Source organism: Blennius ocellaris (genome assembly GCF_963422515.1).
Source record: "Blennius ocellaris genome assembly, chromosome: 9".
Taxonomy (NCBI): Eukaryota; Metazoa; Chordata; class Actinopteri; order Blenniiformes; family Blenniidae; genus Blennius; species Blennius ocellaris.
In genome coordinates, this window is record NC_137658.1 from 21887367 (window position 1) to 21959455 (window position 72089).

Consider the following 72089-nt stretch of genomic DNA (forward strand, 5'->3'; position numbering starts at 1 on the left):
GGATAGGCAAATATTTTAGATTTAATTCAGATTTTCTTTGTTGAGCTTTATTTTTTGTATTTAATGTTAACTTGTAGCTCAAATGGCTGATCATTTACCTCACATTAATGTATGCTTCTACGTCTCTTTACTTTTTTTTAATCAAATGCTGAGACATTTTAAGTTTCTTAGTATGTACAGCAACCCCTACATCGAGGGAAAGTGGAAAAATGTAAGAAGTAAAATACATTTTTTGGAGTTGATATTTTTAACACTGTTATATCAGAGGTCATTTGAATTGGAAGGGGGTGCAGCTCAGGTTCAGTTGGTGAAGTGGATCATTTTTTTTAATCCTTGAGCAAGACTGAAGCCCGAACTGCTCCCAACGGATGGACACCTTCACTGGTGTGTGTGAGTAGGTGAATGTGACTAATATATAAAGTGCAAAAGCAGGTGAAAGTGTAATACCTGTGAAATTAATTTACCATTTCTAATTTAATTTTGTCAAGAGAGACAATTGATTCCAAAAACAATGTCCCATATTCTCCAACAACTAAAACTTCAACAACGGCCCTTATGATATGAGAGTATGAGATTTATTTTATTTTTTTTAGTAAATAATAGCTGCAAGCAGTCTTGAACGGGTCCTCACTACTTACAGGTGGCACCATGGGTGATATGGGTTGTCATCATCATGTGGCATTGATCAGACCCTGTCCGTCATGCAAAGTGTAAAGTTTGAGGCAGATCTGACCATGCTCAGGTTATTTACACTGCAGTGCGTGTTTCCAACAGGTGGCGCTAAGACTGATGGTGGTCATCATTATACGGTTGTTATTTTGTTTTTTTTTATATATATGGTTGTGACAAGATCTTGACATGTATACATTATATAAAGGTTAGGGCCAAATGGATCATGTTCAATCTTTTTGCACTACACTTCCTGTTTCACAACGAAGCATGAAATGCGCCTCTTGCTTCCAGCAGGTGGCGCTATGGCAGATGGTCATTGTGGTCATATGGCTGTGATCATACTTTGGGCCAATCCCAATTCTATTTTTACCCCTACGCCTACCCCTTAGCCCTCCGCCTCCAAAACGAGGGCAAAGGCAGTTTCAGCCCTTAGATTTGGGACACCCCTCTGCTCACTCCCGCCCCTCACGCTCCATCTCACAATTTTGACGTCATAATGCGGCGCCGTTATATCAGCAGAGCTGAACCACGGATGTTTGTTGATTTTCCAGCAGGAGCATCGTCATGCAGTCCCATATTCAACGTGTTGCAGTAGCTTGGCTGCTTTGTTTCGTTTTCCGCCGTCCCACATCAAGGTGAAGAAATAGACAGAGACATGGATTACTTCAGTTTTTGCGCTGTATTTGGACTTCAGAAATATTTCCTCATTCACCATGCGAAAGCGGATGAGCTTCTTTGTTTGCTCGGGGGTCCCTGTTTTCAAAACACCCATATTAGAAGACTTTGGAACTATACAGTGTAATAATAAAATGTTATAAACACGGTCTCTATGAAACAAATACACATGGAAGCTACATCCGGCAGACGGCAGCGCTACTGCCGTTCTTACTAGTAATAAAACACAACAGGTTTATATAACTTTAGAAGCGTATATATGTGAAATGCGAGTCCTTCGGCGCCATGTCCTCATACCCCTCTATTTAAAGTGTGCATCTGTAAATGCTTCGTTTCGAGGGGTGAATAGCCCTTCCCCTCACCCCTCCACCTCTGCGCAATAGTGAAATGGGACACCCCTCAGACTCTCGTGAATGCGCATTTCAAAGGGGTAGGGGTAAGATGAAGGGCTAAGGGGTAGAATTGGGACGCAGCCTTAGACTCTGATGCAATGTGTATAGTTTTGAGAGCAAACTCATACCCTCGGATGAGTTCGCTCTCGAACATTCATAATTATGGGCCAAAATTAGCCAAATTCCATCATAATTTTTCACAACAGCTGACTTTCTGTTGGGTTTTCTGTTTTCTGTTGGGTGTACTCAAATCTGCAGCTTGAGGCAAAATAAGACGTGGGGGCTTACTCCTAAACTTTGTAGGTGGCACCATTTAGCCAGTTTGCCAGTCACATGTATTACTCCCCTAAATATAAAATAGTTTGCCAAGTCTGATGTGTTTGGAAGGTTTTGTTACTTTTCGTGTACCTTTAGGCTCTTGAAAACATGTTTGTCTGTGTTGAAGTAACTTCACATTCCTCTGGGTAATTTCAATAACGTCCTATGCATCCTTGGTGTTCGGACCTTAATTAAAAATGAAAAAGCTGTGTGTTTTGTGTCCAGTTTATAAATTACAGGGAGGACTATAAAAGCATTATCGACTGCCAAATAATGCACCCCTATCTCTTCCTGTTTAGATGTGATTATGGACATTTTATTATATTTTCTGCAATCATGCTTTTCTAGTCTATTTTCGTGCTTTTCAACCATAAACTGAGAATGAGTCACTTGTGTCCTCAGGTGACTGGTGACTGGCAGTAAACAACCCCCCCCCCCAAAAAAAACAAAAAACAAAAAACAACCCAAAAAGCACTGCAGCTCTTAATTATGCAGGACATGATTTGCAACCTTAATGAGGTTTAATTGGACTGGCTTTCTACAAACATTGAAGGTAGATTTACTCACCCAGAGCACCTCCAGAGGTGATTACAGACACTTTTGGCTCCATTCACAATAACGTGTTAATGCAACTTTCCATCATGCTGTCATAGCGAAATAAGTTGAAATATGTGTTCTGGAAACAGCATGAAATTATCAGCAACCTTTTTAAATGAGGATTTGGACAGGAAATGTGTCACCTGTATTAGTAATAATGGGTTAAATCTCTTCCTGAAGTAGTTTTTTGAGACTCCAACTGGAGAAATGAGCTCCTTTCTGACAAAGAAAATCCATAGTTTGTGTTGATCGACATGTAAAAAAAATAAAGATGATTGCACTCCATGAAATAAACTTTGAGTTTATTGTCTTCATCTTTGGATACATGGACTGGATGAGATGGTGCATCAATCCACCACGATTGAAGGATGACTGGCGTTCGTTTCTCTCACTGTTGCTATCAAGTGTTGGACAAAAGCTAGGTTCCCATTCCTCGAGCTGCTCTCGATGACACCTTGAAGGCTTTTTAAGGCTTCCCTCTTCTAAATTTAGAGTGCTTTCAAGTCTACAAGCCCAGTTTTCGGAGTGGCAGACATCAATTTTCTCAAATGGTGTACATGTTAACTGCTGCTCACTTTCAAAATAATGCATCTTTTTCTTTCTAACCATTTCTTTGCCCAGCTGGATCTGAAAAGAGTTTCCAAACGCTTGTTGATACGTTAGTCTTTCAAATGTCTTGTTATCCGCAGAATCCGTCAAAAAAAGAGCTCTATGCTCAGCTATGTCACACAGGATGGAGGCTCCAGGCTTCAACAAAGGATGATGATCAGCGTGGAGCTCTCAGAGGTCAGCAATCATTATCCCAGAAGGATGTGCCTCCGGAAAGAAGTCAATGCCTTTGTGTGTCTTTTACGAGTGCTATGACCTTGGCCTATTGAGCTTGTGTAGGTTTGTAAATAGCAGGCCTTTTTCTGTGCAACTCATTGATCAGAGATGTTTTGGTTTATCATGCTCTCGCAAAATATGTAATGCCATGAAGAAAAATGACAAATGATAGCAGAAAAAAGCATGAGTAAACATCAAGCGCAGCAGACCAGTGGTAATCTGCATGGAGAGAAATACTAAGGTGGAAACAGGAAGTGAACGTGACGATGTGACGAGTCCTAACTTTAAAAGTGGTGGCTGACAGCAGTTGCTGCCTCACAGGCTCTATTAGCGACTTTGTTGATTGAGCTGCTGTGTATGTGTGGAAGTGTGTTGATCTGGAAACTGCAGCTGTGTATTCATTAAAACTGGCATCCCTCATCAGATTGCAGTCTCAGCTCCTGTTAAGTGTCTGTGAAGGACACTTTCTGCCATGAACGACTCGGGCTTTATTTGTCCACTGTTACTGAAGTTGTCAGTAGTAAGACTTCACAGTGCAGCATCGTACTAATACATTTATCATCTTCTTCCTCATTTTGCAGACATCACTCAACACCAGCTCTCAGCCTCACATGGTAACTGGATTAGCCGCTTCTCTCCTGGACTGGTCATTTATCGAAGATCCATAACTATAACTGTCTTTTCTCACACAGGCTGATATCATACAGTGTTGACCTCAGTGTTAGCGAGCTTTGGGCTCTCAAGGTAAAAAAAAAAAAATTTAGAATGTCTCCTTCTTTTGGACAGCTGGACATTGGACTTCTAACATTTTGAAATACATTATTTCAGAATATGAGTAACACAAAAACCAAGACAATCGCCACCCAGCACTGAACAGAGTGAAGCACATGAGCTACATTCAGCCAAGCAAAGGAACATTGGTTTTGGATTCAACATGCACTGTCCACATATAAAAGGTTTTTCACATTTTGGTGGTCTGCACACACCCACCCACACACACACACACACACACACACACACACACACACACACACACACACACACACACACACACTATAACTATCAAGTAAGGAGGGACTTTAGGACCCTGTCTCTTCCTCTTTTTTTATTCTTTCTGTTTGCCGGGAAATCGACTGCAAAAGGACGAGATTTGATTGCGGCCCAAATGAGGGAACCTTCAGGACACAGAGACAATACAAGAAATATATAAATAAGTGAAGCCGTGCCAAGTGCAGCGGGTTAGCTTTTGTTCAGTCTGACTGGTTGGTGAGATGCATCACTGCTTGATGGGAGCCATTTATGGGACTGTTAACTTTGTCAGCCAAACAATGAATCCTCCTTAATTGACAGAATCCATTGTGGGTGCATCTCTCTCTCTCTCTCTCTCTCTCTCTCTCTCTCTCTCTCTCTCTCTCTCTCTCTCTCTCTCTCTCTCTCTCTCTCTCTCTCTCTCTCTCTCTCTCTATTTCCCTCTCTCCCACAACGCTACAGGGTGCCATGTTCCCAACAGTGTGTGAGAGCTACCATTAAACTCTGTCAGGTGTGTGTGTGTGTGTGTGTGTGTGTGTGTGTGTGTGTGTGTGTGTGTGTGTGTGTGTGTGTGCAGAGATATAAATAGATCCTCTTACCAAGCTGAATTGATTAATTGCATGTTGAAACCCAAAGAGTGGCATTTGGAGAGACCACTGCTGGAAGAGAAGAGAGCCATTAGGATTTCACTTTCATGTTCATCGACTCACATGCATGCACACGCTCACACACACACACATGTGCGCACGCTCACACACACACGTATGCCACGCACAGCGACACACAGCCTCCATGAAGACTTCTTTTTACACAGCAATGGAATCAGATTCAATACAAGAGAAGAATAGCAGATAAACTTACACACACACACACACACACACACACACACACACACACACACACACACACACACACACACACACACACACACACACACACACACACACACACACACACAAAATGTAATCGAGATGCCAGGCAACTGCAGCGTTGAGAGGTTTGGAGAGAGGGAATAAAAGAAGCCACCTGCCTCAATTAGTTTGAGGACGGAGGGGGGATGGAGGGAGGCAATGAGTGTGAGAGAGAGATGAAAAGAGAGAGAGTGGGTGGAGAGAGGCTGGAGGGAGGCTCGGAGCAAGTAAGGGAGAGGAGTGGGAGAAAGATGTTGGTGGGTGGGAGAGAAAAAGAATGCCAGAGCTCCGGGAGTGGCTGATTGAGGCTTTTGAAGGCCGATACCGAAGCTTCCAGGTTTGGAGCAAAGCTGCTGATTTCCAGTGGTTTGATACTCAGACGGAGAGGCCATTTTATTTCCTGGCGTTATTCAGTCTGACAGACAGAGCGACAGTGAAAAGCCTCACTCACAATCACAATTACTAACCTGTGACTTGAAAGTCTGGCCTGTTTAACTGTGTAGAGCTCCCTGGACCTCAGCCTGTCTCACGTCCACGGATTGTCTCAAACCATGTATTCTGTTCCAACGAGAGTTTTAGTTAATCAAAGAAATTCAGTTGATTTTTTCAGAAAATACTGAAAATAGGAAATGAGTCGGTGACTGCAAACCAAACAAAAAATAATCTTCCTTTCTTAATTGTAATCTTGTGAGTTTGTACTCACAGTGCTCCTGGAGGTTACATGCAAAACTATTCTACTGAACAGTGGATTCAGAAGAGTATGTCTGAGCACAAAGTTATAGGAAACTGTATTCCATGTGTTGAAGAAAACTCTTTCTGTCAAAGCACCAGCATGTTGTAGCACACTTCAAACCTTTTCCACTAAATGTTCTCCGTGTGACCCCTCAGGTCATTACAGGAGAACACAGTGTTCACAGTTTGACTTCAGACGTCCTTTTCACAGCGTACAACCCCATGAGTGGCAGAACAAGTGCTCTGAGCTTTGTCCATGACCTTCCTCCATGTGTTTGGTCTTTTTCCTTTGTCACTCACGTCAGTCTTCTTTCTAAAAGTAGTAAGCAGCCAGGCAGCTACACTGAATCTTACATCTTCACTGTCAAGGTGGAAAATCTATCTGAGACATTTTCAACCCACATTTACACAGCAATGTTTGAGGTGAAAGCACATCACTTGTTTGTTTTCTATTCAGAACGCTTTTGTGTTTTCATGGAAACATTCTGGAAACATTCTGAAAACGCTGAAAACTATGTAGACATCATGTTTGGCCACCGATTGGTGCTGTTGATTGTCATTGTAAGGAAAACACACATGCAGCAGAGAAGAATATGAGACTATCATTAACAATGAGACAAACATTCTTGTGGACAAGTTAGAATGTTATTATGGCAAGTGTCAAAATAAAACTACCAAGTCCCAGGAGAATATGGACTGTCATGACATTCCGGAGGAAACATTGTTCTGATTGTCCAGCTACTGAGCATGTGCAGAACAACTATTCACTAGAGCCGGGGTGTGGATGACCAGTAGCAGCGTTTCAGAAAAGTTTCCCTTCCTTCAGTGTTCGTTCCATCTCAGCTGTATTCTACTGCTCAGGACTAAGTTGGTTTAAAGATTAGGTTTTTTCTGACCACAGGTTGTATAATGCATGATCAGTGTTGTGCTGGTTGCTCAAAAATAATACCTAGTTACAGTTGCTAGTTACTTCATTCAAAAAGTAACTCAATTACTTTGTTGTATATTTATACCCCAAAAAAATACTAGTATTACAAAATACTATTGTTAATAGTAATATTTTGGTAACTTTTTGGTGGAGAAATTATTTCACGCTCCCATTAATGCCCTTATAGCTTAATTTCAGTCAGACCAGCACAAAGTGAAACTATAACAAGGATTTCTGAAATAAATGACACAAAGCAAAGCTAAAAATATGATTCAGAATAAAAGGACAAACATTTTAGCGGCTTCAACATCATAAAACCTGATGTGTTTAGCCCGCATGGACACTAGCAACAATGTACAACATAAAATGTAAAACTTCCCGAAATGGGTAAAAACAATCTGAATGATTATTCAGAATCAATTTGGACAAAGTGAACAAAAATATGCTAAAAAAAAATAAAATCTATGAGCAATTTTCAACCAAACCACAAATTAAGAGTTGTATGTCAGCAACTAATGGAAAGTAATATGTGTGTTTTCCAAGAGCAGCGTTACCATGACGCATTGGCGCCGCAGTAGATCGGCGCTTCGAGCCAGAAAGACACAGCTCACATCCAACTATAGTGTCTCTGTCTTTATGCTCAACTAAGTGAAATAACGAGCATCTCTCCACTTTGAGAAAGTCTCCTTGCTCTCACCTGAGTCTCCATGACGGCAGCAGCGCACATACTGAATAAACAGAAACACGCTCACAACGCGTCACCGCTGTAACCAGGAAGGAGTACAATGCAGCATGCCACAAATGAATTCATTCACCAAGTAATGGACAAATGAGTTAATTTATTTTAAAAGTAATGCGTTAGATGATTAGTTACTGTTGAAAGCAACAACATTATAGGAACACGTTATTGTCCACTGTGCATGATTGCAAGAAACACTGTTGCTTCAGTTTTTAACTAACCATGGGAGTATTGTACGATAACACTATAATGACAACTGAGGAACACGATATTGGTCTAAAATCGGAAGAGAGATACTGCAGTGAAGAACTACAACAGTATAAAGGTATAAAAGGACGAGACAACAGTATCATTGTTGTGAAATAACAAAAGCTATAGGTATTTTGTATCTGCTCCGTTTTGCTTTTTAATAAGTGCCAGCCTGACACTGCTGCAGACTCCCAACTGGGCGAACTAGATCCAGCATTATCCAGCTCTGTCTCTTTCTGCCACACACAAGCAGTTAAGGAACAGCACACCATTTCAGCGAGAGGCAGCGAGGGAGTTAAACTAAGAAGATTGAGAGATGAAAAGGTGGGATCGAATGTCGGGGGAGGCAGTGGGAGGTTGCCCGAGCGCTCTTTTCCTTCCATCCTTGAGAGAACCGGTTTAAGCAGGAGACTTTAGCAGCAGGGACTGTCTGCCTGTTGTCATTTCTACATGGGTCTAATGTGTGATTAGGCCCAGACAGCCGAGCTGCAGATGTGAGAGCGGTTCTTCCCTCCTTCAGAGGCAGCCATTTGCTGCCATTCATTATGGTACAGTGGAAAAACAAGCTTCCACAGGGAGAGGATCCATCCCAGTAAACAAGCAGCCAGCGCTTCTTTTGTCAGACTTTTCTGTTTAATTCTGTCTTCATTGTGTCAGAGTTGAGTTTTCCATATGAGCGCACACATTCAGAGACTTCTCATCAGACCACAGAACGTTTCAGGCGCTTTGATGAGCGAACCAGTGGGAGTGCAGTTTACAATGTCACTATTTAAAAATGCAACGTGCAGCTCGGCACACCGCTCCGTGTTTGGAAAATTAAAGCACAGACAATTCATTTCAAGTATATTCATTACCTGTTAAAACCAGAGTGTCAAGCCTTTGTCAACAAATTACCACAGAGAGCTATGTGGATAACAACTTGCATAATAGGTGTATTTCTTTCTTTTCTTTTGTCTCAATTTATTTGAACAGCTTTGTATAGTCCTAAAACAACTACAGATTATAAAAGTTGAATAACAAACCTCTGTGCAGAAGTGGAATGGAAGCCCAAAGGACTTTAATCAAATCCTCTTCATCAGTCCGAACGTCTCAGGGACCAAAAAAACAAAACTAATATCAGATAAAAAATATAATGATGAAATAAAAGTTGATTTTGATTTGGAAAAAAACAAAACAAAAAAGATGTATTTTAAAAGTTTTTAAATAAGATTATAACTTCAAAGCTGAACTGGTGAAGCTTAAAATTATCCATAAAAAAGATGTTGGCAGCAAAGTGAAACAGCATCATGATTATCGATGATGAATCAGATCTTTTCATTGTGATTTTTCCAAGTTAATCTTTCATCTGAAATAACAAAGGATTCTGTTGATGGGACCTAAATAAATTCATTGCTAATTCAATTTTGAATTTGATTTCTGGAATTCACTGAGGGTGAGTGTGTTCACCTGAAACCGTGTATATATATATATAAAACTCATCAGTTTAACTCATCAGTTCAATAGCAAGTAACCTTGTCACATTCAGAGGGGGTGTCAAAGGTCAAAAACCCAACACTCTAACCAATGAAAGAAAACTAAACTTTCTGTCATTCTAACAGCAGCAAAATGTGTGTGTGTCTGTGTGTGTGTGTGTGTTTGTGTGGTGGTTGGCCTCCCGTTTCAAGTGTCAGTGCTGTTAATGGGCTGGGGGTTGGGGGGTTGGGGGGTTGGTCAAGGGGGTTGGGGTGAGATCGGGTGCGGTGTGGGGTCAGGGGCAATGAGTCCAGTCCAGGCAATCAAGACGGTGCAGGAGTTGAACACAGGCCTCCTGTTCTGTCCTGCACAGCAGCTGGACTACTAACGTCTGGGAATTGTGGTTCATTCACACACTCACACAGACACACACACACACACACACACACACACACACACACACACACACACACACACACACACACACACACACGCGCGCGCGCGGACATATTGGGGCCTCTGGTCACAGAGGGACATGGAGCCAGCATCCCTCTCTCTAATTGAGATGTATTGCTACTTTATACTGCTTTATGCTGCTTCGCTCAGAGACACCGGAGTGACCCCACCCCCTCACCACCATCAAACACGCCCTGCCCCCCTCACCACCACAGAAAGCAGCCTAAGTGGCCTCCAGCCCACCCAGCAGCTCCTCAACTGTATCCAGGGGTTCCTGAGGCTACTCAGGGGGTTAAATGAGCTTCATCGGGCTTCAAGAGGGTTCCAGGGGTCCTTGAAAAGTATCTGGTGAGTGTGAAACAGTTTAGTGGAATTGGGGAGGAGTCATCTGGATTAGCAAACATCTCTGAAGTAATGATCTGGATTAGCACCGTGTCCACTAATGCAGATTCAAAATCTGCATTTTGGTGCTGACACAGGTCAAACTTATCCTCTTCGTAATCTCTTCCTCTGTGCCTTCATTTACCTAAACAGAAGCACCTAATGAGTGATTCACCAAGAGGAAAATTACAGTGGAAGTCATTATTATGCAGACGGCAGAACGATATTATTAGACGTAATAAGCCAAGATTCAACTTCATACTTGGAGAATTAGCATGGTCGTGGGCCTTTCAAATGAGACAGGAATGAGGGAAATTAATTATGAAAAGTGTTGGAGTTAAATATCAATTTTCAAAAACAGAATATTTAAATTCATGTATTGACAGTATTTAAGTCCATCTTGGGTGATGCTGTCCCTCCACAGGAATCTTTAACATTGTCTAAACCCCTCCAAAATATCAACTTAATAGGTTTAAGCCATTATGACATCAAAAGTCAAACTCTTTCTAACATCAACTCTGTGAACATCCTGAATGCAAAAGTATGAAAACTCATTGAAACATCATTTCACCGTAACTATTTCAGTCACAGCATGAGCATCCAGATTCTCCTGGTGACTCATCCACTCCATTCATTTCGATTATATCAGATGAAGTGCAGAGGACAGGTTTAATGTCACATGATTGTGCAAACCTGATCAACAAATCACAGTAGTGGCTGCTCGTCAGTAAATTCACTATTTCCAAGTACATGGTTGCAGGAGAGAATCAGATACTGAGTGTTTGGTTCAGCAGTCCAGGTTTGCATTACTAGGACATGTATTCATCCATTTTGAATGGTGATCATTTGAATTGATTTATAAACCATCCATTCCGTCAGGTGAAGTGGATTAGCTTTTCCTCCACCTTTCAGCAGCGAGTGACACTTTCCTCCTCAAAATGACATGTCCTGGAAAACACATCAAGTCTCATGTTTAGAAGTAAAGACAGTTTCACTGTGTATGAGGATCCTGTGTCACAAGCTAAACATACTTGAGAAAACAGAAGAGCATCCCATTTTTGAAATAACCAGAAGCTCAGGCCCTGACAGTGTTTTGCTTTGAGAAGTTAAACCACTGGACTCAATACAATCATTACAATCGGGCTGCAGTCCCCTCCTGCTGCCGGAGGGCTGCAGTCCTGCATTATTACCTTGCTGTTTGTAATGCCTGGTTCACAAGCTGAGCTTCATCATGATACAGGTGTGTTGGATAACATTGAAAACATGCAGGAGTCCGCCAGGCACAACAGTCTGCTTCATCGTTGTCTGTGCGGTTTCATTACTTAAACAACCAACAAGCATTCACACGTGGCCCAACATGCTAACTACATTATTTTCTGCGTTTCTTTCCATGGAAACAGACATTATTTTCAAAATGTTGTCGTGCAAATGAGTCCTGAGATGTTTTCTCTTCAAGGAAACTACGAGCTTTCCCCTGCTTTTTTTTTTTTTTTTAAACTTTAACTTTTTTTGTTTTTAAAATTTGTTGAAACAATAAATCTGAAGTTGAAACAAAGTTGTAGTCAGTTTCTTCAGGTGAATCTAGACTTGTGGAGATCATGTAAAATGCGTTCGGTGAGGAAGGCAGTAACATACACAGTGAAATCCCCGATGGATATGTCATTGAAACCAATAGGCCTGAACTCATGAACGAATCCTGTCTAAACCATGTTTCTCAACTCAACAAACAGCGATTTCAGTTTGTGTGCATTGAGTAACAAACCAGGGTTTCTTCTCATCATCGCCCTCATCAGCCATGCAAGTGGCGGGACAGACCCACAAGCACCAAATGAAATGTGAAACCATGGTACACAGTAAGTAAATCTGGATTTCAGAACAAAAAAAACAAAAGCAAAATGCAGAATGATAGCTTGGTTTCGCCAAGTCAGAGTTGTGGGAAAAAGGAGGAACAGAAGAGATCCACAAGATCGTCCACAATACAAGAAATATCTTATTGAAAGTCCACAAACAAAAGTAATTCAAACACGTTAATACGCATGACATTCCACATACACGATTGATGGATTGTCTGTGTTATTCTGTCTGTGCGTCCGATTCAATCCTATGCAAACCTGACTGGAGCAGAGATGTGCTAGTTGTGAGGTTAATGTGTTGTTGAGTGAGTGTGAGATAACATTTTATATCCACAGTGTGAACACAGTAGCTCCCCTCCCTATAGGCAGATCCTCACCTCGGAGATGTCACAGGAACAAAGCCTAAACAGGTACAGCAATGTGAAAATCAGCACTACTATAATGTAGAGCTGTCAAAATGACTGTGTTAATTGCAGAATAATCCATCATCAGGACTAATCCTCTTAAAATTGCCTCTCGCAATGCATTTTTGGGCAGTTTGTCCAAGTAGATGTACCATCACACGTCAAATGTGCAGTTGTTCCTCTCTCAAAGGGAAATTTCACAAAATAAAAACAATAAACAACAACCCCAGAACAGTCTACCAACATAAGGTATCATGCACACTGAAGCATTTCAGGAACATTAATGTGGATAAATGAAAGTTTTTTTTTTTTTTGTGAACATGAACTGTTACAGTAAAAGTGTTTAATAAACATGTTAAGTTCATACATATTCCCTTCTTTCTTAAATCTGTTTGCTCACAATTGGATTATTATTGATTAAAATCGAATGATCCGACTAAACATTTGAATCGATTGACAGCACTACTAAAATATTATGAGTGCATACTAAAATGTGTAGTCACCTTCGTTACCCAGCCGCCGTGTTTCTGTGAAATGCACATTAATTCAGTTTGTGTGCTTTGTATTCTAATTCCACCTTCACTCTGCTCTCGCATTGGGTTCATAGGCTTCTCCGGCCAGCCATCCGCCGGGCTGCATTTTTCATCAGGTTTCATGTGAGCGAGCATGTGACGCCTCCTCCACTGCACCACCACTGCTATTACTGCCATTTTCCTCCATCACATTCAATCATATTCCATTACATCCCATCGCTGACCCCATGAGGCTGCGTGCCACGTCGCTGTCCGTGCCATCTGAAATGTCACCCGTGTCCCTCTGCCGGGCCATTATCCCTCCAAGAATAAGACACACAATTGCTGGTACAGACACTTCATTGTTTGAGTACGTGTCTTCATCAGTTCATTTCCACTCTCCTACATCACATGCTTTCTCTCTCTCTCTCGCTCTCTCTCTCTCTCCCTCTCTCTCTCTCTCTCTGTCTCTCTCTCACTCTCTCTCACTCTCTGTCTCACTCCATTATTGACCGGCAGCATCCTCATGCTGTGCTGTATTTTAAAAAAGTGGATGTGCTTCCTGGTCATCAGATTTAGTCTATTCTGGTATACGTGAAGGCATGGGCATGTGAGTGTGTGAGTGTGTGTGTGCGTGTGTGCGTGCGTGCCCGTGCGTGCGCGTGCGTGCATGTGTGTGTGTCTTAAAAAAAATCCAGAAATGCAGAGCGTGCAGTATTTAGGGAAATTTAGCTGCTGTCTTTCATTAGGCCACATCTTGTCAGAGGTATAACAACCCTGACACACACACACACACACACACACACACACACACACACACACACACACACACACACACACACACACACACACACACACACACACACACACACACACACACACACACACACACACACACACACAGAGTGTAGATAATGAAGGATGACTTGACATTGCTTGGGGGAGGGTCTATATGCGTGTGCCTTTGTTTAAGTGTTTTTCCATTATTGACAACACATCTAAGGAAGATAGAAGAAAAAGAATACAACCAAGTGTTTTGTTGATAACCAAGTGTGAAGGGGCACAACAATCAGAGGGAAAACCTGAAGCGTGAGTGAGGGAGAGAATAAAAGGTAAAACCACTTAGAGAAGATGGAAGGGTCCACACACCGAATAAGGATTCTTAGCAGCATGATACTGATGTTCCAAAGTAACACCATCTAGAAAATTAAAAGGAGCGATGGCAGCATGTGAGATAACAGTGCCACTGAGTTCTAACAACCATTCTTCACTAATTAGGCTGTAATTAGAGAAATATAGGTGTAACTAATGATTTTAATGATCAGTCAGAGATCATTAAGCTGCTTTATTTGTATCAATGAATAGAATGTAGATAGGGAACATAAGTGTATGGTAAGCATATCACTCAACATGAGTTAAGCTAATTTGCAGCTTATAATCCCAGTACATACAGTGACCATGAGAGGGGAGTAACATAACTTGGTAACTTTACTGTTAAATCATATGTAAGTCTTACTGAATGTCAACAACATGAACAATATGAACATGGCTTATGGATCCTGATAATGAAACAAAACAGATTAAAAAAACCTCACAGAGAAGTGATATACCCAAAGTACTCAAGTTCATATAAAATGTTCACAAGCCTGTTTTTATAACATTTGGAAGAAAAAACTGCAGTAAATACAATGAATATCCCACTAGCATCCCTAACGGAAGAATGCAGCATGTATCTGAAGTGTAATACTGCAATGTGTATCTGTTCCTTCCACAAACCTCACATATAGATAGATAAATAGATAGACATATAGAGAGTGAGAGAGACAGAGAGACAGAGAGATAGATAGATAGATAGATAGATAGATAGATAGATAGATAGATAGATATATAGATAGATAGATAGATAGATAGATAGATAGATAGATAGATAGATAGATAGATAGATAGATAGATAGATAGATAGATAGATAGATAGAAAAAGCACTTGAAAAGTAATGATATAGTAGTTGTCTTTAAATGTATACAATTCAAAGAATAACTTCTTACACTTCAATATTTGACATATGCATGAAGACATATTGGAAAATAAATTAAAAGAACATATTCAACATGAGTATTATCTTCTCAAAAAGAGGAAATATTTAGTTGGCCAAAGGGTTTATAGCACATTTAGAGTTTTGAGAAAGAAGAAGTTGTCTGCTACAGGAAACACGAGTTTTAAATCTGAAGATGATGAATAAATCACATGAATGCCATATAATCCAGTTAAGTGGTCATAATGAGTGGATGATTCGATTTGAGGCCTGATGGGACCGAACCACTCCACGACCGTGTGTGTGTGTGTGTGTGTGTGTGTGTGTGTGTGTGTGTGTGTGTGTGTGTGTGTGTGTGTGTGTGTGTGTGTGTGTGTGTGTGTGTGTGTGTGTGTGTGTGTGTGTGTGTGTGTGTGTGTGTGTGTGTGTTTGGGAACTCAGGGTTTTGTTTTTCATGGCAGAGCAGCATCTAAAACTCCAGAAACTGGGAAAACATGTCCATGGTCTTTGAACAACCCCTCATATCTTCAGAGAGGATTGTACTCTGGTGTTTTCTCAGGACTCTGAGAATAAATTCAGAATTCTGAGAAATAAACAGAACAAAAAAGAAAAATGCAAGAATGATTTAAGTGAGTCGCTCTAATCGTCATCTATATCAATATTCATCTTGACCCAGCACCAAGTGAAGACAGCAGATTCTTTCATCAGCAAAGTTAAAATGATTAAACACGAGTATGATATCTATGAAATGATTTAAAGACACAGCTGTAAATTCATTGTTTAACAGAGAGCCTGGTTCCTGCTGTCTGAGCTGAGACAGCTCCTCAAATCTCTCTGTTTGGTTTCTGTGATCATCAACAATCATCTCCATGTCTGCCCCGATGATCTGAGGGCATGTGTCTGTTAACAGTCCAAATTCATTGAACTGTGACAGAGGAATAAATGAGTCAGAGCCTGACTTGTTTATGAATTTCCAGAGAAACCAGTGCTGAGCTGTTATTAGTTAGTACCAGCTGTTTGATGGCACTTCATCCCGTGAAACGCTATTCTACATGAAAACTTCGCATTGAAGATGAAGGGACAAAAACACATTGTTTGCTTAATTTTATCTTCTGTTGTGCTGCTGCTAAAGACTTGTGGAGGTTTGATCCTCCGTGACAGACCAAGATGCTATTTGTATTGACTGCCATCCAATCAGAAATGTATTTGGACTCGTTGAGTAGTCACGACATTTCAGTTTCGACCGACGCGAAGAAGACTCACAAATCTCTGGATTGTAAGGAAATGAAATAAAGTTCCAAGAAAAGCTCAGAGTGGCAGATACAAATTTGTGCTGACCCCCATCCACTCTGGAAGACAAATTGCATTGGAGAAGAAATTTCCCCGCTCTCCTTCCTCATTCATTACCACTCTCTGCAGGATCACAACAAATGGATGGCTGCTGTAAGAAATCCATGTTCCACTAGTGTGTCAACACGGTTTCAAATATTCAACTAGCAACTATCCAACTACTCTCTCTTTATCTTCATCTCTCTCTCTCTCTCTCTCTCTCTCTCTCTCTCTCTCCCTCTCCCCCTCTCTCTTTCTGTCTCTTCCACCCTCTTTTTTTCACAGAGTGTAATCCTCATCGGTAATCATTAATCTTGACAGAGAAATTAGTTTTCCACAATGATCCAGTTGTGAGGTGTGCAAACAAAAGTCTGGAGCTCCACATTAGACTGCTGATATTCTCCATGTAGCCAATAATGGCCTCAAACAGCTTTTGAATGGAGACAGAATCCTGTTAGTCCCGGCTCCTTCTTTCAATGTCTACACATAATCAATATGGTTTTATTTCAATTCTCTCTCAGTTGTCACATAATTCCAATGTGGATTATTTGGTGAACACACAAAGGGCCTGATTTACCAATGTCCTGTGCAAAGTATGGTAAAAAAAAAAAAAACATGTTCACATTGTTCTGTATCATTACTGGCACTCTCCATGCACTGACTCGATGGAGCGATTTGTTGCTCGGAGCTGAAGATGGATTGCCATAGAGATGAATGTGCTGTTGGAGTAAGTTATCAAAAATATCGACCCATTACAGCAAATAAATCTGAATTTGAACAAAGAAGTAGAAGTCAAATATGAATGGGAAAAGCAGGTGAGAAAGGTCCTAATATTGGGTAAAACGGAATACATTCTCTAATAAAGTCGGAGACTTGAAGTCCTAGAGAGCCAGCCATGGAAATACTTCATCTAAGCTGAGTTGCACCTCCTTCACAATCAGACACAATCACAACTACACACATATTGTAGTTCACATTGTCTTTACATGAATCCTTTGCATTTTTATTTCATGGATCCCCTGCTTGAAACAGAACACGCTCAACATTTTTTGATGGTCACTTTTTTCTTTTTTCTTTTGAGCTGCTCGATGGTTTGGAATTGATGTATTATTCAGAAGAGGTTCTTAAGATTCGTCCCACATTCAAACAGATCTATTGTACACCATCTATTGTATTTTAACAATTCATAAAACTAATTATCCGTCAGATGTGCTTGTTCTTTCACAAGTTAATTTACAGAATTTCCCTGACACTTTCCAAAATATCTTACCTTTCTCATATATAGTTCATGACCAGGCACAGTAATAACAACAATCTATATCTACCATTTACTCTTACAACACACCATCCATTCAATGTGTCTTATAGAGGCCCTTTGCTACAGAATGAATTACCTCCTCCATTAGGATACATATCTCCACACGCTTTGAAAAGCAACTTAAACTCTTTTAATCTCTTCCTTTCATAAATCATCCCCTCAACTCCCGCCCTCTACTTAGCCTCACATTTTATTCTATACATTTTCTCCATGAGGTCAATCCCTTGCTGAATTTCTTTATAGCATGCAGTTTTCGCTCTTCTTTTCTTGGGGTAGATTTTCAATGATTACTTTTGTTTGCTCTGATAATAATCATTCTATTGACCTTGTTCTGCTCAGCCCACTGTCAATTCTCTGTTCTTCCTTATATTGTCTTAAGCATTTTCAGGGACTGACAAATTCCAATGTGGTGGATGGCAGCCCAGTGTTTTTATCTCATGTATCAAACTACCATAAAACATAACAAACCATGCTGCTCCCAGGATATTAAAGTGTGAACACATGAAAACTGAGCTGGGGTTATTAGATGGCATCATATTTCCTCATTCTTCCTTAAATTTTGACCTGAGAGGAAGACATGAGAAAGTGGACTGTGGTAACTTCCGATGACAACTTTGTCCTGTCTTTAGTGACTCATGGCTCAGCTATGATAAACTTTAAGAGTACTGAGGTGTACCAGTACCTACACAGTGGAAAGGTGGGCCATCTGCGGGCATCCTGAGATGGACAATTCACTTTTTGAAGGCAGACACGAGTCCCAGCTGGTCAGCTAGCACTAGCCACCATGCTAACCACTTGGAGCGGGTGACGCAGAGCTTCCTGCTGTTCCTGCAGCTTCAATATTGTGGAAGGTTTGAATCTCTTTATCCCTCCGGTCGTGTTCCGGTCAAATCTGACCGATTTAAACTTAAAACACTCATAAATATTGTGTTTTACATCTGATTGCCTCAAGGCTTTATGGTATCCTCCACACTATGCACTTGGACATATAAAAGTGGTGATCACCTCTTTCATTGAATTTTAAGGGTTTTAATCAACCTTGTTACTACCCCTGTAATGTTCCCGGTCAAAAGTGACCACCATAGGAAATGAATGGGCAGCCCTACTATATTCATCCATAGTCATCCTCCCTCATGATTCCTGGTGATACAATGTATCATATCGTCACACAGACTTGACAGGTGTCTGTTATGTGAACCCATCTCTTTCCCACACTTTTGTAACTATCCCCCACCTGAACCACACCTTCCAGACTAAACAATGTATCATACCATCACACAAACTAGACAGGCGTCTGTTATGTGCACCACACCTTCCAGACTAATGAACATCTACACAGACCCCATATATATAGCTTGATGTTTGCTTTGCAATCCTATTACTCTGAGCACAATGAGTAGGCGCCTGACCAAGCGGTTCTCTGTTGAAGACGGTCTAGTCCAGCTTTTTGGACATGAGGAAAAGGGCACTAAAATTGAACCAGAGATAGAGGAGGATGTCTCGGAAGTGGGAGACAACACAGATTTTGATCCAGACTTTGAGGAGACTGACCAGTCAGCAGATGGAGAGGGAGAGGCACCTGAAGAACATACCTGAGGAGACATTCCAGTCCGAGAGGACACTTGCTCTGGTCTTCATCCTCCCAGGACAGTGGAAATAGAGCGAGGATGGAAAACATCTTAAAGATGACGCCAGGGTCAACACGGTATGCAACATCTCATGTGGATAACATCAAGTCCAGCTTCCAACTCTTTTTACCAGAGTCCATTGAGGGAATGATACTGGAGATGACAAACCTGGAGGGGAAGCGTGTGTTTGGGGACACCTGGAGAGAAATCGACCTATGTTTGATTATTTCTCAAACTATGAGGCTACAAAAAAGTCTGTGGGATGCTGAGTCTGGCAGGCCTATATTCCAGGCAACTATGTCTTGACAACAGTTTCATGTCCTTTCAAGAATTATTCGATTCGTAGACCAGCCTCTGCCTGTCTGGTTAGGAGTATGCAAGCCCCTGGCCCAACCCCTGCCATGGCTGATTTCTCCCAACAATGACATGGGCAGAACATGGAAGCACTGTGAGCTCTGAGCCCCCGGAGACAACAAAACACGTCGAGATGCTGCAAATGTGATGCCAATGTTGGCATGGCCCACTCTGACCTGAGTGTCACATGCCACTCGTGCATGGACGCTCACACACACACACACACACACACACACACACACACACACACACACACACACACACACACACACACACACACACACACACACACACACACACACACACGCACACAATTTTACATCACATTCATTTTATTACATTAATTTTGTAATACATTTTCGGTGCCGATTTGTATTTTCACTGCAGTTATTTTATGTCTAATTCTATAAATTCATGTTAAACACAACTTTGAGACTTTGTTCACAGCTAAAGAATGTCTGCATAACAATTTGGTGATGAAAAAGGTTTTTTAGTGCTAATTTAAGAGTAGTTAAAGCAGACCGGTCAATTTTGACCGGGAACACTAAAGTAAGGGGCGGGAGGTGAACGCGACCCGAAGGTTATATGAAATCCCCCTGTCTGCATTCCTCTGTCCTCCCCTGTCCTTTTTCCTCCTCTGTCTTCTGTCTTCTGTCTTCCCCTGTTCTTTCCCTTACCCTGCCATCTATTCTGTCTATTTCCTTGATTCGAGTAGTTGTGGTCCAACTGTTCCATTTAAATGTGAAGTTACTGTTTTTTTTGTTTTTTTTTAATGATCCCTCTATTCCTTGTCTGGTGTGTCATCCTGTTGTATGTTGTTCTGTGACTCGCCTTGTCTTATTGTTACATGTGAATTTTGTTTTTACATCAGCCTCTTGAGGAACAACAGATGGAAATTAACCTATGTGGGTTGTTCCCTTCTTGCATCGTTTTTGTTTATGTGTGCTAAAAAATAAATAAAGTAAAGTAAACTGATAATATATGGATTTGTTAGATTTCTCTCCATTAAAAGCACCTTCAAATGATGTATTGTATGTGGTGCTAGTAAAGTTTGATTCAATTGAATTGAATTGAACTGAATTGAACTGAATTGAATTGAATTGAATTGAACTTAATTGAATTGAATTGAATTGAACTGAATTGAATTGAATTGAATTGAACTGAATTGAATTGAATTGCGTCACCTCAAACCAACTTTATTATCAATTGTTGGATTTTACTGGCTGGCAGACTGCCAGCCCCACGACTTGACAGGACCTCCACATTAAACCAAAAGATGATGGTTCATCAGTAATGCCATTTGTTTTTTCACGGATAATAGTAATAAATATATGAGGGTATTCAGCACAGTTTTCTGAGAGTGCAATATATCATTTTTATAGTCCACTGAATAAACAAAAAAAACAGTCTATCTGTTTAAAATGAAATACGGGTCCGTCTCGCCTGTCAGCATCATCTTGGACAAATGTGTAAAAAGTATCCCATTTTTTACTCTATTTATTCAGAACATGAGCTGATAACATTGGGGAAACCTGGCTCAGTTGCTGGAGTGGTACTCGCCCAACCAGAAGGTTGCAAGTTACATTCCCTTCTGTCCCTCTCCAGATGCCAAAGTGTCATTGAGCAAGACACTGAACCCCAAATGGCTTCCCAAACATTTCCAGTTTTATATGGAAAGACCTACATTGCAGAGTATCATCCATTTTGGTTGTTTTTTACTCACTGGTGTTCAGCCTCAGCTCCTGGCGACTAACTTCAGGTCACGAGGTGCTGGATCATATCCCAGCCTGCTTTGAATGAAAGACAGGGTCCCTCCTGAAGTGCTTATTATATTAGTATACGACAGTGATAATGCAGCATTGTAATATAGCACATTAGATGGTGATAATATATTATGGCCCTGGGGACAGCGCATTTCCTTTATGTACTGATCAGCATTGGGAGCTACATGAACCATAACCTCTTGAATAGAGGACTTTCTGAATTGGATTGACTGCAATGAATCATCATATTCATCACTTCATTCACATCCCCTCACTGCTGACTGAGCCTGCTGCCAGCTCACAAAGCACATTGAAGGTCACCAAAATGCAGTTTTCTCAAGTCTGTGTTTGAAACATGATGCCGGTTTTTCTCATGTGACAGAAAGAATTTCTTGCCATTCGTCCAGTAACTTTTTTTAATGGAGACACAACCATTCTTTGTAGTACGTGGAGAAACACTGTGATTGTGCCACTGTCAGCGGAAGATTAGTAAAGACTAAAATCTATTGAAGGACTATTAAAACATTGTATTTTCTTTATCTGCAGGATTTGTTAGGAATGAATAACCCGCCTGAGAACAGGCGGATGAATCCGACAGCAAAAAAAGAGGAGGTGACTTGTCAAATTTTGATATTGGCATGAAATGGGTTTTTTTTCTGGCTGCTCAATCTAAGAAATGGTGAAGAGTGAAGTCTGGCACTGTGGAGAAGTGGAGCAGAGACTTTGCAGAAAAGTGAGATTTTGAGTACTACCAGTCATCGACAGTTTCTTTCTCAACCCGCAGGCAGGACCTGGGGTGTTTTAACAGGAGAACATCTAAAGCCTGTGAGTGTCTCATGAGCCACGTTCAGGAAAGTAGAAGAGTGGAACATGAACCAGAAAGTTTTGCAGCATAAATACGGTCGGTGTCTTTTTCATCTGCTCATCACTTCCAGTACCAGCAGTATATAGTACATACTACATTTACATACATTTCAATGCTTGAACATTGTGCACGAGCACACACACACACACACACACACACACACACACACACACACACACACACACACACACACACACACACACACACACGCACGCACATACACAGTATGTCTGCGTATTGATGAGCTGGAGCAGCATCAGGCAAGATGGATGGATGGATGGATGGATGGATGGATGGATGGATGGATGATGGATGGATGGATAGATGGATGGCCTCCATATGAGAGAGGGTGTGAGAGGTGAGAAAAATGGGGATTGGAAGAGAAAAGACGAAAAGAGAAAGTGAAGTAGGGTGAATGTGGTTATGAAAGTGACACATCAAGCTGTCATAAGCCACAGTAAAAGGAGAAAGGTCACCGCTGTCCTTTTAAATCACACTTTACCTAGTGGGTAGTACAGAACCGAGGAGTTCAGCCAGGTGGGCCGAAGGTTCACGTTCATGTTCCTTGAGTGTTCAATCTCTCCCTCTGTTCATCTTTCTTTCAGTTTCTTTCTTTCGGCACTCTTCCTTTGAATGAACAATGATGTAATAATACACTGACAATGTCTCACATTCTGCTGAATGGAAATGGAAAGTTTAAATTGCTGACAAACTCAACATATGGCAGATGATCCTTCCTGGCTACAAACTTCTTACAGTGAGGACCTGAGAACATGTCAACGTCTCCGGGCACCGACAATATGAACGGCTTGTTTGTTTAAGACGAGCTTGACCACACAGTAGTGGAGGCTTATTGATTCAACTATGGACGGTTCATAAAGAAGACATCTTAGCTGCGAATGTGAGGATTATTTGTTTTCCAGCCGAGCTGCACTGTACAAAGAAGCAGTATTATAGGTGATTAAACTCCCAACAAGGTGTCAGGATAAGGAAAAAACACACACACACACACACACACACACACACACACACACACACACACACACACACACACACACACACACACACACACACACACACACACACACACACACACACACACACACACACACGGGAAAATCAATGTTCGGCTTCTTCAAAAGAGAAAAGGATCTTTTCACGCTCATCATTATTCATGTCTCTTGGATGGATGCAGTGAACTGGATGTGGCGGCTCATATAAAGAGAAGAACAAAGGAAAACAAATCCTTTATTATAAGACAACCGTGTTGTGTTTATGTGCTAATGTGATAAGAGTAGGTATATTCAAATCAGATTTATTTTGTCTTCCTCCACAGAGGGCTACAAGGAGCTCAGGTGTTCCAACCTGAGAATGAGAGCAAGAAGACTGAAAAATACACTTCCCATTCAACAGGTGATGTCAAACAGGGAATATATGAGAAATCAGACAATAAAACAAATAGTGTGAAGATATGATTGAATGAATGCTCTCCGAATGTGGAGTTAGCATTCTTTGAACCGAAATCCATTTGCTTCCAGTGATCCAATGAACAGCTGTGGATCAGTGGGTTGATGGTACAATCCCTTTCTATCTATCTATCTATCTATCTATCTATCTATCTATCTATCTATCTATCTATCTATCTATCTATCTATCTATCTACCTATCTATCTATCTATCTATCTATCTATCTATCTATCTATCTATCTATCTATCTATCTATCTATCTATCTATCTATCTATATGACAGGTTTGTTAAAATATGACTTCCATTTTTTGTTGAACAAATAAAAAAATTACACTTCCACACTGAAAAAAATTTGTCTCAGTCATTTCCACACTGAAAAATAATTTATTGAGTTAATGCAATTTAATCATCTCCACACATTTCCATTTATTCATGTTACGTAAGTAACTTTCTTCATATTATCTGAACCACATGTATTCGAATAAATGATTTAACAACAAGAAACTCAAGATGCTCATGTTAATCAAACATATGTCTGATATGTAAACTGAAAAATTGCTTAGTTAGATTTTTTTAATGCACTCAGGATTCTGATCAACACAACTCCATCCATCCATCCATCCATCCATCCAGCCATCCATCCAGCCATCTTTCAGTGCCACTGATAACTGTTGAACAGTTACAAATTTTAGAAAACACAACTTCATGAGCTGTATTACGTTCATTTCTTCTGTTAAACCTGTGTTGTCGATGTCATTAATGTATATTCCTCAGCCAGTCAGCCAGTGTAAAGAGGTTGATATTGTGACTGGATGTATCAGGAGCACATAGCGGCTGCAGGGCCGACCAAATGTGTCAGGATATGGACAGATGACTGAAGTTAAAAAAAAAGAAGAAAAAAAAAAGATATTTCACAGCTGGCTGACATGACAAAGGTGAACTGAGATCAAGCTTAAAATCTTAGTGTTGTAGTGCTCTCGACGGACGTCGCAACATACAGATCCATTGCAGCCTTTACTGTACACGTAGCAGCTCCGCTCAGCTGGTATTGAGGACCATTCATTGCAGTGATTTGCAGCTGATGTTGGACACCTCCATAGCCAAGTGACGGATGGCTGTTCCATATTATCCTTTTAATTATGCACATTGATTCCCCTGGCGGCCACTGCCTTGTTTACTCCCCGGCTGTAATGTATTTGTGTCCACCGTTGCACTGATGAATGTTTCCTAATCTTAATCTGTGCACAGAAACATCCATCTGACTAATGCAAGACTCTGAGATAAATCACTGGACCCCCTCACTCCCCTTCTCCTCTCTCTCTCTCTCTCTCTCTCTCTCTCTCTCTCTCTCTCTCTCTCTCTCTCTCTCTCCATTCGCTGAGAGTCAACCAGTAGATCTGAATTCAGATTTTAACTGTGAGGGTCCAGCTCCAATCGGTTGCATATCTCAGGCCACATGCTCGCTAACATAAAAAAAAAGAGACGTTCAGGCACAAAGACTCTTGCTATCTGTCTCTTTCCTGGCACTGTGGCAGCTGCCTTTTAGGAGAAATGTGTTCCATCAACTGAGAAAGCTATTTTCTCTTCAGCGCCATTTTCATTTCAATGCCACCAACAAGCCAGCTTTCTGCATGATGCTGTCAGCCTGGGCTCACCAATCCTATGCTCCCAAGGAAAACATACAGAAAAATACACCAAAGGCACCACACTGGAGGTTCATTTTCTGTACTTCTTGTATTACTTTGGTACTCTGAGGTTGTCTATTATGATAGTTCTGTTAATGTAAAGGAAAGCCACATTAAATCAGTTGTTCCAAACCTTTTAATCCAATGAAATGTCCCACTTTTAAGAAATCTGAATATATATTTCATGCAAACACCATATAATGTGGATGTCCATTGTAACAAACAGCCAGTTCGTTACCCACATGATCACTCGCAGCACATTACAATCAGCACTTTGAGGATAATGCTAAATTTTGCACATATGAAAGATAGCACACGATTGTCATTTTAAAAGTATTTATTGGAAACTTTTGTTGCTGTAGGTCAGGTCGGGGTGCGCCATCAGTCAGGCGATTCATCTGTGGAGGCAACATGGTGATGAATTGAGCGTTGTGCAATATATGTGATTTGAGAGTAGCGGAACCCTGTGGGTGTTGATCTTGGTTTAGGATTTAGTTTATTATTTAGGTGTTTGGTTTTGAGTTTTGTTTTGTTAATATGAGCTTTCTTTTATTTCACATATGGGTTTTGTATCAAATCAAATCAAATCAATCTTTATTCATATAGCACTTTTTATACATTGAAGTAACACAAAGTGCTTTAACAGAATTAAAAATAGTGCAAAGATAAAATAGATGAATAAAAAGCAAATGAACACACACGCACACATGCAGACACACACCATAAGTGAAGACATGCCTAGTGATATGAAGAAAATTTGATAATTATCTAAAATAAATAAATAAAAGTAGATAAATACATTGATAAAATACAATAACATATATACATAAATATATAAAAACATACACATATAAAATCAGTTAAAAGCCGGATTAAATAGGTGAGTTTTTAACCCTTTTTTAAAAACCTCAACAGACTCTGCAGTGTAACTTAGTTTTATGAAACTCATGTTACCTTTAATCACCCATGGAGTTTTTCATGGGTTCATCCAACTGAATAGAATGGATTTAAGGCACCACTCAACATCATTCTCTGTTCTGCTGCTGGAGAAGCCACACTCCAGGATCCACCAATGCACTTCTTGGCACTTGGCATTTTTCGGTATTTTGGTACAAATCATATCGGGAACCCGAGACTCATATCCATGCACAACCAAAAACAACAAGGAATAGTTCATTTGACCTGTTCACTTAAAAAAAAATGTATCAGCTCCTCACACCTACAAACATCGGTGATCATGATGTACAAGGGTCAGGCAAACCAACCTCTCCAGGTGTGTCACGACTTGAGCAGTAATAAAAACAAATACTGTTTCTCACCACAAAAATGCACCAATTGAAGCTGCTACATTCGTCCTCTGCCACTTCCCCAAAACTACATACACACAGGTTTTTATACCATGCTGTCATTGGGAAATTGCCTAATTTGGTTTTAATGTATTTTTACAAGAGGGAACATGTTTTCCTTGATGCTCTCTTCATGAACTTGGTGATTATATTTCTCATTGTAGTCACATCTACTTTGCCACCGACAGATTATTGAGCCTTTAAAAAATACACTTGACTTTAGAAGCAAATAAACAATTAATTACTATTATTAAGCACCGTCTGAGCTTTTTAAGTAGCTGCTGATGGCTGACAAAAGTGCCGAGAAGGTCTGACAGTCGTCACAGGACGCTCACTGGTTGGCTGCCTGCTTAGCTGTGAGACTCTTCACACCAGGAAACACTGCCTACGGGATAAACTGTTGCATCCATCACTGAAGCTGACTGCTGATTTGTAGCTAATTAGTGTGTGCTAGTAGTGGTGTTAACAAAACAAACACAACATTTTCACAAAGGCAGTGACAAAATGACCACTTTCCAACGATATGGCACACATACAGTTTTTCACAGTTAGCAGCCATCATGTAACTGAAACTGTACTGCTGCTCTAAGCTGGTCTTCATCCTGCATTCAGAATGACAACGTTTTTGGATCAGTTCCTCTGAAACAATATGTTAAAAAGGCTTCTTGGAAAGAGCTGAACTATTTAATGGAAATTATAGGTGATAGACGGTGAGCTCAATGTATTTTTGATCATTTGTTATAAACAGTATTATAAGTAGTTGTGACAATCTTGGCAAACTTGATAAAACATTTTTTCGCCCACATCAGATTTGCAGTGGGCTGCAGCAGATTCCAGATTACATTTTATAAAATGCAGTGTACAGTGTGGACAGCTCCCAACATATACTTACAAGGGGTCAAAGACACAATTCAACTAATACATATATATATATATATATAATTGATGTGATTATATGATGATGATTTTATTACAAAAAAACCCATCAACAACTAGCGTCCGGGCATTCAAACTACAGCAATTATAAAAAAGGAAAAAGAAATAGAAATGACAACAATTTCAACATTTGTCACGTTCCCTTGTTTGACAATTATTATCAAATACGTTGCAGACTGCATTTGAAACCTTTCTGAAAGAAACCCATAAAATCAACGCAGTTTGTAGCAGGTTTTTGCACCCAGGACCTCGCCAGCAGTGCAGAGGAAGAACAACAAAGCATCCACACAGCAGCCACTACTAACGAAAAGGTAAGTAGACATTAATCTAACACTAGATAAGATATCCTTTCTTTGTTCCACCGAAGCGGGAATTTTTACTTTTCCAGCTGTACAGAACAAACAGCGAGGCACAGAAGAGGTGGTGTAAGAGAAAAGGAGCCATAATAAATCAAGAGCAATCACGACAAACTAACAAAGTGACCAAGCTCAGTGCAAAGCAGCGAGCTCAGTATGCCAAGGAGGTACAGTCTGCTCTAGCCTCAGACACTCTCACAATAAACAGGGACTTTGATTCTGAAATTCACTTCCAGTTAGACATCTTTCGTGTTGCTTTGAAGAACAATCCATTTCTCATATGTTCAGGTGATTGAGTCCCAATAAGTTAAATCCCTTGTCTGTGGAGAATCATTTCTGTCCCTGAAAGCATTGCTGCCTCACATGTGGTTTCCCACCTTGTCTCTGGTGTCTGTTGAGATCTTCTCATGCAAATCAAGATTGTAAGCACAATTTCAAAATAAAGCTTTTTCATTGATAAAATGCAAGTTTTCACCCCCATGTATCTTCATTGCCTTCATTTGGCATACTGGATATGTGTGGCAACGGCCACACACACAGGACATGATGGGTCGGTCCAGACCTGTTGTTAACATGAGTTTCAGGTGATCTGATCTAATGTGGCGAGCCCTGAAGACAAGTGTGAACAGGCCCCAAGGCTCTTTCACTCAGACCACTTCCCGAGGTGGTCAGGGACGCACGAACAGCATGTGTGGCAAATACGCTCCGGGATGGTGGCGTCACAGGAAAATACGTCATCCAGAAACGTCACCAGTCCGCGCCTTGTTTTTGGTTTAAGAGAATGCTGCCAGTCTGAGTTATACAGTCTTTAAAACTTTCCAAAGAAACTATGGAAAAGAGCACGGATGTCTGTGCCTGGAGGTCCACAGAGACACAATGCTTTATGTCGGCCTCGGTAGAGGATACCGTCCAGTGTAAGCTGAATGACTCATCACTGCTCGTCGAGCAATTTAGTTGAGGTGACATAGAGATAATAACACAATCCAGTCAGTCTCAAGTGAATAGAAACGTGTGATACAGACAAGTGTTAATAGTCTGCATCAGGGCTCGCCACATGTCATCTGATCACCCGATCACCTGAAGAGGCCCGTACATTCACCGGCTAACCTCAGTTACAGAGTTTATACTCTGCTGATGAACAGAGAGATCATGCAGACTCTCCACAGAAATGCTTCCTTACGATGAGGTGAGAGGTGACCACTACCCCTCCAGACTCTCAAACATTTGATTGAAACCACCTTTGTGTATTCACTACTGATCTCATAAGAAGCTGTGGATGTATTTGTTGAGAACACCTCCCACATCCTGGTGTCATTTACAGTTTTTGCTTTAATTCCTGTCTCCAGCTCAAAGTTGTTGTGCTGCCCCACCTTTGCTCCCTCAGCTTGTTTCTCCTTGCCTGGCTGGCTGGGGGAATTAGGACTGCTAGCCCTGCAGATGAATGGCGGGGGGGGGGGGTTCATTATTCCTTTTTCTTTTCCCAGCTGGCTGAAATGTCCACGGTAAGCGACCCCACCACCACTTTCATGCAGCACCCTCTCATATGTGTGGTGGAGTGTGAATGACACCAGGCACTAAAGGCCTCCCATTTCCCCGAAACACACAACTCTTCAGTGTCGGCATGATCCCTCCTGACCCGGTCAATGGCAGGCACACGCACACGCACATGCACACCCCCGCTCACTCCTTTATCAAACTGTTTTAATAAAATGACAAGACAAACGGATGTGACCAAAGCGAAGGCCGTATCGTCTGAGATTGTATTATTATATTAATTATAGACACTTGCAGATAACTAATCGTAATTCTGAAGATCAGTAATAACATCAGTGCTGTCAGCAATTCAACCGTATTGTGCCCACTTTCTAATCGTCCTTCCTCTAGATTATTCTTTTCATTTCCTCTTGATATTAAATGGCCGGCGCTCAGCACCGTTCACCGAACTCCCGTTTGATTCACAGCAGCAGGATTTTATTGGGCTGCAAAGCAGATGGATAAAAGATCAACACTGCGATCGAAAAAAAAGAGCCTTTGAATGAACATCTCCCTTTAAAGACTCCAATTTCATGCTTGCGCCGTAGAAATGGCACTGACATGGTTTGTGAGTGTGTGGAAGTCGTATCTGTCGAGATGTAGGACAGCCATTTTGTAAAATGACAATAACTGTGGCGTGAGCAATGCAGTTATACTCCTGTCAGCAGTCAATGCAAGAAGGCTTTAAGGGAATTTTACCAACATAATGTTGCACACTCTGGCCACATTTAAACAGTTGTACTTTATTGAGCCAGTTGTAAAGTGAAAAGTATTACATTTAACAATTACAATTCATAGCTGGACACTTTACCATATTGATTTGATTGTATGTCCACCTCCCATTTAATAATAATAATAATAATAATAATAATAATAATAATAATGATATTTGGGGAAAAGAAAGGTTTGCAAAACAAATGTTCTTAATAAAAGCCACTTTAAAAAAACAGATAACTGAACTAGGTTGAACGTGTGCATTATAAGATGTCACAATGTCAATAAGGACACATTGACTCAGCACAGCTCTTTCCCTGCATGTATAAGGATTCCTTGTTCTGAAGAGCAAACCTGGCAATTGTCATTGTGTCTTTATGGGTCTCACTCGTCATTCCCTCTGGTGTCTGTCTTCAAACGACCATGGTTGGATCTGCTCTCACTCTTGGTGTGCTCTCTATCTTTTTCCGTTGCTCTCAGTGAATCTGTATTTGTTATCATTCTGATAGTTATCACAATCTCAGCTGCATCAGATTAAAATAATCCTCATAATTCCTCCAGTGCAGATGATTCTTTTGACTTCTCAGATACTTTTCTCTATGTGGTCGCTGTATTGCTCCATTTTCTAGGAACAGGGTGTTATTATCTGAATGTGAGGGAGACTTTTACTTCTTTATGGAATAAAAACCACATCACATTTTATTTATTGACATTTAAAAGATGAAGAAGTGGAGACATCTCTTTTTTCCTTGAGTCTGAATGGTCGACCAAATACGTCGCTTATTCAGACAGAGTCCCTGGAAAAACCATTATCACAAACATATTCAGAACAATACGGTACTACAGTATTACAACCATTCCCAAGTCATTTGAGTAGTTTTCGCTATTAAAAGTGTTTTACCCATTCAGTTTTAGATAGTTTCCTCTTGTTTGAGCCACTAAGCATTTTCATCATTGGATTTAGTTTGCGTCATCAGCAGCAAGTGGAAACATTCACTGAACTTCGCTATAGTTCCTCTGAAGTGTTTCTCAAGTTAGCCTTTCGAGTGGTGCGGTTGGGAACTCAACAGTTAAGGGAAGAGGGCTGGTGACAGTGATTGTTGCTGACAAACTATTGAACCTTCTAAATCAAGTGTCACAGTTGTTTCCCCTGCTGTGAGACAAAAGTAACATTGAAAGATTGTTTACTGTGCAACACAATTAAAATAAGATTAAAACAAGTGCTATTGACATACAGCTTGATGGATCCGCGACAGAGGAGCTTAGGAGCTACATGTGGCAGCAAAGCTGCCGGTTCAAGAGCAACGTTAGGTGTACTCTTTTGAGCCATCAAAGTTTTATCAGGTCTTTGTTTCTTGTTTGGTCATATCATGTATTAACCAATCAGCTCATGTGGAAAGTGGCCTGTCCATGTCTCATAGATCCTGAGGATCAAGAAGTGTGAGGAGTGCTTAAGAGAGCTTCTCGATCTACTATGAGAAAACCTTTACATATGAGATTGGGCATTTAGAAACACTTCAGAAACACATTCATATTCAGAGCACACACACACACACGCGCGGACATATTGGGGCACAAGCATAGCCACCACCCCCCATTCCGGGGGTGGGGAATCCTACTAATTTAATCTTTAAAAGACTGTTTTGTCCCCACCAGAATGCCTTGTGTCCTGTGACTGAAATGCTGCTCACTAAAAGAAACGAACTAAAAGAAATCTTCCTTCATTCATATAACACTTATTTCTTCACCATTTCAGCAATCCCACAACGCTTCACACTGTTCGTCACATTCACAGTCCAACAGCCTTTCACGGTACTTAAGGAATTCCGGCTTCAGTGTCTTTTTCAAGGACACTTTGACATATAAACAGTGCTTTAGGTGGGCCTGGTACGCAGTACCGGCACGTAAAATTTGTAACCTTCAGCGTACTGGGACTTTTTTCTACCATATGGCGCCTACCAGAACCTTTCGTAATGTCTGGACTGCCAACCGCTACTTTTTTCACACACTTTGAACTCAGCAGCTTAAACAATGATGCTAATTTATGGATTTTTAAACGTAACTCTGCACTCTGCGTAGCTGCACTCTGTGGCTGACCAATCGTCTCCTCACAATCGCAATCAGCAAATACTTTATGACCAGAGGTGATAATTCACTTGCCCTCCCTCCCTCTCTCTCTTTCCCTCCAGTCCAGTCCGTCGCTCCACCACCGAAGAAATGTTTAAGGCTGGTTTCTTTCTTAAAAAAATTTATTAAAAAAAAATCCACAATCCCACAGTGAAATCCATGCCCTATTGCAATGTGGACACATGTACTTATAGACATGTATTTGTACTGTACATTGTACTGTGCTTTTTTGGGGTGTAATTATTATGTCTGCCAAAATGACGTTATGAAAATAACTATGCAATTACTTACAACATGTACTTGTGTTCTGTTTTGTATTTTTCAAATCTTACACTACTATAATAAAGCAGCCGGTGGATCCACACGCTGCATGAGGTGCCTTTATTTTACACTGACCACCTGCTGTACAAAATGTCTGTACACAACACTGAATATGATGTTTTTGTCCCATATTTGGATGCGAGACTGACGGCATTCACTAAGGGGAGTACCAGCACGTATTTTTTTCCACTTAAAGCACTGCGTATAAACAGGGTGAAATGGGTGATTGGACTCACAATTCTGTGAGAAAAAGAATTGAAATCCACTCTATTTGAATAGTGAAGAATAGAGTGGTTTTAACTCTTGCCATTTTACAAATTCAGATGTTTCATTGAATACATTTGTTGTCCTAAAATGTATTCCATTGTTTCCATTCATCCATTTTCATCCCCTCTTGGGACGTGGCAGTCAAAGAAGCCCTGACATCTTTGTCTCCTCCAACTTCTTTCAGCTCTCCTGGGGGGGACCCAAGTCTCTCCCAGACAAAGCCAGAGATGTAATCTCTCCAGTGAGTCCTGGGCCAACTTGGGCCAACCCAGTCAGACGTGCCTGGTAAAGGAAGGAGACCAAATTGCTTCCTAATCAGATGAACCATGGCTTCTCTTAATGTGGAGGAGGAGCAGCACGACTTTGAGTTTCTCCTGGATGGCTGAACTCCTCCTTCAATTGCAGTGTTTTGACCATGAGTCAATGTTCATGAGCAAAGGAAATGGTGGACACGTAGATCAATCAGTAAATGGAGAGCTTTGACTTGAGGCTGAGCTCCTCTTCACCACAACATTACTGTGGCTGATTTCATAGTTTCTCCTCCATCACTCTGAATGAGATGGTGGAGGCCCTCTTGTTATGCTGCAAGGGCGACAACATCATCTATATAAAGCACAGACCTCGCCCTCGGCTGTGCCTCAACACCTTGTCTGTTAAGATCAAGAACAGACGGGGCAACAAAGTTCAACCTTGGTGGAATCCAGCATGACTCGTGCAAGGGAGCCATGCCTCTGGGGTTCAGGAGATCCTCACTGTTCCTCCAGATCATATCTTCATTCAGGGTCAGAGGATGTCCTCTCCTGCAGAAAACAGCATGATCACAAGGCCTCTGATGCTTCCAAACCCACCTTAATTTGTGAACCTATTTTATCTGCTGCAGTTACAATAACAGCTCTTGAACCGGTATTTTACTCATGTGGACAAAGACCTGATGTTTTTCACAGATTAGGTTTATTAGAGAAGCTAGTTTAAAGGAGATTTATAACCTGTGGCAGACTGTATTTTAAATCAACCTTCCAAATTGCTGCACAGATAATAGAGAGCAGATCAGAGACTGGCACAGAGATAGAGAGGCTGAGAGATAAGAGAGGAGTGAGAGAAGAGAGAGAGGGAGTGAGAAAGAGAGAGAGGGGGAGAGAAGAGAGAGAGGGAGTGAGAAAGAGGCTGAGAGGGGAGAGAGAAGGCAACACTTCCTCAGGATTGGGGGATGGTTCATTGTGTGATTATTGTAATGACGTGCCAAACACAATCACAAATCTGCAAAAAATTGGTACGAATAAAACAACCTTGAACCTTGAATGTACACACCGCTGAAAGGAGGGGAGGGGCCACCAGGGCCATGGCCCCTGCTGGAATCTGATTGGTCTGCTCTCGGCCCTCAGCAGGATAAAGTCTTTTCATTGGGTAATTAGTTTTCCCCCAGTGGAGCGCCAGCTGGGTGTTACAGCCCAGCTTTATGCAGGCGGGGTGGGGTCGAGTATGGTGCTTGTGTTCATGACGGGAGCAGTGGGAAAATAAAACTTGTAGATTGAACCATTATCTTTAGTTCATTATTTCACATTTTGCTGACAAAACATCGGTACGAAGAGGTAGCAAAACTTATGAAACGTGCCAACTAGATGGTAGACAGCCATCGAGGGCTCCTGCATTAATGTTTATGTGGCATGATAACTTGATATGGAGAAACTTGTCACACAGTTTGTTACTCACCAAGGAAACAGGAGACTCATCCTACTGTAAATCATGCAAAATGTAATCTATCTAATCTATATATAATAACAAGGGTAAATAACAATATTCAGAAATGCGTCACTTTTAGACAGCCCCTTTCCCTTTGCTATGGCAAAGATGCCATGACATTAAAATGATCTGCATTCTGTTTCTGTACATAAAAATCTGCCTTTGGCATCACACCTCAACATCTCTCTAGAGTCTAGATCCTTTGGAGATAGAAAATAGAAAGGCCTTCTTTAATACTGTCATGTATTTGGTTGTGTGGTGTTATATTTTTAACATGGATATAAATATAGAGGGGAATAATGTTTGTGCTTTTCAGACAAATATGACAACTGCTTGAGCAACCACAATAATTTGACATTAAGTGAAGGACTATAAAATCTGGCTGTTAAATGGAGCCAAATAAATTCATTATTGGAAATGCTGCCACCTTTGCAATGCTCAGAATGCAAACCTCCTGCACATCCTGTCTTGCAGCAAGATTGCACCCTCTCAGGGGCGCTGCAAGTAGCACCTCAACCGAGTTCTGAAGAAGCGAGCCGAGGTGCTGGAGAGGTGTCGCCAGGATAACCAAAAGTCATCACTGACCTCGGCAGACAACTTCAGTTCCCAACAGACATCACCACTACATCCCTACATCCTGACATTGTTGTTTGGTCGACCAATGCAAGGCTGGCCTACCTCATCGAGATCACAATTCCACAGGAGGAAAGGATTGAGACTGCCTTCAAACGAAAAAAGGCCAAGTATGCAGAACTGGCTGCCAAGTGTCGAGAGGCTGGCTGGAACACCATTGTCTATCCTGTTGAGGTGGGGAGTCGAGGCTTTGTGGGACCGTCAACCATTTGCCGTTTGAGGAGTGAACAGAGGAAAGGTGAGAAAAGCAGAGAAAGAACTGGCCGAAGAGGCGGAAAAAAGGCAGCTTTTGGCTCTTGCTGAGGAGGAAAGACCGGTGCTGGGGAAAGACCAACTGACCCCAACATCAGTCGCAGGGGTAACATCCATTACCTACAGGGAGTGACAGGGAGACGTCCCTGTCACTGCCCCGCCACCAGGAGACGTTTCAGGATTAAAGGGGTGAAACGTCGGTGAATGGAGGTTCCTGGCTGATGAACCTACAGCTGACCCATGGGCACTGGAGGAGGTCCGACAGGCAGAGATGCCCAGCAGGATATCACACTTACCTCTATGTTTATTGAGTGTGAGTGTAATGAGGTGCTTTTGAAAGTTTAAATTATTGTACATTCCATGTTGTGCAAAAATGTTCAACCAGAACCCTTTTCTAGATCGTATTTATTTTTGATAGATCTCTTTATTTAAAGTTAGGTCTATAAAGGTCTATAAAGATTAACACATATATATATATATATATATATGACCACCGATGGGGAGAGGAGAAGCATGTCATATGGGTTTTCTCCTGAACAGAGCAGGTATTCCTGTATTCTAGTGGATTGAAATGACAGATTCAGAGTATGTCTGGTGTGTTGGAGTTGAGATTTCTTTCTTTCTGTCATCATCTTCAGCAGAGCGTCACATTTCTGCTGCTGCTGCTGAGACCAACCCCCCTCTAGGAAGGTCACTTTGTTTATGTGTGCATGAGGATAATGTGACCTCCTCTGAAGGACAGTAATCAGACACCACTCATGGGATTGTACTGAATGGGAGTTCACTCCCTCAAGTCTGATGTACTTTATACCAACAAACTTTTTTTGTTGTTTGCACAGATATAATTGGTTTAGAAATACACAAATCTGCATTATCAATTTCGATATGTAAACATTCATCAGGTAAGTCACATTTTTTACAAACTGAAGTAACTATCAATCTCTGCACACATGATGTAACAGTGATAGTTCTTTATAATGATGATGATGGTGATGATGATGATGATTATTATTATTATTATTTTTGACATTGTAAATTTATTAAAACAATGAAAACTTCTGCTTTACACTACTCATCATAAAACACAAAAGGAGAAGAGATACATATTATAGATTCTGGTATTTCATGATATTAAAATAAACAATATTGACCAGAGATTTTTTTAAGAAAACATTAAATTGTTGGACTTCAGCACTCAGTCGCCATAAAAAAAAATCCAATAACAAAAGACCATTTGGGTTATTTAAAATCTTAGTTATGTACAGTATATTGAATTAAGTATGATTTTCATTAAGTTCCCCAAATTGTGTTAGATATACCGGTACATGTTGTAGAATACAAAGTAAAAAAAAAAAAAAACAGCTTCGTTGTTCTACAATAAAACCTGTATTTGATAGTGTTCATTTTGAACAACTGACTATGCACTATTATTATGATTAATTAGTTATCATTGATTTATTATTATTATTATTATTAATGAGTTATTATAGATTTTTTAAATTATTATTATTATTATTGTTGTTGTTGTTGTTGTCATTATTGTTGTGCTGATTATATTAATTAATATAATTATTATTAATGATATTAATATTGTATTTATTTACTTTCTTTCAGTTTCTTTCTTCTCTCTGCTCATATTACTTTTGGTACTAACATATTTTATCAATGTGTTAAAATGTTTTAATATTATTGTTATTTTCTTCTTTTCTTAATGTTCGGAATAAAGATATATACCACACCAAGGCTGAATAGAGATCATTTGTTTTCAATGTGGCTTTTGTTTAATCTCTAATTGCACATAGCTTGTTTTTGCAGCTGAGAAACAAACAAACCGGGTGTGTAGATATGAGAAGTCTAATATAACTAATATACAAAACTCTATGTATTTCTAAGATTATGTTTACTGTTAATCAACATATTTCAAAGCTTGTATTTACACTCATACTACATTCATCAGCCATCTGTTTCCCCTGTTTAGAGTCCCTGGTTTTCAACAAAAGCCAGAATAAATGCTGGACCACTTTGAATAATAAATTCTTGAAGATAAGATGCAGAGTTATCTCTAAAATCTTCACTTGGCTAAAAGAATGATTGATTGATGATTGATTGATTGATTGATTGATTGATTGATTGATTGATTGATTGATTGGTCTTTTTTTAAAAGAGTTCTACATCTCTGCAGTTGCAATATTGTTGCAATGATATGGTTCAGTGTTGACATTCCTTGGTTCCAAGTCTTGTCACCTTAATGCAGTGTTATAGGTAGATGGAGTTGGTCTGTGATTGCCTGAGAGTGGAGAAGGGGGCGGGTCAGGTCAGACTGCATGTACTGCAAGCATGTGTCTGTTTGGAGGAGAGTGAACCAGCTGCCCGAATCTGTTTAATAATAAAGCGGCTCTGCAGACAAGAAAGTCATCCTGCGGGACACTATAATAGTAACGCACAGTGACTTGGATAAGTAACTGTAATCTGATTACTGGTTTGGAAATAGTAATGCATTAGATTACTGGTTACTGAAAATAATGGTCATATGAGAGTCACTGGGTGTAGGTTTAAGTGTTATGGATGGGTGGATGAATGAATGGCTCTATGTAAACTTCATGGGCTGTTTTATGTTCATTTTGAAGTTCAAATATCTTTAGATGATGATTTTATCTGTCAGTCCTTTGGTTTACTGCTGTCGTCGGTTATCTACATGAGCCACATATCAAACCTACCAGTAATCAGAAACTAGTCATTTATACCACTATTGGCATGATGCTGAGGTTTTCAACCAATAAAGTAAGTTTGTACTTAGTTGAATCTCGTCATTTGTTCTGCAGACTTTCAGACTTTTATTGCACAGTTTGTAATTCTCTGCCTTTTAGTGACAATTGTAAACTGTTGCATTTCCTGTTTCAGATGGTTAAAGTGTTTTCCACTAAGGCTTTTGGTCATTTTTGTTCCTGTTGTTCTATCTTGCAAATAGGAAGGTTTTGACGTTGCCTTTTCAATAGTGCTGTGTTTCCCGAGTGGCTTTCAGCGGAGACCTTGGCCAGACCTCGGTGATGAGTGCACCGTCTACTTGTGTGTCTGCATCCTCCCCTGGAGAGTCGTTTCATTATGGAGTTAGCGGCCTTATTTCTGCTTTCTGCTTAAAACTACCTCTAGCACAACAATCAACTGAGATCGTCTCTCAGGAATACTCCATGATCTGTGTGTGTGTGTGTGTGTGTGTGTGTGTGTGTGTGTGTGTGTGTGTGTGTGTGTGTGTGTGTGTGTGTGTGTGTGTGTGTGTGTGTGTGTGTGTGTGTGCGTGTGTGTGTGTGTCCGTATTCACGGTGGGGTTATTCCCAAGAAAGGGGTCTTCCTCCACCTCACTGAACAGGAATAATGAGTTGCTGGTCCGTTGAGGGAGGGGACATCTCCTGGCGTCTCCCTCTTCTCCCTCCTGCCATTATTTGCCAATTACCAGCATGTAAAATGTCTTCTATGCGCCCACCACCAGCAACCACGCTCATAATAGCTTTGTAATTTACTAATTCATTTAAAGGATTTGAGGTATTATTTGATGAGCTACTTCAGGTCAGTAATTGGAAAATGAAAAGGGGGTGGGGGGGGATATTCTCTATGATTAGCCAATTAGTTCAATTAGCCATCCAGGCAAATCTCAAGCTCCTCCCTTTGAATGTGTGTGGATGTTCTTAACTATTGAGCTGATTATTTGACTTTGGTCTTGTTTCTTTCTTTTTCTTTTTTCTTTATGCACCTTGTGGCAATCCAAGCATTCTTGAGTTATCTACTGTAAAAAGGTATTAGCAGGAGTGCTGAAGGGAGAATCTCCATTACATTTTGGATTGGCTTCACTGTCAAGGCAACTTTCATTATCTTTTGAAGAGGTTTGCATCAGAAAATATCCTCCGGCGCCACCAAGATTTTTCAAAGAGTACGTTCTGCTTTCTGCCTGTACAGATAAATAAAATGGAACTTCAAATTAAACTATGAAACTGTGCTTCACTCGTATATTGTGTGAGGCTCTGGGTGAGGGATTCAGACCGTTCACACCATAATGAAGCCTGGAGCTCTCCTCTTGATCTGAATGATCACACCTTGCCTCACAAACCATCAATGATCGGAAACAGCTTCCGAACTTTATTTGGATTTTATTCCCAGCTGATTTTCTTTCAGGTGAAAACCTTGTTGATCAAAGCATCATTCATTTCAGCCTGTCCTCAGAATCAGCATCGTATTGAACAGTCGACCATTAAAAAGATTGACATCGAATAGAAATGAAGCAGCACACATATTATGTATATGAGAAGATGTTGTGTTTACTGACAGCTGATTTGGGATTTATGTTTTTAGACGAGATGTATTTTAAACAAAATGCAGAAACTCATCTATAAAGTGAGCTGCAAACAGATCGGATTCTGTTGGATCAGCTGGTGTCCCACGCGATCGCTCCCTTGTTGAGTTTACGTGTGACTTGCCCATTGTCTCTATTGGTCACTGAGTTATGAATCCATTATAAGAAGTCCTGGACCATCACAAATAAACAGGATCAATATTTTTTTTTTACCCTGGACAAGTCCTGAAATGTCTGCACCTTTTGATATGGCCAGGGCTGCTCCAGACTTGGGGCCTCATCTATAAAACATTGAATAGGATCCACACTGTCCAAAATGTATGCGTGCCCAAAAGCTAAAAATGGCATGTGAGAAAACATATTTGGATTTGTAAAACTGGGCTAACCTGCACACACTTTCTTTTTACTGATCACAGTCAACCTGGAAGGTTACACAGTTCACACCCCATCCTCAATACGCCCTTCATTCTACCATAAATGGTAGATGCAACGTGTATGGGACTGGATCCATGTCAAAACATTTCTTCACTTGAAAAAAAATGTGATTGAAAAAAATATTTTGAAACTGAATGTTCAAGGTTTGATCTTCAATTTAGGGGTTAAACACTGTATTCAAAATAAAAATAAGTGTATGAAAAGTTTTTTCACCTTACATATAAGTTTGATTCAGTTCTGGAATTCTTTTGATAAAATCCTTTATTTTCATTTTTCACTCTTAAATATAAATATGATATTTGTTCAGTTGCAGGTTTGATGTTTTTAGATTTTGATCTTGTTTTTTCCCCACATTCAAATCTTGTTTTCAACTTTCACTTTTTTTTTCTTTTTTTTCACTCTCAAAACTTTTTCACTTTCAGATCATATTTTTTCAGGTTCAAACTTTTGGCCCAGTTCTGGCGTGGGGGTGTGGCTTCCACTGAGAGGGGTGTGGGATTTTGAGAGGCAGGATTGCAGATTGTGTTGCCTTCAGGAACAGTGGGTACTTTGAAGTATATAATTCAATACTCTTTATACTTGCCCTGAGCTTTCTTTGCAGCACTGTGAAAAAAAATGTGAAACTTGAAAACAGGATTTGAATGTGAAAAAAAATGTGATCGTAGTCTGAAAACATTAAACCTGAAACCGTAAAAAATAACACTTACATTTAAAAAAATGTAGCGATAACTCCAGCGATTACTTTGCTGATGATGCGTCTGGCCCTGGTCTGGCCCTGGTCTGGCCCTGGTCTGGCCCAGCAATGAAGTGGAGCCAGCGTAGCACCATTTTAGCGCCTGATAGGCCGGGGCTTTGGTGGTGGAAAGACAAAGAACTGGTGCTAAATCTGGCCCTGGCTCCAAATGATCCCCTGGTTCTTCACGGTGGAAAAGCCCCCAGAGAGATCTGTGGGGGTCGTCTGTCTGCACCACCAGTGTTTCCAGAGTGCATGGTGGTACCAGCGCAACCACAGTGCATCTTTACACATGGCTGTCACCGTGCTATTTGTATGCACAATCAGCAATAGGACTGACTGTTACACACCTTGTCACAATTGATAATTAATCAGTTCTATCCACCACTCTGTATCATTTGAAGATTAAAGTTTGACATATGAACGTAGAGCTGCTGATTCAGTAGTAACATCCCACTAAAGAAACATCTATACCACTGCAGCTTGGCTGTTTACAGTTACTGTGGATCTGTAAGTCTGATATTTGAAGATATTAAACGTATGAGATGAATCTGGCTTCAATTCTTCAGCTCACCATCAGCGTTGCCAGTAAATAGATGGATAAAATAAATAGATAGATAAATCGATGTCAGGGAGTGATACTGTACTCTTCCTTGTCCTGCAAAGGTCAGTCATCACTCTGTGGAAGAAACATTTTATTTGCTTGACGCGTGTATTTTAGATGTTGCCACAGTAAATCAGACAGGATTATCAATACATAGACATTGATTCTTCTCTTTCCCTAAGTAACCTAAAAGTAATCCTATCTGTGATGCATCAGTAACACTTGCACTGATTATTCCTGGTAATGCTAATATTGCTAAGTTGTTATTTTGAGAAGATTGAAATCACAGTTTTAATCAAATCCATCTTGAGAGGAATAGAATTGGTTCTAATCTCATCACAGCAGATTTGTGGATTGATTCTGCAGCTCATCAGTCTCACTGTTACTTGGTGAAGCGTTCATGTCTGCAGTAAACGGGCTGCGAGCTGACTCCGCCCGCTCTCATTAAACTCAGGTGATGATACAAATACCAGACCTGCTCTGAGGGTCTTCTGCATTTACATCTTGTAAGAAAAAGACCATCAATACAGCTTGTTAAAAGCAATGACTGGGAAGAATTCAAGCTTTCACATTCATTTAAAGTTGTCAATAAAGCTCCATTGATTTTCTTCTTGCAGACTTGTGCTGCTGTTGAGAAGCTGATTCACACTTTAAGCGGTAATCCATGATCCATGGGATGTACGCACAGGCACACGCACACGCACAGGCACAAGAGGCACACACACACACACACACACACACACACACACACACACACACACACACACACACACACACACACACACACACACACACACACGAAAAGCAGAAAGTCAGAGATGATGGAGGTCCAGTGAGGAGGTGAAAAGCTGCAGGACGGTTCTTTGAGGTATGGCAGGCAAAAGTCAGTGAGTCATGTCACCTGGCCGAGGAGGAAGAGGAAGCAGAGGAGCAGGAGGAAAAGGAGAACGAGGAGGAGGAAGAGCAAGAAGCCATGGAAGATGTGAAGCAGCAGGATGAAGAGGTGGAGAAGGAAGAGGAGAATGATGATGATGAGGAGGAGGAGGAGGGTTAGGAGGGGAATGAAGGGGAGGAAGAGGAGGATGAGAAGGACATGGCAGGGAGGAGCACAGGTGAGCATTAGCTAGAGGTCCACCAGCAGTGGGAGAAAAAAACTCACACCAGATTTCTGGGAAAAAAAAAAAAGAGTGCAGGTAAAGGCCAGCAGATCAGCCATACAAGACCAGACTAATTGTAATGTGCCGCTTGAAGACCGTCTGCAGAGGCTGTGCCCACTGAGGCCACGACATAATAATGGTCCAGAGGATGTGGGGGCTGGCGGAGGAGGCGGGGGATGCAAGTATACATCTGAAAATACAAAGTGAAATCTTTACCGATATCAAGTTGAAGATGAAAGGAAGAGACCCCTCTGGAGGTATTTTCACTTTTTCCCTACGGAAAAGTGGATTGTGGGAGAAAATGAACCTACGGCTGTTTCCTACTCTCTCAAGACACAGGCGATAAATAACTGGGTCTGAAGCAGCAGGACTTCCTGGACTGGAGGAGTTATTTTGTCTCACTGGTGTTCCAGGTATACATAATGAAGAAACAGGGACAGAGAAGGTGAAAGGTGGCTGAGCCTCATTGAGATATACACAAAGTGATGTCATCCTATAAAGGAGCCAATGTACAGCAATTGGCTGGGAAATGGTCAATGTTAGACCACAGATGGATATCCTGTTGGTTGTATTGATGCGGTGTAGGCGTAGAAAGGTGAGCAGACCCAGACTGACCTCAGATTTGTGTGCTTTGTTGTGTCCTGCTTTAACATTATGAAGGTGGTCAGGTGAGTGTGTCATTTACCTGGCCATGAACAGTGGTATATTCATGGGAGACAAAACCATATTGTACTTGATTAGTAGAATCATCTATCATCACGAAGTGTGGATCTTTTTTTTTTTTTTTCCCCCAACAACTTCAACAATGATTCTACACATGTATCTGGTCTTTTTATCTCATTCTATCCAAAAGGTAACATTTGACTTCACGTTCTGAGTTTTGACTGTTAAAAGTGTGCAGCAAACATTTTCCTGCAGATGAACACTGGCAAAAATAAAGCTTTCACTCTTTAACAGAGCACAAGGAATATTTTAATTTGTTGTGTGGTCAAAGTGATAAATATGATGTGTGATATAATGTGTGTGTGTGTGTGTGTGTGTGTGTGTGTGTGTGTGTGTGTGTGTGTGTGTGTGTGTGTGTGTGTGTGTGTGTGTGTGTGTGAGAGAGAGAGAGACAGAGAAACACTGACAATGCAATGAACTAAAATGTGTTGATTAAAACTAAAACCAACCATCAAAAAAGCAACAGCAGATTTTTTTTTTTTTTTTTTTTCAGGACAGTGAAGGCAGAATCACAATTACATCTTTATATTAGCAAATCAGCAAAGCTCTTCAGTGTTTGTTGAATAAAGACATCTGTGTCTGTATTGAGCAGCATGGATGTTTTTGTTCAGAGTTCACAAATATAAAATCTGACAAAATACGGTGTCACATAGGTGCTTCAGATGAATGTTCATTGGATTCAAGTGTTGATTGTTCCCGATTTTCTCTTCAGAGATCAGAGCTTTCGAAACACAACTTTTTAGTTCTTCATTTTTTTATGTCGGTGTGTGATTCCTAAAGAGCTGGAGGCCTTTACACTGAAAGACGAGGAAAAGCACGTTTAGATAATCTGCTGTAATAACAACTCCAAGTGTAAGCAATGCACAGATATACGAGAGCCAGCCATCCCATACAAAGAAAGTGATCAATCTCTTAAAACGAAAACATTTTTTACTGCTCCCACTGTTACCTCCAAAAGAGACACAGACACGGGGAGAAGATTAAAGCAGCCGAGTCCAACAGGTTTACTCCTCACTGTGAGGAACCAACGTGAACCACAACACCACCTTATCTACAGTAAGAGGGCTTCACTGTGGCAGATCGGAGCAGAAGCGTCAATTTTTGTTGAGGCACATGATTGATGATGGATCATAAACACAATGTCGTCATTTTTTCATGCCTTGTTCTGTTCATGTTGGCACTCCTTTGTGTTGTCTGCTGCCTCCTATGTGTTTAGAGTTATTCCTCCCCCTCCGTGGTTCCTCACCTCCCCTGATTGTTGTCTGCTGTGCCTCATCAGCCCTGCCTCTCGGTGTGAGGAAGCCCTCGCTCTGTCCCTGTCGTTGGTTCTGTTTGTTCTGTATTCCCCGGTGGATGCCTGTCCATCTATTCCTTTCTGCTGGTTCCCCTGCCTGCAGCTTGGATTTTTAGATATTCTCAGTTAACCTGTGTTTTAGGTTGTTTTAACTCTTAAACTGTAACTTCTTGTTGGTTCATGATTTGGATCTTCCTTGTCAACACTGGAACAAAGGTTTTTCAGAGAGGAGATCAAGATGTAAATCTGTTGAGGAGACAGACATTAACGTTCATTTTTCTTAATCATGGTCAAATAGCAGCCACTCGAAAGCAGACTGTCAACCATTACTATTGTTTTAGTCTAACGATGGGTCAAAATACCACACATAAAAATGAACAATTGCTTGTTCTCATCAAAAGTCTGGAAGCCTCCAATAACTGGAGGCTTAATCTCATTTATACAGCATTTTTTTATTGCTTCAGCAGTGTCAAAGCACTTCACACTGTTAGTCACACACATTTACACAATGGTGCTGCCATGTTGAGTCTCCATTTTGCTAAAAGGCACTTTGTACTATAAATAGTGGAAGATGAGGACTCAAACTCACAACCCTGTAATTGGAGGCCCAGGTTGGATGTATCTGCATTCTTGAACTGACTAATTGCTTGTCCATTGAGAGGTAGAAACACTTTAAATGACACTTAAGACAGACGAATGAAACTAACACCTATATTTTTTGGAGTAGGTGAAAGCTGTGATATCTAAAGAAAACTCACGATAGTACAGGATGAAAATGCAAACTTCTCACCAGGGTTGTGAAACTCATTGATATACATTGTCATATCCAGTCACGTTTACGTTTATCTAACCTAATTATAGCAAAGAATATGTTGAAATACTCACATGTAATTGAAAATATATCCTCAACGTCCACAATAGTAAAGATAAATCTACAATCCCATCATTTGTGTTTCTGGTGAATGAGTTTGTGTGGATATATTGCACATATTGTGCATCTTCATCATTTACAGTTCACATCACTTCAGATCATATGTCTGAAGTGCGCTTCTCTTTTCATCACTCATTTAATCACTGAAGTCACACACACACACACACACACACACACACACACACACACACACACACACACACACACACACACACACACACACACACACACACACACACACACTCCCTCACTCATGTTAACAAACCCCCTGCTTCCCTCCGACAGTCCTAACAGGATTTCAAAATGGGTTTGCGCTTCGTAATGAAATGCACATAGCAGCAGCAGCTTGTGATGCCCAGGGCAGCTTCAAACATGTCAACAAGGATGTTTTGGAGTAGCTTCTCGCTCTGTAAATAGGTTAGGTTCACTGTTCCCGCACCATTACCACGAGTTCACTGTAGGAAGAAAAAAAGCTTTGCAAATGTGATGCTTGCTCCAAACACATCCACTTGTCTCTCGATATTATCAAGACCTTGTTGCTCCTCCTGTGTTTATTGCTACAGCTGTTACTTTTTTTTTTTTTTTTTTTTTTTTTTTTTACTTTTTCTTTTGAAAATGTTTTTACATTTTACAATGAACCTTTGTTACAGTAATAATAACTCCAACTGGAAAATGGAAGAACAGAAGAACTGCCTCTGAACACTGTCCAGCTTGTTAATGTGCTGCACCTGGATAGACAACCATTTATTTTGTCACTTTGATGAACTCGGAAAGGTTGTAGAGCTGTCAGTCCCATCTTGTCTCATACTTCTGAACTTGTTTTTCAGGTTTCCTTCTTTACTTCTTCTTGTCAAGATTTTGTATGGACCTAGATCTTTTCAACGATACAACTCGCTTATGTAATTTAACTAAATTATAATGATGTAATGTTATTTCAGTTGTCTAAAGACCGCCACCCTCAGTAGACATGTATGAATGTACGAGCAGAGAAGAAGGTCCTCATCCAAGATGGCGGCCAGTGGGACACCACCCTACTGTTTGCTCAGCAGGTCCTGACCTGGGTCAGCGTCACAACACTGGACTCACCTGAAACCTATAACCTGCAGAAATCAGATCATTTTTCCTTGAAAATGAGACGCATGAGCAGCATTGTTTTTTAAAATGTGTCTGTGTTTACGAGTGGTCAAATAAAAGATGTTATTATTTTTATACCAAAATCTACAAATTTTGAGTCAATGTCCTGTTTATGTGCACAAACCTTCACATCTTCATCCCTGAAAGTCTGAACGTCTCTTGAATGAATGTTTTATGATGTTGCTGGCCTGTTGAGTATTACTGTCATTAGTTTTATGTTTCTCTTTTCTTTTTTTTTTTGGTGGAAAAGCCTCCACAGTAGGTCAGATTCAGTATGATCCTATATAAAACTTGATGAACTGCATTCTCACCTACAATACAATCAGTGTTTAAGGGTATGAACTAAGATGTATGTCATAAACAACATCACATGCAGACAGAAGTGTTTCAAACAGGGTTCAAATCTGTTCACATCACAACACAGTATTGTTTTTGTTTGCTGGAGTTCTCCATTGTGTATCAGGACGGAGCGCTGAGCAGCTGCAACACGTGATACAAACAGGTGGGATGCGTTCGTGGTAGAATTATCAAACTCCTTAGACTATAACAGCAGGTAATGTGAATTTAGCACAGAAATATACGGAATGGGAGATGGGTAAAATAAAAGCACATTCAGAAAAAAAATGCAAGACCTGAGAGGAGGTACAACACTGATAGTATCCTATAATAAAATGAGCAGATAAAATCGAGCAGGGACCAGCTGAGGAAATGAGAGCAGCATCTCTACGAGTGACTGAAAGGATTCACTCTTCCTTTTTAAATGTGAAACACATCCAATCATGAACAACCAAAATATATTTAAAAATGAAATATACTTTTGGTGGCTCAGACCTATGGATCAGGGCTTCTTACAGTTTGTGGAGGCCAGCTGCTCTATATGCAGGCTATTGTTATTACATTAATGTTTTTTTTAATTATTTTAAATCATTTTAATTAATCTCCATTGTAGCAACAACAAATTCAGCAATAAAAAATGTATTTATATGAAGTTATTAGAATGTAATGGAGGGAAAACCCAGTTGTGGGTCAAGGCAGTGGTGGATCAAGGCATTCCCTTGACCCCACCCCACTGTTCTGAAGTGCCTTATAATGTGAAAATGCAAGAACCTGATTGCAGTGTGTGTTTTCTGGACACTGATCATTGAAATTCAGCTGGTTAAAGATGGAAACAAGTTTCATAGTGTAGAGGAAAGATCACGAGGAAGGATGTCCTGTTCTGATCCAGATGCTGTCGTTGCTCCACGTGACAGAGTCCTGAGGATTAATTAAAGGAAATGCAATAAAAGTAATTATGGAGTGAGAGGAGGAGGGGCTTCCTGCTGTGATTGAAACCACGGCAGTGTAATGAGGTTGTACTTCCTCTCCGTGGTCAGAGGTCAAAGGTCACAGACGAGCTAATATGTGGTAATGAGACAAGAGACAACTGCAGCACAAAGAAGACGTTTCTTCAGATTGGAAGCATGTGTGTGTGTGTGTGTGTGTGTGTGTGTGTGTGTGTGTGTGTGTGTGTGTGTGTGTGTGTGTGTGTGTGTGTGTGTGTGTGTGTGTGTGTGTGTGTGTGTGTGTGTGTGTGTGATCTCATTCCTGAGGTAAAGCGTTGCCAAGAAGCAAAGTACAAATGTCTTTGCTGGATGTTCTCCAAGACAAATGTTATATTTCAATTGAGTGTTCAAGTGGTTACAACCACAATTCCATAAAGAATACAATCAGGGTTTTATAGATCCAAACCCTTCATGTACTCACATCTTTACACTGAGTGCTGAGTTCACTCTTGTGTAATAATGTGATATCCAGTCAAACCTTGGAGACACCACCCTGGTGCCTCAATTGTGACACGATGCCAAAAGCCTGTGTGATGGACTCTAATATGAGTGGTAAAATAAATGACTAAAGCATTTAATTTCAAATGAACGTCAAAGCAGGATAGCTATTGCAACAACACACATCATCGGTAGGGTAACACTAACCTGTCTCACAACGGTCTGGCAGACACCAAGAGAAAATATTTTGTATATTAGCCCCAAACATGAGTGTTCGTGTTCAGCCACCTCTGATAGAGATAAGGCAGACCTTTGTGTATTTTATATAGTTTGAATATTTTCAAGGGATATTAAAAAAAAAAAAAAAAATCCCAGTCAAGCAGACAAAAAAAATGTATAACCACAAAAGAAATGAGAACTGGTAATAGAAAATAAAAAAGTAACTTTACAAGCACACAGAAAACCAACCAGATGTGCCGACTCAAGAACTTAGAGAAACAGTCTAGTGCACTTGGTGAGACAAGGATAATTCCCAGAGGTGAGCGCACCACTCCCAATGTGAATACATTACCGAGTAGAGACACAGGTGGAAACAATCAGGTGACAGAGGAACACAGGGGACCAGAATGTGCTCAAAGAAATACAAGGAAAAGAATATCTGACAATATTTCTGTTCACATGTTTCACTTTATTGTCAGTCTGATTGAATTACTGAACACCAAGAGATCATATTGACCCATTTACATGAAGACCAATCCCATAATGCTTTATGACATAATCACACAATCCACATCCAGGTTTTGCAGGGAGTATTGACGATGATTAGCCAGCTGGTAGTCCTCAGATTATTGTTTTCCAGTTCAGAAAAAAAGACATATTCTGTTAAACTAAAGATGGAGGGTGCTTACAGAAGCCAGCATCGAGGAAGTATTCATTTGGGAGCCTTCCATAGTGCAGTTCATTCAACTTGTAACTGGTTCATAGGAAAATTTATTCCAACATTCTGCACCTGTTTAAAGTCACTTTGGGCCTTTTTATATTGAGGGTTTTCTTCCTGTGCAGCTTTCAAACACATTTCATTGAGAACACTACAGTCTATGTGCATAACTGTTGACCTCATAAAGCATAGGTGGCTAGAAATGGTGCTGAAATCCAGTAGAATTGTGTCAATAGTAGTCCTGTCTCCATCCGTCTGGAAGCTATTGCCTCATTTTCTGATCTAATGATGGTAAAAGATAGTGCTGCTGAAAAATGTCACAAACAAATCTGCCACTCCCTCTTCTCTTCCTTCTGCTTGTCAGCGAACGTTTTGCATTCATGACTGGATGATTTTTCAGGCACTCTTTTTGTGGTGAATAAGGGACATTTTTATGCTCCTCAGACCTTTGACCCTTCATTCCTCCTTCTCAGTGCCTCTTTTTCAGTATTTGTTGCCTGACAAAGGACTATTCATGCTACTGATGAGCCAACAGAAGATCAGAAAGCTTAAACACATTCAGAAGCATTCCCTGAGAAAAACAGAGCAGCAGTGTCGCTGTCCCTACACTCATTATCTGCTCGATTTCACTGTGACGCCGGGCTCCCCCGTCAAACCTCTCTCCCCTTAATTGGGAGGAAACTTCCCCGGTAAACACGTGTAGGAAATCACAGGAATAATGTTTTGCCGTTTGTTAATTCCCCACAGGCGGTGTCACGTAGGTAGACAGGGAGAGGAGGGGGCGGTGATGGGAAAGCAGTGGAGCGTTCAGTTTACTCATCTCTGCTTTGACAAAATGGAAGTCAAATTCAACCACCACCCCATCACCATGCAGCCCCCCTCCACCTCCACCTCCACCTGCACCAGGCTTCTTCAGGGAGAACCGCGGCTGCCACAGACAAAGCATGAAGGTGTGAAGGGCTTGGTCGGCACGGTGGGCTAATGATTACAAAGAGTTGGGAGCGAAGGCTGCAGTGTCGTGTGTGTGTGTGTGTGTGTGTGTGTGTGTGTGTGTGTGTGTGTGTGTGTGTGTGTGTGTGTGTGTGTGTGTGTGTGTGTGTGTGTGGTAAGCAACAGGCATCAGGTTGACTGAATGTGTTGTAATGATTTGTAACTCTTAAGTCACGTCAGCTGCTTCGCCACTTTCAATTTATAGCATGCTTTTAACGAGCTCACCCCAAGCTCCCGTGTCATGCATGCACACGTACACACACACACACACACACACACACACACATACACACGCACACACACACACTAGCATAGCCAACACTGCTGTCACATCTTGTGCTAGTGTGTTGATAGACCGACCGACTCCTCCCCCGTGGTTAGATTTCTAAGTTTGCCATTTCCTCGGCTGACAGCGTCTGTATGCATGTGTGTTTGTGCCTGTGTGTGTGTATGGAGCATATGAGCATGGCAGCCACCTCAGAGGATGTGGCTTTCCTCCTAATGCAGCTGGTCTTAAGTGTTGCCGGGTTGTCTTCACAGCTCTGTGCTACACTCTTACCCCGAATTAGTTGACTTCACTCGCAAATTGCGTGGAAACCCGTTGCCTTACACCATTTCAGCTTTTATAGCTGCGGAAACTAAAGATGCCAGGTTGTACTAGCATGGAACCTTAAGCCTACTCTCTCTCCTCGATCATACATGTCTTTCATCCTTGCCACTCCTCTGTCAGGCTTACCCAGTAGAGCTGTACATTTCACCTTGACAGTGTTTTGTTTTCTTCTTATGCATGGAGAGCACGCTTGTATGCATACATTGTGGCTGAGGTTTTATGAATAAAGACCACGGATAGTGAAGGGGTTAAGAGGATGTCCGACTCTAACATTCCAGTGTGCAAGAGGAATGAGGATGATGCGTAATACTGTATTCCCTCCAAGTCTGTTTTACAGAGGGTTCAGTATCTACTGCAGTTGGCTAGTCACACAAGTACACAGAAGGGCAGAAGACTGAACCCAGAAAATATACAACTGCCTCTGTCCATTGCTTTTAATCCATGTGATAATATCTGGTGAAGATGCCAGAGGTGGGAAACATTGTTCATCCTCTGCAAGCCTCTGTGGCAACCTGGAAGTCGGAGCATTGTGAGAGGTAACAATTGAGCAAGCTGGTTGTTATGTGAGTCAGATCAGAAGGATTCTTTCACATTCCTGACATCGCCTGGTAAGTGTGGATGTAGCGTGGAATCCTTGAGTCGAGCCACGAGAGCTGTTTGGCCCAGAAATCTGAAGGATGGCGCCTCCCTGATGTGCCGGTGCCGATGCTTCGCTGAGTGCTGGTGCCTTATTTACCTCTGACGGATTCTGATGGAGCACCTACAAATTCCTCAAGTGAACTGAAGGGAAGAGTAGTGGCATAGAGGAATTTAATTACTGTTGGCTGGGATGTACCACAGAGTGTGATTAAGAAATTGTCAAACAAGCTCCACTGGGAAATTTAATAAATGGAATCCATCACCTTCTTTCTCCGTTGTGTTTGTCTGGAACATGCAGCACATTGCTGTGAAGAGTATCCATCCTGCACAGAGGACAGTTCTATTCATCACAGCAAAGACAGACTCCCCAACACGACTTTTCCTACAGGAGGAAACGTATTAATGCTTCACCCATTCATATTTATTTTCCTTTCAAAGGCATACAATCTGTGCATGGTTTTTCATGAAAGGGAGAAAATTAAAACAGCACACAGACACTTTGGCATACTTCTTTATCACAGCAACTCTCAAGATCAGCTAAATGTGAAACAGCGTGGATAGTGTAGGTGATGGCGCATGCAATTGTTTGAGAAGACACCTTTGCACACTGTTATAAATATCTGAAGCACATTTCTGAAGTTTGCCCAGAGTAGTTTCCAGTTTCACAAGGGCTTCACACAGCCTGCAAAAAGGCAAGCCATCAGCACTGGGAGACACATTGTGAAGGGTTTCTGCTTCACCTGCAGGTGGAGTGATGGTGAGAATGTAATGGGTTCCCCAAACAAACAGTGTATAACACAGGTACAAAAAAATAAGAAAAAAACTCTATGTTCAAGCTTCCTATATTCAAGTTCAGCAACACAACCCAATAAAATTTTTGGTATTCAATGCTGTAAACAGGCACATCTTAGTGTATATATGCGTGTGTTTATATCTGCATGTCCTCATGTACCTTCAGTTAATGGTTGTGCCGAGTTAACAGGTACCTAAAACTAAACACCAAAACATTTCAGACACTCTATAAACTTAGTGGTGCTCCACAATTCTGAGTATTGGTTCAATACAAACACACTCTCTTAATATGCAGTTAATAAATCAATCAAACGGACTTGGATTTTGGTCATATTGTGCCACACGAAGCAGAACAGGTTGAAGCTCACAGATTTCTTCCCTTTTGTCCTCCACCAGTAACATCACCAGTGCTACATATGCTGTGAATTATACTACTCTAGCATTACAATTAACTCAAATGTACTTGATCGTAGTCTGGGTTTACTTTAATGGTAACAGTGACCAGTAACCAGACTCAGAGGTGGCGACACTATGCAACATATTAGTTAGTGTGCCTTTGGGCTTTGAGTATTGGCTGACGACTCCCACAAGACATTTTTAGCAAGATGTTCTGGAAGCAGAATTTGTAGTCTTTCTAAATATAATATCAAACTATTAATGATCTCTGCCACTGCTGAGGTTATGTTGCCCTCAAATGTCCTGCTTGAGCCTTTACCTACAAGGCTACTTGTGTTGTGTTGCTTGTCGTTGTCCTCTTAGCTCCCAGGTGTCCTTCAGTGAAGGGCAGCATCTCCACTCCATCAGTCAAATTAACTCAGAATCAGTCACTCACCAACCAGATCTGCATTTTTTTCAGATCGGCTACTTTTTGGGTTTTGACACAGTTTCTGCAATCATCAGAAGATGAGAGAAAACGCAGCAGGTATACTATGACGCACACCTGATCTATTCATATCCATCTCAACTTCACGTAATGGTGCAGGATGGGAACCTTGGAGAATGTCAGCAATCCAGGAGGAACACATTGTCTGCATTCATCTGGAGAGGAGGAAACGGAGTAGGGGCTGTCAGGCAATGTGTGTGAAAGACAGAGTTCTTGGTAAGTTGTCTGAGTGTCTGATGCTCATCAGTCTACCTACAGTATGAGCTGTCAGTGGCTTTACAGGCACACTTCACTCCCACACACAGTCGGAGCTTGTCGCTGTCTTTTTTTGCTTTCTGTTGTACCTGAAAACTCCATTAAAGTTTGAAGGGGCAGCAACACAATCAGCAGACCACCACTGAGAGCTCTTGTTGCCTTCGTCTATCACATCCTTCTTTGCAAAATTAAGGCTTCAGTGCCTTATTTAGCCAACTTTCTACATCTTCTCAAAATATCTATTCCTGAGTTACTTCTTGTTTCAAACTGTACCTGAGGTTCATTTTCTCTTAGTGGTGAACTAATTATACTCAACAGAACATAAACTACACACCAGGTGTTCAAACTGAGACATTTCGCAATTTCATACAAACTATTAGCTCATTCTTAATTTGTCACTTGTGACAGCTCATGTTTAACATTGTGGCGCTTGTGTTTTTCGACGTGTCAGTCGTGTTTGGGAAGTGAGGAGAATAGCTGCCGGAGTTTGAGCAAATCTGGTTTGTATGTTTTCTGATGTCTTCCAGTTTTTCTTCATTGCAGTGTGTGGTATTTATTACTGAAATGGAGGTGTTTGGGTGTGCTGTTGCTGCCCCTGGGATAGCCATAGCACCCCCAAGAAATAATAAAAAATAATTATTATAAAATAATGTAAAAAACATTATAATTTTATAATAAATTAATAATAATTAAAACAATAATTTTATATATATCATTTTATTTATTTATTAATTTTTTTTAATGACATAGAAAGGTAGTGTGATCTGATTCATTCTGATTCATGACCTGATTCATTAACCTTTAAACTTGCTACTTCCTGTTATTGAGAGTGCATTTTTCCTGGTGACTGGGTAACTTACATATAGAAATAAAACAGTGAGGACTAAAGGTTAAAGTAACCAAATCACTGATGCCTGCCCACTCATGCCTTCCCTCTCAACCACAACAACCAAAATATTGTTTTGTATTGCCATATAATAGTGAGTGCATTAGTATTGCTGATTTGGTGGTTTAGATCCAAATTCTGACTCCTTCTGGTTGGTTCTATACAGTGTTTATTAATATCTCATTAGATCCAGTGAACCAAATATTTTTTCCTTCACTGGATGTTTAGGTGACTGGCAGCAGAAGTTAGTGTCTGTTTGTGAAGCCGAAATGTTGTGTTTTGCTTTCTGCTGCTGTTGAGGCTCCATCAGTGACATATTTGTGTTAAAGTTTCAGTGGTGTGCTTAAGTGGCAGGCTTATAAACCTTTTGTTGTTTTCATTTTTGCTAAATATCTTGCGTATTGTGTCGCATAGTAATGTTTTAAATAGCGGAGCTATTTCTATTTTATTTTGCATTATGTGCGCGACTGTTACGTGCATGGTGCGTTGCGTGCATATTGTTGGTGCTACAGTAGGGAATTACCAGAACGAGAGATCCCGAACAGCACCGTCACTGAATGACGAAGTTCCCCCAAAGCACCCAGTAGAAAAACATCTCTGGAACCACCACTGGACCCGTTCCAATCTGGCTTCTGTAAACTTCATTCCACAGAATCTGCTTTGACTAAAATCACAATGACCTTTTGATGGCAGCAGATGATGGGAAAAGCTCCGTATTGGTACTTCTGGACCTCAGCTCTGCTTTCAACACTGTGGATCACAGTATTCTGCTCAGGTTCTCAGGTTCTGCATTGGACTGGTTTTCCTACCTCTCCCACAGAAGGGTGTCTGTTTCAGTCACCCAGTTCATGTCTGACACAGCCCTTGTGTCCTGTGGTGTACCATACGGATTTCTCCTGGGCCCAATACTATTTTCGTTGTATTTATTGCCTCTGGGGCAAACAATTAGCACTTTTAATGGCATTTCTTACCTTAAGTATGCAGATGGCATTCAGTTATATTATTCTTTTTAAACCCAAAGAGACCAATAAACTTTCCATTTTAAATGACTGTTTGCAGGCCATTAAAATGTGGATGTCTGACAATTGCTTTCAACTCAACACAAGCAAAACTGAGGCGCTTACAGTTGCCCCCCAAAAAAATGGATTCCACCCATCAAGCAGCACATTGGGCTGTCAAATGATTATATCTACATAACCTGGGTGTCCTTTGACCAGTCTCTGTCACTAGACAGCCATGTAAGCCTGTTAACACATTCCTGCTTTTTCCACCTGTGCAATATTGCTAAACTAAAAGACATGGTATCCAAGGAGGAGCTAGATTTTAAATGCTCTTTACCTGTTTAAATCATTCATCTTTAAACCAGCTGCTCGTCCTTTATGTAACAGGAACAACCCGGAGAGCCCACATTACCCCTGTCCTCTCCTCCCATCACTGGCTCCTGGTCCCATTCTGTGTTCATTTTAAAATACTGGTGGTAACTTTTAAAGCATTGCATGACCAAACGCCTTTGACCAATAGCTGCTCAATTGTACTTTTTTGTATAACTATGTATGTATGTATTTTTAATGGTCTTACCTCTGTTTGATATCTTTTCTGTTTGTAGTGGTGTAAATGTCCGTGAAAGGTGCTATATAAATATATAAAGTTCTATGAATGGTTTAATTATATGATACATCGTAGGTGTAATTTTCAAAATCTCCAATATTTTATTCTTACCAACATTTTACTGTTTTGTTTTGGGTTTTTTTGAGTGATGATACTGACCGGAGGACCTGTGTAGTTTTTTATATTCCTTCTACTAAATACTGATAGCTGATCAGTTCAGCTCACTCTGTGGTTGGTTTGAATGTGGAGAGAAAAGTGATCCGTCTCTGTGCCGTCAGGTGAGGGATTAGAAAGAAGTTGACTAAGGACTGATTAAGACCGATGACATAGTTTCAGTGTATTAAGTTCAGTTCATGTACAAACAAATGCAGATCCACACACACACTGAATATGAGTCAGATTACAGATACAAACCCCAGCGGAGCAGCAACAATAAGACAAGTCCAACGCAAGAGAAAGCAAGCCACATTAATGCATGTTTCATGAGCTTGGCCTCTATGGTCCTCGGAGTCCCTCAGTCGACCGGCTGGCCGTCCAGCGAGTCTGTTTCCTCCCTGTGGAGCCTGGATTTCCCCCACTGTTGCCCTCCGCCACCACATCTGGGAAATGGGAGCGTTCCGGCTCTCCAACGCGATCGAATTGCCCTCGAACTGCCAGCCGGGTCTCAACAACAAAGGCAGGTGTGTGTGTGTGTGTGTGTGTGTGTGTGTGTGTGTGTGTGTGTGTGTGTGTGTGTGTGTGTGTGTGTGTGTGTGTGTGTGTGTGTGTGTGTGTGTGTGTGTGTGTGTGTGGGTTCTGGTGTTTTCATGAGTTTGCGGCGATGAGCTCTCATTACTAGTTTGATATATGAGCTCATCCAATTGAAGAAGTTTCTGAAAAATCTCCCTCCATGTAGTGTGAGCACAGGGTGTTAGAGTGTGTGACACTGCAGCAATCACATGCAATAGGATCTGAAACAGCAGTGCCCTTCCAACCTTTCTTTTAAGATTGAATGTGATGGATAATGTGATTAGTATAACTTTACATTAGATGAAAGTGCTGGTGAGTGCGGCTGTCTGAGGGTCCGGGGAATTCATGGATGAGTATCCTGATGTATTGTGCACCACTATGTCTGCATTAGTAAATTCAACTTGACTCTTTAAACTGACTCTATATCTAATAGCTACCTTTGACTGTAACAGCAGGGATTACATCACCACATCAAGTATGAATTCTTAAAGAGGAATTCAAGTTGAATCAGAGATAATTCTCATCAAACAGAGCTGCATAGTGGTTGATTATGAGAAAGCCATGAGAGAAGTCAAATTGTATTTCCATCTCTCTGAGCTATCTCCAGGAATGAGTTGTGTCGTCACCGTCTTTAGAAATCACATACATGGGAATAAGGACAAACACTTTCAGACAGTCTCTCCTTGAAAGAGTTCTTGCTGTTTCACTTGATTGACTACATGCAAGGCGACAGAAAAAGCTGTGTGGGGCGTGAAAAGAGTGCTGCTTAAAGTGGGCATTGTCAGATTGGCTGTTTCAGCTTGTCTGACAGTGTAAACTAAGAATTCTTGGAGATGTTTTTAGATATTCTGACAAGTGTCTTTAGCAGACTGAGAATGTACAACTCTAGCCACCACATAATAAAAAAAATATATCTTACAATGAAGTGATGTTCCTGAATCTGAGTGAGACAAGTCGCCCAATGTAATAGCCCCATAGAAGATAGAAATAATGGACAGTCCTACAGATAATGACCAAACCTCTGATGCAGACACCTAAACTGCTCATTAAATATTGCATATTTTTGTAGTGACACATGCAAGAATGAGCTAAAATTGCATAAATGTCCTTAGTTATCTATCCATGGCTTTCATGAGTGTACAGACAGTTTGCTGAATGTGTTGCTGCCAATGGACACTGATACGAAAAGGAGAAGTCAATTCTCCATATGATGTTTCATTTACAACATAAGACGGACCAGGGGAACTGAAACTGAAACTCTGTGTGTGTGTGTGTGTGTGTGTGTGTGTGTGTGTGTGTGTGTGTGTGTGTGTGTGTGTGTGTGTGTGTATGTGTGTGTGTGTGTGTGTGTGTGTGTGTGTGTGTGTGTGTGTGTGTGTGCGCGCGAGTGCACGCGTGTGTGTGCGCACGTGTGTGTACATGCTTTGTGTTTATTGCATGCTCTAAATTTAAACATCTGGTTTTCTATTGTGTTTCCAACACTATCAAAACTCTTCACATGCAGTCTATGTAATACACACAGAGGAAAGTCTGAAATGCAAAAAATATATACCAAATTGACCACAAAAAAGCCCTGATGCATGGCATTACTGTCACTTTGTTCTGAGTGAATCCTCTGAATGCAACGCTGTTTGAATGCAGTCTGGATTGAGGATTGAAGATGGACTAATAAATGGAGAGATAGTTAGATGGATGAGGAGGGCACTGACCTGTATACTCCAGGTCATGAATGATGTGTGAACCTCAGATTCACTATCAATCACAGTAATAGGCCAAGTGTCTCTCAACACTATGAAGAACCGGGCAAAAATGTTGCCATGAAAGATGTATTTATTTTAATCAATTGATTGATTGATGCAGCCTCAGTGAAGTCATGTTCAGGGAGTGCGAGCTGAGCTCACACCCTGCAGCAGTCTCTGTTAGCATTAAGAAGATGCATCCCTGGTGCCAGATGCCAGTTTCAGATGAAAGAAACACTCTAAACCCCTCAGAAAGTTGAAGATTTAAAGATAGAACAGTACAGCCACAACAGAGTGTCAGATCTGGACAAATTAAAACTAAAAAGAAGAAAAAACAACATCTCTCTTCCTCCCTTCACCTGCGGCTGGGTTGTCTGGATGTAAGCTGTGTCAACCGACGCTGAGTCTTCTCTACCACTGGTGTGTATTTTCTTGTCTGCACTGTGACATGGGTCAAGCAGCAATTGCAGAGGGTCAGTTCAGCCAGGCAGGAGAAAACAGTCTGCTTTATTGACAAAGAGTCTGGCTGATTGGTCCTCAGGGAGAGAAGCTGTTACTGTGGCAATCAAGATAGCATGGCTGGGCAAGCGCCGCATCGCAGAGTCTCCTGGGACCCAGTGATGCAGAGAATACTTGAGTGGCTCCAAGAGAACTGGGAGTTTGTAAATGTGCATTCAGTGCACTCGTGTCATCTCTGTCACTTAGGCTGCACGATGCAGAGTGCAGTCACCAGAGCGCAGTGCGAGCACATGCAGTGATAACATGAAGCCAAAGTGCACAGCCCAACTTAAGTGCCATGGAAAACACAACTGTTATCATGGGGGACAGACATTTAATGGGGTGCTTTTAAAATGTTTTTGGAGTAAGAAATAAAATGTTCCAAACACACACTTTCCCACTCATATACGTGCAGGCTGTCCTTCAAATGAAGTGAGCACAAAGTGGCTTTGAAATAACAAAATAGACAATCTTGAAAGAATGTTCATTCATAGAAATAGAGCGGGCAAAGCACTCCAGTGAGAACAAATACTAACCCATTTGTTTGTCCATTCAGTCACTTCTTCCGAACTGTTTAACTGTCTGTAATATGTAAATAATAAATAATAACAAAATAAAAGAGAACTGGCAAAGAAATGGTTGGGTTTTGTTAAGACATCAGCAGTAGATACAGAATAATTTAAAGATTCTAGTATTTTATTACCTTTCAACATTCAGTAGAAGTATAGTCGAAATACATCATGAACTGCCAGATCAGCCCTGAAAGCAAAACCACTCCTGAAGTTGTTTGGAGGTCAATCACAGGATATTGTTGTGTCTTGTGGAGTCTTGTGTCACTGAGATCAGTGTTTTCCATCAGTTCTGCCTCTTCGTGGGTGTGGTGCCTGTGGCTCTTGGTCCTTTGACTCCTCCACAGTTTCAAAATGGCATCAAGAACTGTGCTTCAATTCCTTCAATCAATCACTACCAGTTTCTTCCTTCAGCTGAGCAGTGCAACACACATTTCCACGTCTACTGATTCACTACAGGTTTCCATGTCTTAAAATGCGAACAACTTTATAAATGAGATGGATATTTATAATTCTATTCTATTATTGAGTCCAACTAAATAGGACCTTTGCTCTCACACCGTTGCAAATCCAACAGACATTAACATAGATTATATCATTCTTTAATAAAGGCCTGCACATGCTGATGCTGCCACAATTTCTTGTTCTATATCCGTCGTTGTCTCCTCAGCATATGTTTTTCATATCTATTCTTACCTGAATAAATGTCCTCTGAGTCACTCGTTGACGCCTCCTATCAAATAGCAGCATGGTGAAAGAAGTATGACCTATCAGAGTGTTATTTTAAAGAAATGAGACATGACAGGAGTAAAGTATTTTTTCTTCTTCTTGACAGACTAATGCTTAACCGGAGAGTCCTGCTTTGTTCTGTGCTGCAGCAGGTGGGGAGATGTTAGGTCGGCTGTGGAATGACAGATATAGTGAGACATAATGGGCCTATCAGTGGCAAACCAACTTGTGTTATGAGGCTTTCTGTGGAGTGATGGCTGATGTCCATTACTGGGCTGACAGTGGTGCTGGGCACATAGTTTTACAGCAATGTGTCTCCAGTAGTATCGGCTTTGAGACTCTGAAAAATGTGCCGGGTGCATCACAGCTGCCATGGCTCTCTCCAAGAGATTAAAGAGCAGAGTCAGATCATTAGAGACGGAGGCTCAGTTGGGCTCTGTAGTGAACTAACACCACAGTGTACAGTAAGACTGGCCTCCAGGAAAGTGCCAGTGGCTCCATTTTTAATGCAATTTAGTTTGAAGATCGTTTGGTTTGGTGGAGGATGGTTATCATACAACAGTGATTCTACAGTATGTAAAGAAGAAGACTTTTGCTTCAGGCACCAATGGAATAATAATTCACTTTTGGCACTATTGGATCTAAGGCAGTCAATGAACATCCAATGAGAAGGCTGTGAGACTGACCTCTGCTGCTGGAAAAGGCCCTGTTGTATCCACAAACGTTTGTTCACTTTTGGGGGGTCCGTTTATACGACGCCAGTGTGCCGATGCACTGTATCTGCTAAGTTTTTATCCCGGCTCCCAAGGTGGAAAGATTCGTTCATGGATGCAATTCCCTACTGCAGAGACTGCCAGAGCTGATCTAATGAGAAGACACCGTGAGGACTCCCCCTAACAGAGGGGTATGAATATGGAATATCAGGTGTTTGCTTCAGATTGCACAAAGTAGTGAGGAGACTTAATGCGTATGAAATAATGTACTAACTAATCATTCTTTATTAATCCCCTGGTGGAAATTCTGTTTTCACACATTAACCATCTTTTTCGCAGGCGGAGGTGAAGTCACATTACGGAACTCCGGGGAGCTGATGGGTCATGCTCAAACAATGACAAGTTGACTTCTCCAGCCACGAGAGCGCCACTGTGCACCAGCGTGTTTGATAACTACTAACAATGTTTGTTTTATTGGTTACGTCATATGTTTATAATACGCATGAGGAGCAGGTGTGAATCAGCTCAGCCTGCAGCAAAGGTGCTGTGGTGAAAGACATTTCCTGTGCTGCCTCCACATTACTTCCATTTATAGACTTTATGATGGTCTACTTAGGTCTTCTATTCCTTTCTGAATCTTTATCCGTTTACTGTAAAGTACCAATAACTCGTTTGGTGCCTTCTGCCACAAAAACTTCTGACTCCATTCATCAACCATGTGGTTGTTTCAGCAGATCAATCCAAACCAGTGTTCAATGCAAAAGCCTTATTTTAGAAACCCATGTTTGATATGTGAGCAGTATTATTTCTACCTTTAAAACACATGTGAATTGCAATCTATTTGCATGAACATATCATTTAGCACATTTTGAACAGGATCTTGTGAACCAACTCAAAACAGTGGAGAAAACAAAAAGAATTTAACAAACACATTTTTAAACAACATCTTCATCTTTTGGCAAAGCTTTTTTTTTTCATTTTGTTTAAAAGAAATTGAGATTGTCTTTGTAAGTCTCCAGTCGTTGTCCAACTTATTCCATGTCAATGGTGCAGAAAAAAGAAAGCCCTGCAGGGCAGACATGTGGAACAGGAAACAAAGACATGGAGACTTGGCACTTCTCTGAACAGTTAGATCACAAATGTAGAAAGGAAATATCCCGACGACTGCCGTGTATTTGAATGTAAAACAAGGACTGAGCTGGATGAGTGATGAAGCAAACAGCTCACAGTGTCAGTGATGCAGGGTGAGAAATAAACCTCTGAGAAGAGAAGGCACTCTAACACGTAGAGACATTGGTACACAAAAGATGGTTACACTCTGATAGACATTGGTGGTCATGAAAGAAAAGCACATATATTTGTAACACAACATATAATTTTAAGTATTTCAAATCAACCCAGGGCTGTAAAAAGCATCATGATGCAGTGAGTCCACTTGCTTGTTCCAAAATAATATATTTCATGTTCATATAAGTCCTCCAGTTGTGCTGAATGGATGATATACTGTGTCTATGAGATTTCTCTTCACTTTGATACCTCTGTTCAAGAATTTTTAAGACTAATCATGTTTTTTTCCTGCTGACCAAGCTCTGGATATGAACATCAGCAGCCTCTATCTTCTCAGGATCTTTATATCGAAGCTGTTGGAGGAAGATCTGCATCACTTCCATAGAGTCGCATGATGCAGGGAAAACCACTGGCTACATCCACATATTACAAATCAACAGCTCAATGTTTGTACACACGTCATGAGGAAACTCTGACGGTGGCTGCTGCATGTCAGGCACACTTCCTGGTGTTACTCTGAGCTGAGTGACCCCAGTCAGTCCAATAAGGGGGAATCAATTGGAAAAAAGAAAAAGAAAAAACATTTATTGAATCCAATATGATGTAATTGCATCTCAGAAATCACACTGTGGTGATGAGCAGATGTGCACTCGAAATGACCCATGTGAACCCTGTGGCAGTCTGGACACTGCTGGTGGAGGAAGACTGAAAGAAACCAGAACCAGAGTGGTGTTTATTTATACACAGCCAAACCAGGTACAGTGCAGATGCAGTACAAACAGCATCATGAATAGAGATCAAATAAAGTAAACATGTACAGTGGCTGGATGTGTGCAATCATTAGTTTTACATTTAACTTAGTGAAGCTCAATTCTTTCAATTGTTGGACATCTTGATGCAATCATTGCCTAACTGACTGATTTTAAAGTAGTTTCGTGAAACTTTCCTGAAGCATCCTTTCAATCCGATCTTAGGTTTAGGATAGTCAAGCACCACAGTCAGATACATCTGTGCATTTCAGTGCGCTTTCAAAATCCAGGTACAAAGCACTCTGCTGGCAGCTTCACAATCAAATGAACTCCTACTGCAAGAAATTACATTAATTTAGAACTGCCTTGTCAGTACACGTGGAAATAAATATAAATAACAATGTATTGTATAGCTGATAATAAACTAATTACTGTGATGATATTTTTCTCCATTGAACAGAATATCACTGGCATAACATCCTTTCATGGTTTTATTTCTCTTTATGCAGTGGCATTAATGGTAGAAAATATGTCTTGGCATTTTAAAGATATTATTCTGACAAAATTAATAATTATTTCTTGCAGGTATAATTTTTCCATAAATATGTGATAAATATAATAAGCCAGACTATAAAGGGAAGTATTGAATCATGTTGATTTGGATTCTTTGGGTAATTTGGAAATTCCACTTTCCCTGTTGGGAGAGTTCACATGACAGAAAACACAGTAAGTGTTCGGGTCCATATATTCTTAACATACCAAATGTTTGAAAGACTCAATGAATGAATAACACTGGGGTCAGCAACTTTAACAATATCCCACGTGCACACAATCATTTTACATAAGTGATGGGTAGGCACCACTGGTAAAATGTCCATGAATGTGTGTCCTCTGCAATCAAGATTAATGAGTCCGTAAACCACAAATCAACATGCCTGCTACAGCTATTTTACATTAGCTTGGAAATGTACTGATCTCATTTTGGACTTTTTTTTTGTCACATTACAGCAACAAACACAATTGTAATTTGGATTGTACATTACAGGTAAGAAATTGTGAATTGGAAGGAAAATTAAAAAAAATAAATAAATAAAAATGTGGGGTGCAAAGTATTAATCTCCCTGGGTCAATACTCTGTACATCCTCCTTTATCTGTGATCACAGCTGGTCTCTTCAAGCTTTGAACATCTAACACATAAACCTTAATCCATTTTCCTTTGTAATATAGCTCAAGCTCAGATTAGATGTAGAGATGTTCAGTTGGATGACGGTCTCAACATTGACTGGTCCATTCTAGCACATGGACATGTTTTGATCGAGACCTTTCCATTGTCGCTCTGCTGAATGTTTCTGGTTTGTTGTTCTGCTGGAAGGTGAACCTCCATCTCAGCCTCAACTCTTTTCAGACTCTTAACAGGTTTCCCCCAAGATTGTCCTTTATTTGTTTCCACCCATCCTCCATCAACTCTGAGCAGCCAAACTCCACACAGAAAGGCTGTATTTGAACGCATGACTTTCTTCCTGTGAGGCGGGAGCGCGAACCACTGCGCCACCATGCGGCCAGAAGGATAGCATGATATTAACTAGTGATTCAGTGGTGAGTGATTCACTTTCTTTAACCTGAGTTTGTTTCAACCACTGAATAATCGTTGCAACAGGCACATTCGAATAATTATTAAAATGTTATCGTTGCTTGTTAAAAATGAATCAAAGGTTTAGCGTTTCTGATATCTACAAACAATCAACCTCCACTGCGTCCAGAGACAGTCGCAGCGGAGGTTGGGAGCTAAAGTGTCTCAGCTGGAGGCACGTCATGCATGATGGATGGCGGCTTGATCCTTTGTCTGTTTCAGGCCCTGAAGACTCGGGGTATAAGAACAGAGTGTTGTGGACCTTACAGCGATGTTCTGGAGCTTCCTCCCAACAACAGTGCCAAGAGGTGAAGAGAGTCGGCTCTGGTTATAAATCTTTGCTGCTGCTGTCATTATCTCTGCAGGATTGATGCATTACAGTTCTTCCAGCAGATTGTGTGATGAAACAGGTCATGACACCTCTGATGGCGCAACAGAAATGTTGTGATAATGGGTGAGGGGTGTTTGCTTTTCTCACCCGGCAGGAGAAGGGGGTGTTCCCAGGCTTGTACAAGACTTCTGTTGTTGATGTTAATGGATAAGTTGAGATCATTTGAAACGTGCATCCTCTGAGAACTTGAATGTCACAGAGAAGCAGGCGGTGGATCCACACTGCAGGCCATCCTTCATTCAGCAACCTCCTCCTTGGCTCCGTAAACATGCAAGGCCTGATCCGTTTAAGGTTTGCATGTGTAAGTACAAACATGACAGTCACACATGTTCCAACTTAGGGTGACATGTTAATTAACACACACTATCGATGAAGCCTGCTATTAATATCATCCATTAGAAATGGAATATGGCATGTGCCAGATCAAAAAGAAAAATGCGATTGGTACATTTTACCTGATCACTTTACAAATAATAGCATGATATGATATGATAATATTCAGGATTTGAAAACATTTTCACAGTTTACAATTCAGACTACTTAAAAAAGATGTGCAGATCAACTCAGCCTTCAGTGGAGAAACTGATGTTCGTGTGCTGAGAGGCATTTCCTTCGCTGGCTGCACTCGACTCTTATGTGTATTTTATTGGAAGATATCTTCTGTGTGGTTTCATCTTTGAATATCTTCTGTTTCCCTTCTTTTAAACAGCCTTGATTTTGTAAGATCATCTCTCCATGGTTAAGTTTTTTTTCTTTTCCGTAATCAGATTGATTTGTCTGTTAGACAACTTCCCACCTCTGCGGTATCACATTGCATTTTGTGTTTGTGGTGGGGTCAGAATGTTTAACTCCTATTTTTAGCATGTGATGCGACTCATGATTTTATTTGGAGTTGATCATTTATCTGTTTGGAGATAAATCTGGCATTTGCAGGTGATAAACGTGTGGTTTTCTGGTAATAATCCAGAGAGGGATGTACACTGTACAAGCAAGCACAGTATTCGTATTAGTATAGTAATATGAAAAGTAAAATGCTTGCAAGTCCAATAAAAAAAAGATTATATTCAATAAAACTAAAATGTTTGAATCAATGTTGATTAATGCACAAAAGCGACATATTAGCCGGTTCCACTTCCACACGCATTTAACTATTTGTCATAATACCACCACATCAAGTGTTTTGTATTGGCTGCAGAAACTTTTGTAGTCTCAAATGACAAATACAAATGAATCACTTTGTCAACACAACGATTCTTAGGAAATTAATTGGATGTTATCAAAGGATTTCCCAATTTAGCATGAGTTGATCCTGCACTCAGCAAGACGTTTGTGCTCATTAACATGTGTGACCCATTAGTGGAGCAGTAATAGAAATCAAAGAGCAGCCACACCTTTGATGAGACTCCATTTCACTGATTCATGGCTGGAAACACGCTTCAAGTAGGAAAAGAGAAGAAAAGAATCTGATCAAATGCTTTAGCAAATGATGGATGATAATTATGTGAAAATATCCGAGTCAAACAAATTAAAGGATCTCAGTGTAGTTTTGTTATTGTATTACTAACACTCTGATTCAAAGGTAATGTGTATTTTATATGAGACAAAAACATACACAAGCACTCACACACACACACACACACACACACACACACACACACACACACTGACAGAGCTTCTCCAAGCTGCTGTGGCTTGTCATTCAGCTGGGCTGGCTTTGTGATGTGGCTTCGCTTGGGACATTAATCATTGAAGACTCCAGACTGCATAGCTTCCATTGTGTGTGTGTGTGTGTGTGTGTGTGTGAGGTCACAATGTTAGTAGAAGGCCGTCTTGATATGAATGCTCAGATTTCCCGGGAGACAGACACACACACACACACACACACACACACACACACACACACACACACACACACACACACACACACATACACACACACATACACGCACACACCTTCATGCAGTGCTCACTTGAAGATTGAGAAACTTGTATTTCAATTATTATGAATGAAAATCTGAATGAAATCAAACACAAATCAAATATTTAAATTTCAAGGGTGCAAATCCACTATGCAACGTAACCTTTCTATTTTATTCTTTCCAATCCTCTTTTCTAATGTATACTATCAAATTTCACTAGAACTTGTCCACTGGTCCATGGTTCCATTGGTCTACTGCACCATGGTTCCATTAGTCTATGGTTCCATTGGTCCATTGGTCCATTGGTCCATGGGTCTATTAATCATCTGGTCCCCTTGTCCAGTGGTCCACTGGTCCATGGTTCCATTGGTCCACTGCACCATGGTTCCATTAGTCTATGGTTCTATTGGTCTATTGGTCCATTGGCCCACTGGTCCATTGGTCCATTGGCCCACTGGTCCATTGGTCCATTGGCCCACTGGTCCATTGGTCCATTGGCCCACTGGTCCATTGGTCCATTGGCCCACTGGTCCATTGGTCCATTGGCCCACTGGTCCATTGGTTCATGGGTCCATTAATCATCTGGTCCCCTTGTCCAGTGGTCCATGGGACCACTTGTCCATTGGTCCACTGGCCCATCGGTCCATTAGTCCATGGGTCAATTGGTCCACTGGTCTATCAGTTCATTGGTCCATTGGCCCATGGGTGCATTGTACCACTGATCTATTAGTTCATTGGTCACTCCTCCATCCTTGAGCCATGCTGGGCCAGTCATTGATAGGTCAACTTGTTGTATTTTTCACTATTCTTCATTATAGCTAAATCTTTTTCAAGTCCATTATTATAAATTTTACAATGAACAATATATTGTTTAATACATTTAGTTAAGAAAACTCCCCAAAATATTAGAAATTCTGGATGGTTTAAAAAAAAAAAAAAAAAGCTTTCACAGTACTGTTGTATCACCCTGACCATGGAGTAAATGACTTTTTTTTAATCAGTGTTCTGTTTCTGTTATGAAATTACTCTCGGTCTTTTTTAAAGGCAAAAGGAAATGGTGAACGTTATGATGAATGGCTATCTATCCTCAAAAACTGATGTAAATAATGCTACTCTTTTTTTTCTTCACCTTTAAAGAATAGAAGATGAGCTACACTTTGTAAATGAATAATACAACATCTTGTATGTGCAAATCTGAATCCATACCAGTTAAACAGTCTGCTCTGTTTTATAACAAACAATGAGACATGAGTTTCATCATATGAACCTAATTGTAAGTTCTGCATTAGAGATAAAAAATGTCTTTGAATAATACACATTCTGCTCGGAGCTAATACTGTATGGAGTTCATGAATAAACTCATCAGAAGCAGCACTCAATCTTCATTCATAGTGAACGCTTCCACACCTTGCTGGAGTCATGCAGCAAAATGAATAAATCTGTCTGTCATGTTGAGGAAGGAAGAGGGCAGTGGAGTGTTGAAACTGGGTGGGCAATGGATGTGTGTGAATTTCATACAAGAACCAGGATTTTTTCCTGCATCCTCGGAACTCGCCTTTTAAGAACCAGACTCGGAGGTGGAGACAATCTGTTCTGGTTGGGGTTAGGAGACAGGAGGACAGGGAATGAAAGGATAAACAGGCAAAACATCCAGTTTATCAGTGTCTGTTCATACTTTGAAGAGAATCAGTAAAAATATGTGGTTCCACTTGTGTCTATACAGTTCCTGTATCTGGAGAAGTGCCGACTGTTAAATGTAAGAGGCGTAGGAACATCTGCTCACATTCAGATGGCTCTTTCCGTGTTATCAGCACAGCACGTTAAAATAGTCAAATCTTCTTGTTTACTGCACTTGATATGTCGTCTGTGTTCTCTTGTCAATAATAAATGGGTCTGTGAGAACGGTGCACGCTGTTTTATTCACATATGCCACACTTTTCCAGCCTGTTTGGAATTGGGGTTGACGTTCCTTTCTTCCAACATACAGGTTGCTATAATCTACATTTATTCATGTGAAACCTATTTCTTGCTCAGGTACAGTGTGTGGAGTCCTTGCCAAACTGCCAACACATTTTGAGACTCCACTGCTTTATAGTGAGCAGCGTAGCAGGTATATAATTAGATTTTTTGTTCAGGCACCTTATAGAATGTCAAATTTCTTGCCTATTTGTTGTGAGTTCTGACTTTCACCATGAAAAAAGAAACAAACATCAGCTTTCTTTTTGTCCTGTTCCGTGCTGCCACTGTGTCACTCCAGTCGTTGTCAAGTCAATTAGATACAATAAAGAACATTTCAAGAAGAAAAGAATGTCAGTGTGTTCCTTTGACAAACATTTAAATTAGATTATTTCTAATCAGCATGATTACATTTCCCATGCAGCTTCTGCAGTCCAGCGTGGAACAATTAGTCTTTTGAATGTATTTATGATGCAGTTGGCCATGGCAGTTCACATCCTCTCTGCAGGGCAATGGCACTCACATACACTTCCAACTATTTCCACCAATGAAACATTTGACACATTATTCTTGTATCGATCTCTACCATGGCACTTTAGATTATGAAAGCCACCTGTGTGTTTCTGAAATGTTTAAATTATACCACTAAAAGAGAGTGTTTCACCTCTGAGGAAGCTATTTGCTTAAAGACCCATAACACCTTTCAGCTTTTAGGCTGTCAGAATAAATACTCCACATCTATTTAACTAAGCACTCACTTTGCTCTTTCCTCACATTTTATTCAACCAAAGCCTGATGAGACGCTAAATGTGACACAGTGAGAGTAACACAATTTGAAGGCAGCAATCACTGTCAGTTCCAGACAAAAATTCCAATAACACCTGACCCCAAAAAGAAAAGGGAAAAAAATGGCTTTCATTTGGGAAAAAAAGTTTGATTGTGTAAAAAAAAAACCTGTGTGCACTTTTTAACAGTAGAAAAGACCCAGAAAGTTGCATGACGCTGAATGTCTGTTGAAAAGAGGACGGACCCTGTCTTCCACAGGGTGCAAGCAGTGTGTGTGTGTGTGTGTGTGTGTGTGTGTGTGTGTGTGTGTGTGTGTGTGTGTGTGTGTGTGTGTGTGTGTGTGTGTGTGTGTGTGTGTGTGTGTGTGTGTGTGTGTGTGTGTGTGTGTGTGTGTGTGTGTGTGTGTGTGTGTGTGTTTCCTCCAGGTACTCTGGTTTTACATTGACAATAGGTGTGAATGTGAGTGACGGATGGTAGACAGACATGAATGTAATACACTAGGTTGTGGTTGACTGTCCTGTCCAGGTCCTCAGGCTGTACAACATGAGAAATAGTCTCAGGGTTTTTAATTTTCCTTTGGTCTTAGACATCTGCAGGTCGCCAGAAACAGACAGAGTCCATCACTTCTTCCATAAGTACTGATTACAAATCTTGCAAAAACTGTGAATATAAATCATGATGGAAGCTGGCAATAGCATGTTCTGTGATGTGTGAAAGCGAAACTCTCCTTGGCTAAAGAAGAGATGGACTATCTAGTTTGACAACCCTGCTTGCACATTCATGTCCAGGAAAAGCTTCATAGTAATCAGAAGAATGAAGCACGAATCTGTCTCATTTACAGATTCAGTGATAAAACCCGTCAGTGTTCGTCCACGAGATGTCATTTCACTTTCACCCGAGCCAGTGTTGCTGGCGAGCCGTATCGTGTCTGTTGGAATGATGTGTACTGACACTTGTGAGAGACAGAGGGATGTGCCACTGCTCCAGTGGTTGGTTTCCTGCTGAAGGACTGCGCGCTGGACAGGACGGTCCTCGGGGAATACAGTCATGTTGAAAGTGGATGGAACTTCAGAATAAGGCTCTCTGTCCTCTGGGACGTCACTGCTTGTGATCTATTCTTAATGTACTTCCTGTTTAGTGCATGCATACTCACACATTTTCTTTAATTACATGAACAGGTCCATAGTTCTGTCAGAACTATTTGCCAGAGCTTTAACATAAATAAAAGTGACGCTAGTTTCCAGTTTAATACAGTAGTCAAAAGCTAATTCTTTGATACAAATGGATGAAAACTGCTCTGCTCCGGCTCCTCCACCTCCAGGAAACACGAGCTATCCAGGACGGACTTCTTTGGAACTGAACTAAATATGGAGAAACAGTATTCAGCTTTTCTCTTCCACATATTTCAACTAACGTCCGCCAAACCTGTCACACAAAGTCCACCTCACATCTCCAGACATTAAGATGTTTCTTCAAATTAAAACCACGTTCAATTTCAGACAGGCTGTTTGTTAATGGGGTTGTGAATCATATGGTACAGTTTTTAGTTTCTGAGAAAATTCAGAAAAAACAACCAGACATTTGGCCCATGAGCCTCATTGACCAGCCTCTGTTGTAAATGACTGCATGGTTTCGAGTTGCGCTTCTGTCTCCCTAAATCACAGCTGGCTAAAGATCCACCGGGGAGCCATTTTGTTGGGGAGACCTCATGGGGCCCATTCTCAGCCTTTTTAAACCGAAGGACTTCATCCAGTGTAATCCTTAATTAGGCCTGTGGCATTTTAGAGCACACTCTCACTGCACTCACCTCGCCCTCCCGCCAGTACCCAGCAATGCTTTAAACAGTATTGATCTATGACACTGCGGGGGGCTACTGCCTGCATG